Here is a 71,857-nt window from a genome sequence, read left to right as displayed (position 1 = left end):
GGGGGGGGGGGGGGGGAAGAGAGGTAAGGGGCACCTTACATGATCTGAAGCTGACCGCCCCACAGCTCCATAGGCCTTCGCTCCGCTCCGTTCCACTCCACTCCGCCAGCCACCCCACGAACTGCTGCGCTTCCCACAAGCAGCTCCCGCCGTCCCACAAACTGCTCCACCAGCCGGTCCACGAACTGCTCCGCGTCCCACAAACTGCTCCACCAGCCTGTCCACAAGGCACTCCAGCCATCCCACAAACTGCTCCACAATATATCTTCAGGCTCCCCCACTACTTAACACAATGCTCAGTGATTTCAGCTCTTAGGTGAATTCAGCTTCTAGTAGGGGAGCCTCAGTGCTGGTGCTCCATTAGCCCAAAGTGAGCTCAGCAGCCTGTAACTAGACTCCTAATGGAATCAAAATTAGCTCTGATATTCCACAGTGGAGAGAGGAGGAAGTGCAATTAGCATGTAAGGCCAAGGCCAAGGCCCTGGCCCTGGCCACCAAGTATTAATACTTATCCCCAGCCTCTCTCAATTCACAGAGTTTTGGAACCCATGACCCTTGCCTAGTGAGTGCTGCTTAGTTGATGGTGAGTCCCTCCATCATAACAAAAGGCCAAGTACAGTTCTAAGCACAGTTCCCATAATCAGGGTAATAACAATTTATTCTTCCTGCCCCAATAACAGAGACACTGGGGATCCCACAGCAGCCAAAGTGACCATTTGGGCAGCTATGGCCTCATTCTAGGCAGGGTGGGTGTGCCTATGCAAATGAGATCGGCCCCTAAAGTTCTTTTCCACAACTTGCCACATCTCACCACCAGATGTCAGGGTGGAGCTCGTCCTGATACTGCTTACACCAACATGGTTCAAATTTCCTGAGTAAACTCACATACGCTTTTGTATTAGCTGAAAGGGTTTTTACTTTGCAGCTGTCTTCAAGGGCAGTGGTTATGCGTGACCCATGACAGCAAGGTTTAGCCCAACTCACAACTGTATAAATAAAAACCACACACACACACACACACACAAATCACATATTTACAACTATTTTAATTGGAACGATATTTTTTTTTAAAAGTACAATTCAGCTTATTTCCATCACCAAATGTTGGAGGGCATCTGAAAGTTGCAAGGAAGCACTTTTTCCATCTAGATTTTTAATAATAGGGAGCAACAGCAATTTTAGCATTTGAATCGGTATCAAACATATTCTAGTTCATTAATAGTACGTTTAACGTGATCTTTACAATGCTTTACTCAAGTGATGTTCATTTTCCTTGACGCCCAAGCTGCTGCTACTACAGTGCCAATTTGCATATGTAGGTTGTCTCTGGTGTATTCAGCTTGTTAAGGATCTATCCAAAGCTCACTGAAAGCAATGGGCCTCTTTCCACTGGCTTCAGTGAGCTTTGCATCACTCCCTAAATGGGGCACATGAGCGCTCTTAAGTGCTAGAGAAGCACTAGTAGGAGGATTTAAGAGCCAGCCCTGAGGTATGGGATGGCTAGATTGCTTATAACTGAACTGTTATGTAAAGTGCTACTGTGCAGTATGTATGGGGCGGTTGGTTGCCTCTGTGGCACCACACCCAATCCCCTTCCTCAAACCCTAGGCAGGACTGTTTATTGGGTCAGCTACCTAGAAGGAGGAGAGAGGTAGTAGGAACTGGCAAGTTGGAGAAGAAGTTGAAAGACTGGGCGAAAGGATGCATCACCCAGGGGTGAAAGTAAAATTGAAAACTTACCGGTATAGGGGCCAGCTCTGTCCCACTCCTGAAAGAGGTGGGGCCTTGGGCGGAAGGGACGGGGCTGGGGTCAGCCCTTCCAGGCTGCCTGGCCCATGCCACCCGGGGCTCCAGCAGCGATTTAAAAGGGCCCAGGGCTCCAGGCCCTTTTAAATCGCAGGCCCCAGGGCAGCTGTTCCTTTTGTCCCCTGCCTCTGTTGGCAGCCTGGGGTGGCAAAAGGGGCAGCAACAATAAAGCACTGTCCCCATGGAATTCTGGGAGAGAATTTGTTCATATGTTCTCCTTCCCATAGGTATCTCTGTGGAAGGTGGTGATAGAGGTCAACATTAGCAACTGTTTAACACTTCCAAGTTAGTTTTCAAAATACAAAGTGAACTGAAAGTAGCATGTTAGGCCACAAAGTGCTGCTGAAAAGGCAGCTAAATTAAAGGGGATAGGAGAAGGAAGATGGAGGCTGAAATGTTCCAGGGAACCTGGAATAAAGTAAAAGTAATGCAAAATGAATTTATCAATAAATATATTTAAAACAGTAGAGGAAGTGTTTTCATAGTCTTTCCCCATTGTTTTGTGTTTTCATTCTACTAGTTACTACTTTTCATAGTGGAAGAATATGCTGCATACCATATCCCACCACCTCCACCAACATTGATTTTTAAAAAGAACTTTTTTTAAGAGGAAAGGAGCCATCCTGTAAAGGCAGCAAGGCCTTCCATGCTGTGTATGAGTAGCATACTACTGTACTTCTAACACACTTTAGGTGGGAGCAGCAATGTATGGTAAATGGATTATACATAAATATGATTGACAAAACTGAAAATAATCCATATTTTAAGGTTACAACCATATCAGCTACAATAAGAAATTAAACTGTATTTACATTGTACATAACAGTTAAAACGCTAAGACAGACATGAAGTGATAGAGTGTCATTTTCTCTTTTACCAGTTCTCTTTTGAAAATGAAAAGTGAGTAAATAAAATTAGAAGACAAAATATGGGTAATAAATAATTACAAATAGAAGAACCTTTTCTTTGTCCAGGAATATTTAAAATAAAGGCTACTGAGAAGGGAAGCAGATGGCAAATCTAAAGCAGATTTAGGGCTCAATCCAAATTCCTAAATTAGGAATAACTCTTATAAATTGCAATGGAATTTTTGCCTGTATATGCAGTTTAGAAATGGCTAAGAGCTCTTTATGTGATCTCTTCCTGGACAAGGGTTACTCTCATGAGTAAGGTTTGCAAGATCAGACCTTCAATCCCTGAAAACATGCAAGGAATGGGGGAAAACCAACTGTAGATTAGATTCTCATTTGTTTTTTTCATTGACAGATGACAACAAAACCACCTCTTCTACCCTGAAGAAATTTCCCTAAGAAAATCAATCCAAATTTAGTCGGTCTTGTATGATGTTAAATGTCCAGTTTGGAACACTGAAATGAATAGAATTGTATGGAATAGAGAAACGAATCATGGCTGAGCCCAGTGCTTTATGACATTGGACTGTTGAAAAATGACGAAAGAGCAGACAACTGAGAGAAGCATCTCCCTCAGTCAATTAGATTCACACCCATGTGGTTAGAGTTTTGTGAAAAGATTCTCACACCAGGAATATAGTACAAGTTGGTGCAGTTTCACTAAAACGTGAAACATTTGTAGGTTTTCCTCAAAAACTGTGCTAGTTTTTCCATGAAAACATAAAGCATTATGCCATTACACAACAAAAATGCTACAATAATGAAAAAAATAAGACCTTTCATCTGTGAAAATGGCAAAAATTTGTTTACAAGCAAATATGGGGAAATTATTTAACTCAGAGGGCAATATTCTTATTCCGTTCACAGGAAGAAGTTTGTTTGCTGGCAGAAAAGAAAATGTATGCCGGATTCCCCAGTACAAAAATCTCAATTTGCATATGAAAAGCCTGGTGGAAGGAAAAACAACCATTTCTGTAATCCCTACAGGCACTGTGTGCTATTCACATTGCAATGCATGAGCATTATGGTGTAATCGGTTTGGAGTTTTTAAGATCAGTGATAATCTTGATACTGATTTTTTCTCCTATAGGTAAAATGTTTTATATATTCACAGACATTTTAATCTGTACTTGAAATGAATGTCATTAGTTGGTTGTAAAATACCCAGCCCTGCTCGGGATTGGTCTAAAGAAGGACACGGCACATTGCTGTCAAGAAGCTCGATTTCAAAGTATGAAAGTACCAAAGTCAAAAACTGTTTGATTTCGTGGACAGCAAATAGTCTTCCAGGACATTTTGCTATTCCTGATCCAAATGGCATGTAGTAATATCTTAACTTGTGACCGTTGCGATAGAAGATAGTCTTTTCTTTTCTATTCTCATCGAGATAGCGATCATACTTGAATGTCTGTAACGAAAGTTGAATGTCTATTAGAGCCAGATTATGCAGGGAGGGAAGGATGTTCAACTGCACTGACACAATGCCTCCTGGGAAGAGCAGCCAATGCACAGTATGCTCCTTCTCTGTGGCTGGCCATGCTTCCCGTCCTCCAAACCCTTTTGGGAGAGGTTAGCCTCTGCAAGGCCCCTTACCCTGAGCAGCTCTTCCACTTGGGGTAGCAGAATACCCACCCCTGTGCAGGGGCATCAGTATTGGAAAGCTTTTTGCACATCTCCTTGCCTTTTACTGACCCACACACAGAACAGCTACAATCTAGCTTTTTGTACATATGTCCAAACTGGAAGACTTTGTGCCACTTCCCGCATCGCCACTGTATGTCCTTAAGGACTTCCCCTTCTCTTGTCCTCTCTTGAAACACCACCACTTCCTGGCTGAGGAAGGCTGAAGGGAGCTGCCTTTAAACCTATCAACGCTACTTTTTTGCTCAGCCAAAGAATTCTCTGCAGAGCGATGGAAGAGGCCAGGGCTGATTTTGCTGCCTCCACTGCGCTCCCAACCCCTGCCTGTTCAGGGAATTCCCAGGCATAAATCCAGGACCTGTGTGGCAGAGTGAAGCACCAACCACCGGGGCACTGATGCCAGATGCCTTGTTAACAGGCAGTTAGCATCTCCTGCAACAGGAAGTTTGTATGTCACTGTAATCACTCACCAAGGGATTAGCATAGATGTCTGGATCAAAGTGCAGCAGCTGAGGATAAAGAGCTACAATGTCATCTTTGCGGATGTTGTAGGAGTCATTATCCAAGTGCAAGGTGAAATCCTCCTTAGCCACTCTGACAGTCATGGATGCACTGGACAACCTCATTGCTTCCTTGATTATACTATCTGTAGAGAGAGAAAAAGAAAATTATTAATATAAAAAGAATCTATGTATCCCCTGGGGAAGGCTGCACAGTTTAAATTGCCTGTAATCTTCTATAAACATGCAATATTATGGAGAGAAGGAAACTGCTAAAATGAATAGAGCTAAGATGCGGACTCCAGATAGTTCCTGCAACTTTGTCTTAAAGTAACTCCAAGCCTTCCAAGTTCTTCAGTCCAGTCAACTTGCCTAACTAATTCTCTTAATATTTTAAAGTTTTCCCTTCTGAAATCAAGGACCCTAGTTTGCAGATCTATTTTTGTTTATCATTCCAATTTCAAGTGTTTAAAAGTCAATTTGATATGAAAACAAAAACTGTGACCTGGATCACTCTTCCCAAGGAAACAAGAAAAGGGGCTGGATAGGGAGAAAACAGACAAGATCCCTTTGTGGCCTCCCCCTAAAATTGTTCCTCAGAGGGATTTGCCTCACCATTGTGGAAAAAAAAAAAATCACTTCCACCACCTGAAATTGCAGGTCCCTCAATACACAGCTCCTAGCCCTACCTTCAGCTCTCCCCTACCCAACCACTCTCCAGCTGTGGGCTCCCACTCCCCTGCAGGATTGTGGGGATGGGAGGATGCTGCAGCAGAGGTGGCAGACACCTCTTTGCCCTACTAGGGAGCGGTGAGATCTGTGCAGAGGTAACCCACTGTGCGGATCATCTTGGGAGGACATTCCACTTTCCTCCCAGGGAAACATTAGAAACTGGAGGCACAAAACATTTGAGACTGGGAAATGATCCTGCACTGAGATGTGGAATGGAATAAAGATGCTGGAGAAAGATGTGGAGAAAAAAAAAAAAATCAGAATAGTGTGGCAGTATCTTCCTAAACCTTAGTGCTCAAGGGAGGAGAATGATATTGACAAAAAAAAAAAAAAAAAAAAAAGTACATTGAACCTCCCCCCACCAGTAACTATAGGGCAATAATTTCAAAAGCTGTAAGGCCCAGATCCTCACAGTTACTTAGGGTCCTAACTTCCATTGACATTAACAGGGGCCTGAGGAGCTCACTCCCAAGTCACTTAGTCACTTGGGTGCTTTTGAAAATGTTACCCATATTTTAAAAAAATATGCATCATCATAATAATGCTTTTAGCCGTGTTGTTAGAAATTCATTGTTTAACATTCCTCAAGCATTAATTTCAACTCCAAATATGGTAAGATCCTTCTTTTTGATCTTAGTCCTTTAACAAAAACAAAATACAACCTTACTTTGACTTACCTATAGATCATTGGTGCTGCATGACATAGTACTTAAGCATTACTCATACATGAAATTACATGGGAAAAATGGGATTCCTTTCAAAATTCTGATAATTTCCACACCACAGACATTAGGACTGCTGAGAAGTGTGGCCTTTGCTAACTAAGGATACAGTGTAGCATTATTATCCTGCTGTTGCATAGTCATTTAGCATTTCATAGGAAGTGTTTTTATTGACTATAGATAGAAAAATATCTGAAAGTGGTTGTTCCTGGTACTGTTACATGTGGTGACCATACCTAATACTGGCATATTATCCAGTTGTTTTCGATTCAAGGAGATACATTTGCCATCTAAGTTGATCTTTTCACCAGCATTTTCCAGTGTTTTTTGCACCTCTTCAGTAGCTGCTTTCATTGCTTCTGGGCTCCTAAAATCAATATGCCAGAAACAAAAATATTTCTTACTTGTAACTTAAGGAATGTACAAAAGGTTTGCTGTTAAATATGATATTCATTTTTTCCTGTCTACAGTGTAGTTTGTTAATCCATGGATGTAACCTGGTATAACAAAAAAGCTACGTAAGAACCTAGAAAAAGATAAGTATACTTATTTTATTGGCAAAATCCTGGTTGTTCAAAACACTGAAAAGGTCTTCAAAGATTTTGTTCAGTATCCAATTTTGAGCAAGACCAAATTAATGTGTATTATGCTGTTAAATAATGACATCTCTGTTAAGCAATGCCAAGAATAAGGAATATAGTGATCAATCCTAGATAGCCCCATTGCATCTAAAAATCTAGATCACATTCACATTATCAGCTGTCCTGGCTTATATCCAGTTGGACAATTACATTCTGCCTACCCAAAAAAAAAAAAAAAAAAAGTCTCCCCGTAGTTTAAATTAAATAATGTATCCTTCACTTTCTGGTCTTCCATACAGATATGGCAGATGTTAGTAATGGAGAACATGATTTTAAACAGATCTACAGGTTCTAATCCCAAAGTCCTTGGGGGGCACAGAACTTCCATGGAAATCAATGGGCATGCCCAAGGACTTCAGGATCATGTTTGTAAAGTTAATAGACCACTTATGGATTTTTGAATGAAATGTGCTATCTAAATCTCAATCATCATCATTAATGCAGGTAGGTATGGTGTTTTTTAATGTTATGTCAATTTATCACAGAAATGTAGTCAGGCGATGTAAAGTCTCATCTTGAAAAGTACAGATTTAGAAATTTAGCTTGAGGGTTTTTTTAAGACATGTAGGGGATTTGAATGCAGTGGAGTTACACCAGAGTGAAAAGAGAGTAGCAGAGTGAAGAATCAGGACCTATGGGTCAGATCCTCAGATGGTGCAAATTGGTGTAGCTCCATTAACTTCAACAGTGCTACATCAACATAAGCTCTGCAGAAGCCACATTTTCTTTTCCTGTAAAGCAGCCAATATATATCTGCGAATCCAATAGGTGGGCAGATAAACAAAAGTGTGCAATAAAACCTTGTCGATTCTAGGGCAATGATCTAAAAATGTCCCACTGGACCTAATGTTGGGAGCCCTAGCGTAATCAAGGCTTCCACAGGCACTGGTGTTTTTAATACTGTGTTGTTTAGGATTTGCTTTGAAGGTTTAATTAACATAGCATTAAAAGCATCTGTGGCTGCAGGAGTCTTCCCTATACCAGGGCTCACAGCATTGGACAAGACATTTTTAGTAAAATTTCTCTAATGTAGAAAAACCCTATGTGGGACCATCTCTTTCCCTGGGCAGCATGAGAGGGGTTTCTGTGGAAGTCTTACTCATGCAGGACAAAATCCTGGGCCCGCAGAAGTCTAGAGGAGTTTTGCCATTGACGTCAGTGGGACCTAGATTTGACATTCATCCAAGAGCAGAATTTGGCCCTTAATGCTGAGACAATTTCTGAGTGGCAACAAAGTCAAGAAGTTATTTTCCTTTAGAAACTGCAGACACTGCTACGTACCTAATAAGATAGAACAAGCTCCAGAAAGTAGCGGGTATTGTGTTAGCTTGTGAAGCCCATAGTACAGCCAGGTGGGTTTTTGCTTTTTCCTTATCATCAAAAGTAGACAGAGTGTCATTTAAGAACATACGGAGAGTGATGAGCTCAGAGATGTTGCTCCTTTTTCTGAGGTTCTCATGGAGCAGAGCCTCTGCCAGCTTCTCCCGTGCATTGTGGGCGCTCTTGAACACATGGATAGGCATGCCTGCGACAAGGACTGGGAAGATTTTATCAAATTCCTTGAAGTTTTCAAGAGCATTTAGAATAAGTGCTCTCTGAGTTTCCTGCTGAGATAGATTCTGGTCTTGGGTTGAATTAAACTCTGTACCAAAAAGCGTTAAAAAGCCAGATTCAAACATCACCCGGCAACAGAATGCATACAGCCCATCTGTTACCCAGTTGTTGGAATGCAGTTTAGATGTACTTGATTGCAGCATGACATATTGTAGGTTTTTCATCATAGCTTCAATGAGGGAATTCAGGGCATTACCTTGCAGGGTTCTAATGAAAGTCTGATGCATATTTTCAGTGGTGTTTCCATCACGTGGGTCAATACTGCCATGTCCAAAAGCCTGCCACCAAATAAATTGTATGAAAGATAAATGAGGATCACCACAACCTTAGTAAATAATAATTTACAAGGGAAATCATAGCCAAGATGTCATCTTCAAAATTTAACACCGGGACATATAGTAAGAACTGTCAAATCTGTAAAGTGATAATTGGCCAAAAGTGGGGCCTTAGGCACCCACTGGGAAAATTTGGTGGGTGCAGAGCCCCCACCAGCAGCTCCCCGCCCTGCGCCCAGCCCCAGCTCACCTCCGCTCTGCCTCCTCCCCTGAACGCGCCGCTCTGCTCTGTTTCTCCGCCCCCGCAGTTTCCCGTGAATCAGCTGTTCACGCGGGAAGCCTGCGAGGGCTGAGAAGCAAGCGGCTCTGCACCCACCAAATTTTCCCCTGTGGGTGCTTCAGCCCCGGAGCAAAAGGCGCCACTTTTGGACGGTTGTTAAATTTAGAAGCGGGACAACTGGTTCTAAAAGCGCTTCTAAATTTAACAACTGGTTCCAGCGAACCACTGCGAACCGGCTCCAGCTCACAACTGGGCGGGGGCACCGGTGCCTGAACTGTGGCCTGAGGCTCTGCCCCTGCTCAGCCTCCTCCCCCCAAGGCTAGCGTGACCAGATGTCCCGATTTTATAGGGACACTCCCAATATTTGGGGTGTTGTCTTATATATGCACCTATTACCCCCACCCTCTGATCTGATTTTTCACACTTGCTATCTGGTCACCCTACCCAAGATTCTGCCTCTTCGCATCTTCACTCTGTCTCTTCCCCCAAGGGCCCTGCACCTGCCACTCCTCCTCTCCGCTCCCTCTCCCAAAGCCCCCCTGCTCACTCTTCTCTGCCCCCCTCCCCAAAGGACCCGTCTCCCGAGGCCCCCTGCCTGCCGCTTGCTTCTCTCTGCCCCCACTCTCAAGGCCCCCCCCGCCTACTCACTGATTGCTCCTCTCTGTCCCCTCTTCCGAGGCCCCTTCCCCCAAGACCCCCCCCCCGCCCGCTGCTTGTCCCTCTCCACAGGACCCCCCTGCCCACCTCTTGCTCTTCTCCACTTCCTCCCCTGAGGACCCCCTGCCTGACACTTGCTCCTCTCCACTCCCTCTCCCGAGGACCCCCGCCTACTCACTGCTTGCTCCTCTCTGCCCCCTCTCCCAAGGCCCTTCCCCTGAAGCCCCCGCTGCTTGTCCCTCTCCACCCCTTCTCCCAAGGTCACCCCGTCCACCACTCACTCTTCTCCACCTACTCCTTTCTGCCCCCCCCCCGCCTTAGGGGCAAGCAACAGGGGCAGAGAGAAGCAAGTGGCAGGCAGGGGCTTTGGGAGAAGAGACTGAGTGGGGGCAGGAAGAGGCGGAGCGAGGGGGGGGCCTCGGGGGAAAGGCCAAGTAGGAACGGGGTCTTGGGGCAGAGCACGGGAAGGGCCACAGTCCAGGCACCAGTGGCCCCCCCCTACTTTTCGGGAGCTCCCAGCAGGGGTGCTCCAAAGGCGGCTGGCCAGCCTGACTCCAAAGGGAGGTGTGCCGCATCCATCATTTCTTGCCCCATTTGGGGAGGCTTAGTCTCCCCAAGCCTCTTATACCTGCCACCCATGCATTTAGCCCAAGCCCCGTGAGCCCAAGTCAGCTGGCATGGGCCAGCCATTGGATGTCCAACTGCAGTGTAGATGTAGCCTGAGTTATGATTAAGGCATTTTAGTGTTTGTGGTCTGAGGTAAGATTAAACTGATTTGTAAAGACACATTCTATTTTACAGATGTATATTTGCTTCTATTTTACAGATGTATATTTGCTCTTGTCACTGCAGGGCAAATAAAGGGATAAATCAGTAGTGACCATTACTATCTAAGTGTTGTTTGAGGTCCTCAGTGAAATGTGTGTGTGGATTAATCTAGAATTTAGATTCTAGGACACAGGCTTCTACATTACACAGCCAACACCATAACTGTTATTCTGTTGGCAGAAAGGCCAAGGTTTGAATGGCCTGAATGAGACTTCTAGAGGTGACCCTGCCAACTACTGACTGAAGAACAACGCTAGGCTAATGGGAAGAAACTTGTACTGATGGGAGTCTATGCCAGACCTGCTCTGTGGATATATAGAGGATTTCAGTTTCCAGGGCCGCTAATCTGGCATCTTTCACGAGTAGTAATTTGGTTTTAAAATTAGTCAATTCAATATAAATTCACAATAGTGCAAACCATCTTGTGCTGTACTTTTGCTCTAGTATTACACATTGTTGGTAGATTTGAGCCAGGAGACAAACTATCTTTCAGACAGGCAGACATACTGAAAAGTCACATATAGATTAACTAGGTACACTCTGACTTGACCATGTTGATATTTTTCATATTAAATATTAAAATATGTTAAAATACTACTGTCATTTTAAAGCGGTACCTTTGCAGAAGCAGCAAAGTGGAACTTTTTCCAGTCCAAATGCCTTCCTTGGAGTATCACTGAATGGTATGAAAAAGGGTCAGTGAGAAAATGAACATATTTTCCAGCCACTTTGCAAGTGAAAATGTGCCCATATTTCTTTTGTCTTGCTTTGAGAAATTCAAGAGGGTTGGCACCAAATTGCAAAGCGCAGCCCAGATATGGAAGTAGCCCATTTTCCACTGGCGGCTCACCTGGACGCCTACAAGTTACAAACAAATGTTACAAATTAGGGTTATAAATTAAGACCTGTCCTTCAGCTCAGCCAGCTAAATAAGATTGTGATACCGGTCTATTTAGAACATTCAGTTTCTATCAGTGTTGATAGGAAATTGCCCTCCGTTTCATAACAAATCCATGATGAGGTCTATAGTATCTTAGAAAGAATGACCTTAACAGCCTATAGAAGCCTTATTAGAATCCAAGAACAACAAAAAATGTACTTTGAACTGAAGCTATATCACTCTAGCTTTTATTTTTTACATTTGGGTAGGTTCTTTTTCACCATTTAAAATGAAATGTTCTATTCATTGCAAGCCCATCCCAGTACTTTTCAGGACCTGTGGAAAGCTTGCTCAGTGCAGGAGCTCTGCTACCTGAGCTGATTACTCAGGACAGTCCGCCAGAGCCCTAGTTTGGCAGTTTTCATGGCATGATGAAAAGGACATTTATTTGGTTTATCTTTTGGTTACTAGGTTTTTGTTTGTTTCCTGTCACTTTATTTGCTTTTTCCTGACAACCTGTCTGCTGATATTTCTGACTTGTAGGTAACCTTCTATAGGGCCCAATCTTACCAACCCATCCTGAGCTGAGTATAGAGAGCTGGCCTCCCAAAAAATGGTTTTTGAAACAAATGAAAATATTCAGGAAACGTTTCACTTTTGGTAGAAACTCCCCTGTTTTTCAACAAGAAATTGAAACCTGAAAAATTTGTGTAAAAAAAAAAAAAAAAGAAAATAAAAATAAAAAAAATCTGTGTTAAAAAACAAACAAATTGAGATTCACTTTTGGGACACTAAAAGTTTATACTGAAAACCAAAATGGTTGCTGTACGTGGGTTTTGAATATGAAAAGTGTTTGGTTTTCAACTCTTCAGTGGAAACTATACAAAATTTTCATGGGAAAGTTTAAAGACAACCACTTTTTTGAAAATGTGTTGTGAAAAATTGCCATTCTCTTCCTTATAACATGCAAATAGTCCTATTGACTTCAATGGGATTATTCAAATAAATAAGCGATCCTCACGTAAGTAATGCTGTGCAGAATGAGGTCCAGAATTTCTGGTTTGTAGTTTCTGTTAGTAATAATCCACACTTGCTCTCATTAAAGTCATTGGCCCAGCTCTTATTGACTTTATCGGGAACAGGATAGAGCCCTAAGCACCTAGGGCCTGACCCTGTTCCAGCTGAAGTCAATGGCAAAGCTCCTTCAGTAGTGCAGGTTCAGCCCCTCTAGAGCAGGGGTGGGCAAACTTTTTGGCCCGAGGGCCACACTGGGGTTGCAAAACTATATGGAGGGCTGGGTAGAGAAGGCTGTGCCTCCCCAAACAACCTGGCCCTGCCCCCTAACTGCCCCCCTCAGAACCCCTGACCCATCCAACCCCCCTCCTCTTTGTCCCCTGACCGCCCCTACCCGCCCCCTGGGACCCCACCCCCTATCCAACCGCCCCTGCTCCCTGTCCCCTGACTGCCCCCCAGGACCCCCGCCCCCTTACCATGCCAGAGCCAGCCATGCTGCCATGCTGCCCAGCAGGACCGGCAGGCCAGAGTGCTGGCGGCGTGGTGCGCTGAAGCTGCAGGGGAGGGAGGACAGCAGGGGAGCGGCTGGGGGCTAGTCTCCTTGGCTGGGAGCTCAGGGGCCAGGCAGGACGGTCCCACGGGCCAGATGTGGCCCGCGGGCTGTAGTTTGCCCACCTCTGCTCTAGAGCCTGATGCTGGGAGTTGCTGACTACCTCAATGCCCCTTGGGAGTTGAGGATGCATGGCACTTTGCAAGAATCAGCCCCTTAGTTGCTCAGGATTGGGCCCTTAATTGCTCTGCAAATTCTTAAAAAAAAAAAAAAAAAAAAACACCCGATAACATTACTTCAAATACACACTCAATTAAGACTGTATAAAAAACAAACTTATTATTAACAGTTCTAATGGACAGAAAGAAAGGAGGAATAGAAGATGGAGGGACAATCATCATTTGGACTTCCAGAGACATGAAGATGGGATTACTTTATTTATTTGGTCGGTCTTTGGCTTGCACAATTCTCTAGCACACTGAATGCTGAGGCCTTTGAACCCACCAAAGAAAGAGTATTACAGTATTGTTGTTTGCATGTCCCACTTGGGTCTGATTCTGCACCATTGAAATCAATGGGAGTTTTGCCCACAGGCCCCATTTCAACAAAGCACTTAAGCACATGCTTAAAATTAAGCATGTGTTCAGGTGCTTTGTTGAACTGGGATCCAAATAACTATATTCCTGGATATGGACACCCACAGTAAGTCACTAAGAACTTTTAAATAATACATGTCAAAGAGATTAAAGTCAGAAGGGACCTCCAGACTGTTGTAGTAGGGCGGTCTGCGCCTTTAAGCACCTGCAGAGCTAGGGAGCAGCAGGCTGTAGCTTAAGGAGAAGCCCAGCAAGCCTGTGTTGGGAACTAGCTGATCTAGCTAAGCAGCAGCTAATGACTGGATCTGATTCCGAGCTGGATCAGCTGGTTCCCAAAAGCTGCCTGCTGGGCTTCTCTTTAAGCCACAGCCTGCTGCTCCCTAACTCTGCAGGCCCTTAAAGGCTACAGATCATCCTGCTACAATCACCTCCTAATCTAACCTGTATAGCATAGGTCACAACACTGCCCAGCGCCTGTACACTAAACCCAACAACCAAGATGAAGCCAAAGTATTACAACTTACAGAAGATCACTGTTCCCCAGATCAAAGATGCTGCTAACATTTCAGGCAATCTGAGTGAAATTTCAGCAGTTTCAAGTGGAAAGGAGTAGCTAACAGTATGGTACACTTTAAAACCAGAGAGTGATGCAAAAGACAAGTCAAAGACAAGTCACTTTTTATAGTAAATATATTCATGAATTTCTTTATTTCTGTACAGAACACATGCCAATAGGATAAAGACTTGAGAGTATTTACTCAATACAGTAAACAAGACAAACGATAACTAGCATTAAAAGTCATTCAATATGGCTGCAGTCCAGAGTAAACTACATTGATACAGAAAAGAAAATGAAAAAGGTATGAGGGATAAACCAGTCATCTGTACATCAGAAGCACAAACATGTAGGATCTGATTTCACAAAAATACTGAGCACCTGCAAATCCTGTTGATTTCAACAGAAGCTGCACATACTAAGCACTTCTGAAAAATCAGATCCTTAATGTTCCAAATGATGATAACCTCATTTACAAATGGATTCCTCCTTTCTTTGTATCTCTATCTTCTGTTAGTCATGACTATAGATCTGCATAGCCTGCTTGGTGGTTTTTTTTTTGTTTTTTTTAAATTTACGTGCACAAAAAATGCCATTAGAATATAAAGATTTCAAAGAACAAACACCAACATCACCGTTGTTATTCTTTACGTATCCATCTGCCAATGTTCAGACTAGTTTTGTCTCAGCTATATACATACTATCTTTTTACAGAAATTAGAGTTGGGATATGTTTAAAAAGAAACCTTACCTCCTTCTTAGTCCCAGAATAAACCAAAAACAACAGCATAGTATCATCACTATTCCCCAGATCAAAGATGCTGCTAACATTTCAGGAAGTTACAGTGAACTTTTCAAATTACAGTGGAAAAAGAGTAGCTTGGTACACTTTAAAGGCTGAGAGTGATGCAAATGACAAATCAAACAGCCACTTTTTATATAGATCAGGGGCACCAATTTACTTAATTGAACTTAAATAACCTAGGCAAGCTATTAATTAACCATTTCTGGATAGAAACTATTATGTCTTCATTCTGACTGATATCTCTGTAAAAAAAACTTGAGAGACTTAATCTGGACAGTTGCAGAGATGGCCTTGAGCTGGTATCAGCAGATTCCAAAGTAATCAAAGAGCTGTAATAGTTGATAATTTGAAGGTCTCTCAGGTGTGTTTTGATCTGTCATGTAGATTTATCAACTGCAGTTTATAGTTCAAGTTTAGCAATATATGAGATGACTAGCCAACATACAGACGGTGGTAGCTGGTGACCCAAGTACTTACCATAGTTCCCTGACTTTTCTGCCACAGCACCCTACCACACTTTATGCTCTCCCTGCAGATTGACTAAATTTTCAAGGGAGTCAGGGGAAGATTTGGGCTGGGAATGAGAGATTAATAGGAAAATGGGAAGAAAAAGATTGTTTTCCCTCTCCAATCACCTGTCACTGTCAAAATGAAAAGCATGGACACAGTTACAGCAGAGGGCAGGAGTAGGAGAAAACAGCATTAGCTCATTTTGCTGTTTTTGACTAGTCCCAGCCTCCCTCTCCCTCCTCCAGTCTAGCTCTTACCTCCTGATCTATCTTCCTCCTGTCTGCACACCACCAATTTATTCAGGCTCCTGGCTGGATCTGGACACTCTAGTCCTGATCCAGCAAAGCTCCAAAGAATATACTGAACTTTCAGCACCTTACAGGATCAAAACCCTCTTTCATCAATTAACCCCTTTCTCATGCACATCCTTATAATCCTTTCTCCCCACTCACCTACACTCAATTCTGCCATTTCCCTCCCCTTTCAGAAACTTTGACCCCATCAGATTCTCCATCTAACCTAACCCATTCCTGCTCAGAAATCTCCTTCAGCCTGACCCCACCATATTCCAGATCTTCTTTCCCTTTAGCTCAAAACCTAGAACTCATCCTTTCCTATTCATCTCACATATACCTCTGAAGCCCCGCCCCCTTTGACCTCACTCTTCCCTCTGGCTCAAAATTCAAGGTCCTGCTCACCTAAACTTCCAGGCTCAGAACCTTTTCCTGTGCTACCTACTTCACTATAGGCTCAGAACTTGTGGAGCTCAGAAACATCCTTCCATCCCACCTGACTCAGAAACTGTTCCTCTTGCGTCCTTACCACTCTGTACCCACCTACCCCTCACACACACACTGTTAGAACCCTGCCTGGGGCTGCTGACTGATTCTTGCTGGCTCACTAGCACCATCTTGGATAAAAATAGGTGGGAGTGGCTTTCTGGGCAGAGGTGACTAGGGTCTGGGAGAGACAGGTTCTGGAGGGAATTCCTAAGAGCAGCCTAGCTTATTGTGTTATCATTATTTTGACTTCCAATAAAAGAAGAACACAGGGAGAAGGGTCAGTTTGAGCACTAATCCATTGTGTGTGTGTGTGTTCTGATATCAGGGTACTCCCTCTGCTTAGAGAGGGATAAGGATTCACAGTAGTCACCTTCTCTATGCATTCTTTAGTGACTCAGTGGTAGGTTTTAGGGGTCTAGTCTCAAGAATTGGAAATTCAATCTAGTCTTAAAGGGAATTCCACTGAAAAAGGGCTGCTTGATTATATGACAGTGTCATTACACATCTGCTTTTTCTTGTCAATAGTCTGATTTCTGAGTGACTACATTACAAGACCAAAGTTAGACTAGTTTATCACAATGAGGACACTGGATCTCCAATGAGGAAAAAGGAGTGGCTGTAATATTGCTGTTATAATACAAATGTAATCAAGACAAATTAAGCTTTGATTGGTTTCAGAGTAGCAGCTGTGTTAGTCTGTATTCGCAAAAAGAAAAGGAGGACTTGTGGCACCTTAGAGACTAACCAATTTATTTGAGCATAAGCTTTTGTGAGCTACAGCTCACTTCATGGAATGCATCCGATGAAGTGAGCTGTAGCTCACGAAAGCTTATGCTCAAATAAATTGGTTAGTCTCTAAGGTGCCACAAGTACTCCTGTTCTTTAAGCTTTGATTGTAGTTCAGACTCTTGCCACTAGGACCTCAAATCTTGGCATCCCACCAATATCAGCAATGGCATTTGGACAAGTTAGAAGATTCAGATAGTAAGTGATGTCTCACCAGTCATTTGGGACCTCACTTACTTTTTTGAAAAAGAAGCTGAAGCTCTACAGTCATTTTGTAGGCACACCTCTGTGCTTATTTTTGCACATGCCCTCACAGTAAATGAACATGAAATTGGGTACATGTGAGCACTTTATCCCAGCTCACTATACAGTGATTGTCATTAAAATGCCAACATTTTCCAATAGTTCTCAAGCTTTACTGTCTAAGACACAACAGCATTTCCCTCTACTTAGAACATGTGTTGAGAAATAGCCCTTGTACTAAAATGTTTTATAGCAATTATCTGGCTTTTGTCTTCTAAACTATGTAAATGGAAATTCCTGATATGCAGTTGCAAGATATAGTTAGAAGATATGTGCTTCTAATGATTTTGCGAATTTATGCAAATGTGTACACATTTACAATCTACTACCATTTTGTTAGAGGGTATCACAGGTGTGGCAGCTGTTTACAGTATAATTATTGGATGTAGCAGAGGACCTAGCCCACCAGCTTCATATCGTTCCATAAAGTCCTAATTGACTCAGAAACCCTGCTAACTCTTCTCCACCACATGAAAAGCATCCCAACCTTCACATTCCCACCACTCCACACAAAAGTGATGAGTTGGTTAGAACTGTGTAAAACCAGTGTGGATTTTAGGAATTTTTGGGGCGATTCATTGTGTGGTTTTTATATTCATCTAATTTTGTGAACCATGTCATTTTGAGGACACAGAGACTTTTTTTCCTTTTTAAATATCACGTTGTGCAATTCACTTCTATGTGAAATTTCCCACTCAGGAGATTTGCTCCAGAAGCATGGTGGAAATGTAAAGTCAGTGGGAGTTTTCCTTTTGCAAGGACTGCAGAATTTGGCCCTTGGGCAAAACTCCTAGAGCAAAGCCAAAGTCAGCAGACTGAAAATCTGATGGCTAGAAATCTTCTTATCCCATGTCCCCTTGCTCCACATTCCAGGCAGGCTGTGGGACTGCAAATAGCCCTTAACTATGCTAATGTAATTGAGACAATTTTAAATTTTCTTGAACAAAGAAAAAAATCCTTTAAAAAAAAAAAGAGCTCCCTCTCTCTGTCTGAAGGCTGTCTGTCTCCTTCTGCATGTCAGCTGAAAGTTCGATCTCACATCCTCCTTCCTTTTTTGACTTCCCAAAAAGACCGTCCCTTTGTAACTGAGCTTACAGGCTGCTCCTTATATCCTCTTCTGGTGGTCACTTTGTATGACTCATGTTCCTTACTCCCAGTCTACCAAGCTGGTAATTTCCATTATGGGAAATTTGCACATTGAGCAATAAGCTAAAACCCTTTCAATTCTGGATGTCACTTTATGCAAAACAATGTCTCTTCTCTTCCCATGTGCAAGTCTTAGTCTTTTGTTTAGCAAATTTTTTTTCAATAAATAGGGGGTGTGTCTGCAAAAATTTCTGCCTCCTATGAGCTAGAAATTCATATAGCAGTAATAGGATTTATTCAGATAACAGATATTGACTTATTTTATTTTAAGATCATTGGCTCACGACAGCATAACACATGCATCTAGATAGTTCTGTCACACCTGCTCCTTATTTCCTTACTTGACTTGTGTAGGTACAATACAATGTGATAATGTCATTATGCCTTTCACAGACTGGATTCAGCTACTCCAGAAGAAGGAGCAGCAAGTCTAAAAATAGCAGCCTTTTGATTTCTTCGTGTACTATAGAAATCAAATTGTGCAAGGCTGGAAATTATGGAGAAACTTGATGCCACCATGTCAGGAATCAGAGCCTGCAGCAGAGCCAGACAGGAAGAAGAGCTGGCAGCTGAGCCAGTCTCCAGGCAACCTAATAAGTGCAGCTGGCCTATAACAGGATGCCTGATTGGCTACACCACCTGATTGGTTGGAAAGAGTCAGAAGACCAACCCTTAAGCCCAGCAGCAGCAGTTCAGTGGCTGCTCAAAGCATTTGCCCATAGCAGCTCCTACTCCTGTCTAGCGTCACTCCAAGTAAATGGGCACAACCACCCATATCCTGGTCACTGACACCCTGAGGAGTTACCTTGATCTGGTAGCTAGGGATTCTTCAAAGGACAATATTTCTCTGACAGAGACAGTGGAAGCCCTACAGACCTCACAGGCCCAGTTTGCCACCCTGCAGGTGCAGAATGGGGTCATGCAAGTTCAAGCCAAACCTCCTTCAGCTCCAAACCCCACTGCCTGAGAGCCCAAGTGCCCCATAACTGACAAGTTCAAAGGCGATTGCCACAGTGGGTTTTCTGGGTTCCTAAATTGGTATCTGCTCCTATTTCTACTATGACCACAGTTGTACGCCACTGACCAAGCCTGAGTGGAATTGATTATCAGCCTGCTTACTGGGGAGGCCCTGGCTTGGGTGTCCCCATTCCTGGAAAACTCAAGCCCCCTTCTGGGAAAATTTGAGGACATTCTTTTGAGTTTTGGCAGTGATCTTTGATGATCCGAGACATGAGTATATGGCCAAAGCCACACATCAGGTGCTGCTGCAGAGATGCCGGCCAGTTGCTAAATATGCAGCAGAGTTCCATACTTGGTAGTAGATACCAAGTGAAATGAGGCTGCCTGGCATTATCATTTCCCGCTTGGCCTAAATGATAATATTCAAGATGAACTGGCACTGGTGGAATTCCATCCAGCCTGGATCCCTTAGTTCAGTGGTTCTCAAAGCTGGTCTGCCGCTTGTTCAGGGAAAGTCCCTGGCGGGCCGGACCGGTTTGTTTACCTGCTGCGTCCGCAGGTTTGGCCGAGCGTGGCTCCCACTGGCCGCGGTTCGCCGCTCCAGGCCAACGTGGGCTGTGGGAAGCGGCGCCCTTCCCGCAGCCCCCTTGGCCTGGAGTGGTGAACCATGGCCAGTGGGAGCTGTGATCGGCCGAACCTGTGGATGCAGCAGGTAAACAAACCAGTCTGGCCCGCCAGGGGCTTTCCGTGAACAAGCAGCGGACCGGCTTTGAGAACCACTGCCTTAGCTGACCTATGCATCAAGATCGACAACTACCTGACCGACTGCAACTAAGAAAAAAGATGGTCCTCCTTGCTCCCACCAGCCCTCTGGCTCTGCACTGCCATCACTCGTCCCCTCTCTGTCATCTGAACCCATGAAAGTCGATCCTCAATTCTGGCAAATTAGAGGAAGGCTCCAGTATGTGGTGGACTGGGAAGGTTATGGTCTGGACAAGCAGTTTTCAAGTATGTAAAAGGTTGTTACAAGGAGGAAGAAGAAAAATTGTTTTTCTTAACCTCTGAGGATAGGACAAGAAGCAATGGACTTAAATTGCAGCTTAGAAGGTTTAGGTTGGACATTAGGAAAAACTACCTAACTGTCAGGGTGGTTAAGCACTGGAATAACTTGCCTAGGGAGGTTGTGGAATCTTCATCACTGGAGATTTTTAAGAGCAGGGTAGACAAACACCTGTCAGGAATGGTCTAGATAATACCTAGTCCTTCCAAGAGTGCAGGGGACTGGACTAGATGACCTCTCGAGGTCCCTTCTAGTTCTATGATTCTTGGGAACTGGTAGAGAACATCCATGCCCTGGACCTTTTGCAAGAGTTCCATTGGAAGTATCCCAAGAAACCAAGCCTATAGGCACCCTGCAGCTGACAGGGGAGTACAGTCTTTTGAAGCAGGGCCTGCAGCAGAATCAGTCTCTAGGCAACCTAATGAGTGCAGCAGGCCTGCAATAGGCTGCCTGATTGGCTACACCACCCGATTGATTGGAAGAGTCAGCAGACTGGCTCTGAAGCCCAGTAACAGTTCAGTGGCTCTCAAAGCATTCAGCTGTGTCTGCAATAGCTCCTGTGCCTGCTTATTCCCAGCACTGCCCCTGCCTTGCCTCACTCCAGGTGACACAGCCCTGATCCTTGGCTCCAGTTCTTGACTTCGACTCTGACTTGGCTCTGGCATCTGGCCTCTGACTCTGGGCTCTGATTCCTGACTACTGACTCCTTCTCTGGCCAGTAAACCTGACTCCTGCTCTAGCCACTGGCATGACCATCCATATCTCGGTCATTGACAAAGCCTACCTCGATTGCTGTTACAGGCAGGGGAGTCAAATCCATCCCCACTTTTTCTTAAAGAAAATATTTTGTAATACCATAGATAAAATACCACTATGGCTGCTCTCACTGATGTGCCTAGCACAGTTATTGGGTACTCAGTAATACTAGAGGGCTGCACATGTTGTTGATTATGTGGTCCACACTGTATGCCAGGGGTTCATCAAACTGGGGGGGTTGTGACTCCTCAGGGGGGTCCCAAGGTGTTTACATGGGGGTTCTGAGCTGTCAGCAACGTGGGGCTGACAGCCCTAAGCCCCCATTAAATTAAATTACCCCCCTTTTTTAATGTATAAGGGGGGATCACACTCAGAGGCTTGCTGTGTGAAAGGGGTCATCAGTACAAAAACTTTTGAAAGGGAAAGAGATTAATTTATGAAGCTTCTCCCTGTGATATGCGTAGGCAGTAGTAGAAGGCACCAGAGAGCTTCCTCTGCCAGCAACACCCAACAGGCCACACAGGTGTCTGATTTTTTTCCTCTGATTTATACCAGTGGAAAACCAGGTGTGACATTAAGCCAGAAAGGGTTAAATGACTAGCAGGCTAAATGACCCAACTTCAATCTGTAGAGATGTGTTAGAAAAGTATGTAAATGGTAATTAGGGCAATTTCATGTTAAATAGACTAAAGCTTTGAAATGCAAACCTGTATTGTAAGAGAATTAGAGGTAATACTAATTGTATGTATTTACTTATATCTTGTTAGATGTTAACCATGTAAACAGATGGTTCCTGTCTGTTACTGTGTCTATTGATTCAGAGATCAAAAGGGAATATTAAAATGTAAATGAAACCTGAATGTAATAATTTCATTGTCTATATTTTTCTTTGAAGTTTGTAGTAAATTGTCTATGAACTGCTTAATGCATAATTACCTTATGCTAATGAATGCAACTAGTTACCTGTGTATACATAGGAAATAGGTGATTCTACTTAAAAGTCACAATGCTTCATCCAAGGAACACCTGTTGTCAAGAGGCTGTCAATGGCCTGCCAGAGTTCTATAAAAAGAACTCTTAGGCCCTGATCCTTTTATCTCAGATGTGCTTAAGCTTCATCAGAGGAAGTTTGAGTCGCAAGACTGAGATCTTCAGTCTCATCTGGATCACCTTGATATTGGACATTGGATTGTAACCTATGGACTAATTCTAAAAGAACTCTTTGCAGCTCTAAAGCTCACCATCTCTACTATAAAGCTGACCTAAGAACTCTATTCATGTCTGTGTGTATAATGATCTTTTAACCAATACTCTCTCTTTTTTCCTTTTTAATACATTTTAGCTTGTTAATAAGAATTAGCTGTAAGCGTGTATTTGGGTAAGATCTAAGATATTCATTAACCTGGTGGGTAATGTGTCTGATCCTTTGGGATTGGTAGAACTTTTTATATGATGACCAAGGTTTTCAATAATCCTCATCATATTTGACTTGGCTGTCTGGGTGGGAGCTCAAGGCTGGGTTGCTTTAAGGGAGTTGTGGGTTTTGGCTTCTGGGTAACCAATAAGATATTATAGAAGCTGGCTTGTTGCTAGCTTGGTGAATCTAAGTAGTAGAATAACCACCAGTTCGGGGGATTGTCTGCCCTATTATTTGCAGTTTGCTCTAACTGAGACATCTCAGCGTAGCCCCCCAGGACTCTAGTCACACCAGGCATTTCTAGCTTTTCCATTTTCACCAAAATCAATGGGGTTCTGCCCTTTGATGCCTAGAACATTCCTTGGAGTTTTGGAATTGATTGGATGCAGTGTTCAGAAGATATTGCCTTACAGGCAGACAGAGAAATGCCATCATACTGAGTGCAGGGCCTCGTTTTATTTGGCCAATAACTTTCTACTTTAAAAAAAGTAGTCATGGTATACCTTTAGCATGACTTGGGCCCTATTATTTTTAATAGGGTTTGTCAGTTTAACTGCTCGTGCCTTAGAAATATCGGTTAGAAAGAGTGGTGCAGATCTGCAATACATTGATTTATTGTTTGGTGAGAATTAGTATGGACTAAACTGTACTAGAGAACAGGGTTTCTGTTTTTTAAGCAATTAGATTTCATTCAACCTTTTCTTGAAAAAACAAATATTTTTAACAGCCTCTCCTGCCGTAGGGTCCCAGTCCTGATCTGCCTTGTGCTATCCAATGAATACCTGCCCAGCCCTAAAGACAACATGGAGAGGGATTCCTGGTTCTAAAATGCACCCCAGACCCAACAGGAAAGCCCACAAGAGGATATAGATAGCGTCAGTGCACACACTGTGATTGATAGCATGCACTAGCGAGAGGCAGATATTAGCAGTAATAAGATACACCTAGCAGCACTTCCTGCTTGGCCATGAGTCAGAGCCAATGCTGGCAGAATTGCCACAGAGTATATGGGTTAGACTGTGCCTTTAATGTCACAGTCTTGAGGAGGAAGGGATGTGGCACTATTCTGCCCATAAAAAGAGCACCAGAGAGATTATGCCAATTTATCCTTGAGCCACTCCTACACATGGGGGTTCATGCATACCTTGCAGCAGACATTGGTCTGCTGAGAATGCTCCGGCTCTACTCTGAGCCAAAGCGGAGGAGCAAGCAAGGCCATGAATTTCTTATGGCAGCCTGAGCAAGTAGTCCCTGCTCTCTCCACAGTGCAGGCAAAGGAACTGCTATTATGTTCCCTCAAAACCTACACCAGGTGTAGGAGAATTTCTTCTTCACCTCTGTGCAGCTGCTCAGGGGCCACTAACGATCCAGCTTTATGTGTAGCTGAGACCACGCTGCTTCCTCTGCCCTCACGGCTCCCACCAGTAATGTCATTATTTGACACTCTAAATATTATGGGTATAAAATAGGCATAATTTGTTCCCACTGTTAGTGATAGCCTCATAATTCAGGTGCAGTGGAGCAAGCAGAGAAATGAGTGAGTTATGAAAGGCAATTGATGATAAGTGGCAATAAGAAATGTACTTAGAGGCTGCTTATTATAATGTCTGTTTGTGCAGTGATGGTTGATAACAAATGTCCCTGGTGAAGAGACACTTTGCCTTTTGCTGCTTTTCCCTATATATTTTGTGAGATCTCTGTTAACATCAGCCATCAAAAGAACCAGAGAAAGCAATACAAAAAGAAAGCTGTAGCTCACAGGTCAGCAATAGATTGTATTGTTATGGCATTGCAATCAGAAGATACAATTACATCAGTGAAATATGTAAAACCTATGTTGGAAACTTGAATAATAAAGAACAAAAACAGGAAACAAAAGTTTAGTACAGTTGCAAGGTATCTGCTTCTAGCTCAGCGTCCTCTAACTTGCCTGTAAAGTGACTGATGATTACATAACATCTCCACCTAGTGGCATTTTATGAACTGGCACTTGAATAATGTATTCTACAGCAATAATAGAATTTCTCTTGATATTTGTGGGGTTTATTTCCATTACTATAAGTGCCTTTTGGAACGATAATTGTATCCTCCTTAAAAGTCGTCTTCTTCTTCTTCTTTGTAAAATAAATATAGGGCTTTTGAGAGTTATTGTACTAATAGCACTTGAGAAGGAAGTCTTTATTTTAGTCAGACTAAAGGTAGTTTAGGCAGAGAGTGGAAAGGTCGCCTTCCCCGCTACTCTGCCAGTTTAACTCACCTCTGTCTTTGAGGGTTCAGATAAAATCCTGGCCTCGTTGGAGTCAATGGGAGAGTTGCTGCTGACTTCCACAGGGCCAGGATTTCCTCCTTCCTCTCTAGTAATGAGCAAAGCAGTTTGGTCTGTACTAATCCTGGGAGGGAATGATCAGCACTACTCTGCTTCTTCCCTGTTGCACTACAACTTCTGCTGATCTCCCCATTTCAAAGAGAAAACTTATTGTTAGGAGATGGGATTGTGACATCAAAGGTAGTTTGTTGCATCCTCCACTTCCCCATTATTTTCTCTGCCTCCGTCTGGCTCTGTAGCTGCTCCACAACAGATTATTGTTTTTGGATTATGTGTTGGGGTTGTGATATCAGAGGTAAATTGACCAAAAAATAGTTCACTGTTCTTTTTCAGTCTTCTCCTTCTTCCTTAGACAGTGGAACTGTCTCAAATGGTGGAGAAGACCCATATTTGAAGCATTTGAAAGGAGACTGAGTAAAGTAGTAGCAAATATGCTGTAGAGAACAATCCTGCATTGCCATGGTAAAGTACTAGATGATCTAATAGGCAGATTTAAAAAATTTATTAAAGCTAATGCTAAATTATCTAATACACAGGTTAAGGAGAGACTAATGCTTAAATTATCCAAAAGTACAAAGTTTGGTTTAAAAGTAATAAAATATAGTACAGAATCTGCACTATCCCAAATTAAGGTTAATAAATTTAACAATACAGTTTAGATATTAGCATCCAAATATTCTGGTACATCACTCATAAAAGGTTATGCTAATAGTAGTTTGTGGAAAACAAATATAGCAATGAGTGTAGATTGTCCCTTAGTAATTGAGAATTTAGGATAGGTAGTCCCTCAGTAAATACAGGTTTCAGAGTGGTAGCCATGTTAGTCTGTATCAGCAAAAACAACAAGGAGTCCTTGTGGCACCTTTGGAGACTAACAAATTTATTTGGGCATAAGCTTTCGTGGGCTGGAACCCACTTCATCGGATGCATGGAGTGAAAATACAGGAGCAGGTATAAATACATGAAAGGATGGGGGGGGGGGGGTTGCTTTACCAAGTTAGTGGACAGTCTAACAAGTTAAATCAATTAACAGCAGGATACCAGGGGAAGAAAAATAACTTCTGAATTTTGGTAAAGCAACCCGCCATCCTTTCATGTATTGATACCTGCTCCTGTATTTTCACTCCATGCATCCGATGTATTGGGTTCTAGCCCATGAAAGCTTATGTCTAAATAAATTTGTTAGTCTCTAAGGTGCCACAAGGACTCCTCATTGTTTCATTAAATACAGTCCATCAGAGAAGTATTTCAGCCACCTACTTACCGGTTTGCTTACAAACGTTTCCATATAAGAAGTAGAACATGTACCATTTTATACAGCAACATTTCAGTTTCACTGATGAAAAATTGTAGTGGATGTGCAGCTGCTATGTAATGATCTAGAAATAATGATGAGTAATAATCTTATGAATACAGTATGTGACTTGGTTAGTCAGGTCAATCATTATATAGCTATACTGAGTTACTGGGCTTTCGTGTATGAATGTGGTGTTTTAGTTTAATAGGGAGCTGTTGGATAGACAAGGAAGAAGACAACACAGTGGTTTTAGATAAACAGCTTCCTAACAAACACTTGGGAGTGATTACAAAACAGATGAACTTTTAGCAGTGAATATGCTACTTCCAGGCTGCCACTCAAAGTTACTGGCATATTGAAAAGTTAAAGAAGACTCTCTGGAGAGAGGACTGGGGGGGAGTTGTTCGTGAGCTGGTCACCCAGGGGACAGACAGTCACAGAGACTGCAAGAATGTCTGAAGCAGTTGGGGGCTTCCCAAACTTCCAAGCAATGGTAATCCTTAGGCAAGATAAGCATGTATATAGACTGTTCTTCATTGTGCAGTCTTTTGCTCTGAAATGCTTTGGTTCTAAATAAACAATCCTTTGCTTTAAGAAGGCTATCTGGTCACTGGATATCAGTGGTCCTAGCTCCAGGAGGGTACAGAACTGCAGGTATTGAACCTAACAAGTCAGGCCTCCTGAGGTAATCACAGTTGGTACAGAGGGGATTGCAGCCCCAAACCTGGTGTGAGAATGAGAGAATCACATGATTCTGCCCCCAGAGAGGTGATGGCTTGAGGCCTGAGAGGTGGAACTCAGAGACCAGGTAGCCTAGTATCTGTGATAAAAGTCACCAGGCCTTATGTTAACAGTTGGTATAAGTCTCTGGCTATGTCTACACTATGCAGCTTTTAGTGACGGGCTGTGTGGCTACAGCCGTGCCGCTAAAAGTCGTGCAGTATAACTACTGTTTGTCGGCTCTCCAGCCGACAAAAACCTTCCACCCACAACGAGTGGCGTTGGCGTTCTTGGCAGAAAGAGCTGTTCACGCCGGTGCTTGTTGGCAAAACTTTTGTCTTTTTTGCGGGGGAGGGGCATTTGTTTTTAACACCTCTGAAAGACACAAGTTTTGTTGATCAGTTGCCAGTGTAGACATAGCCTGACAAAATCAATGTCAATCTTTTCCCTCCAATCTTCTCTTGTCTGAGGTTTCAGGCTTTTTCTGGGCATTGTGTGTCAGCTGTATCCTTTGGTCTGTGTACTTGATTTATAACCCAATTAGACTGGCTCCTCAGAAGTTGTTTACCTTTCCTATGATGGACTGTAGTAAAAAGTGCATTCTAGGATTCAGTTGTCTTTGAAGAAAATAAATAAATAGTAGAAAGAAACAAACCTAGCCCAAGACTCCCTAGTTTTTCATAGGCAAGCCCAAATCCTTAAAGTTACACAAAAGAAATCAGAAAATATGATGCTCTAACTTCTAGATTTCTGTGTTATTTTCAGGCTCTGTGTCAAATCCTGTCTGATTCTTACTGTGGCAAAGGTGCAGCTCTCACATCCTCTGAGACCAGGTGACCTGCTTTATTTTGGCCAGTTATACCTAGGAGAATCTTTGAAGTTAATGTTTTAGTACTCTGCTACAATGAATTATATTTGCACTGGGACAATCAGTGTTTCTGAAGCTGTCCAATCTTGGGAAGTGGTTTTCTTTCTCTCCTGTTCCAAACATAGTAGTCACTGAACATTTCAAATTTAATTTAATATTGTATAGACCAGTGGTTCTCAAACTAGGGCCGCCACCTTTTTTCAGGGAAAGCCCCTGGTGGGCTGGGCCGGTTTGTTTACCTGCCACGTCCTCAGGTTTTGAGAACCACTGGTATAGACCACTGTTTCTTGAGAATGAACAGGTTGATGTCTACTTTCTACCTGGAATTCCCCAGGAATTATAGACCAATCAACCTAAATTCAATACCTGGAAAGGTACTGGAACAGATTATTAAACAATCAGTCTGTAAGCACCTAGAAAATAATAGGCTAAGTAATAGCCAACATATATTTGTCAAGAACAAATCATGCCAAACCAACCTAATGTCCTTCTTTGACTGGGTTACTAGCTTAGTGGACAGGGGAAAGCAATAGATGTGATATGTCTTGATTTTAGTAAGGCTTTAGACACAGTAGTCCCACATGATATTCTCATAAGCGATCTAGGGAAATGCGGTCTAGATGAAATTACTATAAAGTAGGTGCACGACTTGTTGAAAACCCATAGTCAAAGAGCAGTTATCAATGGCTCTCTGTCAAACTGGGAGGACATATCTAGTGGGATCCTGCAAGGGTCACTCCTGGGACTGGTAGTGTTCAATATTTTCATTAATTACTTGGATAATGGAGGGGAGGTTATGCTTATAATATTTATAGCTGACATGTTTTATTCATGCTGGCTATTCCTTATGACCCTATTATCCTCTATATGCTTTCAAATTAATTGTTTAATAATTTGTTCCAATATCTTTCCAGATATTGAAGTTAGGCTGATTGGTCTATAATTTCCCAGGTCCAATTTAGTACCTATCTTTAAAAAGGGGAACATGTTTGCCCTTCTCCAGTCCTCTGGACCTCCCCCATTCTCTGGGAGTTCTCAAAGATAATTGCTAATGGTTTCGAGATTGCTTCAGCTAGTTCCTTAAGTATCCTAGGATGAATTTTATTAGGCCCTGCTGACTTGAATACATCTACCTTATCTAAATATTGTTTACCTGTTCTTTCCCTATTTTGGCTTCTGTTCCTTCCCCCTTGTTAATATTAATTGTGTTGAGTATCTGGTCACCATTAACCTTTTTAGTGAAGATTGAATCAGAATAGACATTGACCCGATCAGTCTTCTTGATGTAATTTATTATTAGCTCTTCTTCCCTACTAAGTAGAGGATCTATACTTTCCTTCATCTTTCTGTTGCTCCTTAGGTATTTAAAGAACCGCTTCTTGTTGGCTTTTATCTCCCTTGCTAGGTGTAAGTCATTCTGTGCACTAGCCTTTCTGATTTTGTCCTTACATGTTTATGCAATTCTTCTATATTCCTCCTTAGAAATTTTTCCATGTTTCCACTTTTGATAGTATTCCTTTGCAAGGACTTGACCTACTAAGGCCCAATAAGACTGATGCATGACTTCTGGTAAGTTTATTAACATGTAGGTTTTTATTTTTGTTAATGGGTTTTTCTGTCATATTTTTACTTTAAGAATAAATGTGCTTGCTTACACAAAGGCTGGGTAGTAATTTATGACTGCTGGCAGTTACAGAAGAGAGAGCCAACACAGACGCTGGCCTGTTTAGACAGCCTGGCTTGCTGAGGATATCACAGTGTAAGCAGGGAACTGTATAGCCTCAAAAACTCGGAGAGGGAGGGAGAGACAGACCCAGGTCTCTACCCAAGAGAGGTATTCGCTGAGGAGCCTGGAGCCTAGACTCGGTATCCTCAAGAGACCATGGATGGGGAATACAGGTGCACTTGCCCTGGACTGGGATCATTGGTTCTCCATAATTCCAAGCAATAAGAAATATGACTTCTGGACAAATAGTTTTCCCCTCTGTCAAATAAGCAGATTTTAATAACATTTAGCATTGCGATTTTACAACTTTTGTTTTTAAATGATTTTATTGTGCTTTATTTTTTTTTTCCATTGGCAGCTGGTAGCAAAGGGAGTCTACTCAATCCCTGATCGTTGATATTGGCAAACAGTGATGCAAAAGATCAGGATTCTAGTAAGTTTCACTTCAGAACAAATTGAAAAGAGGGAGCAGCCGGTGAAGCAGAAGCAAACTACAAGTTGGTGAAAGAGAACACAAATGAGAAGAAGTAGCAAATGACACAGAATTGGAGAAGTGGACACAATGTAGCATGAAGAGAAGGGTTATGGCTAATAGTTATTGCATTAAAAGTGTGCTCTTAAAACTTGTGCAATATCATTTGTTTAAAGATAAGGCCCCCATTAAAACAGCATATTTAAAAAATAACTTTCATTAGTTTCAAGTGAATAACTAAAAGCACTCAGCTGAACAGAGAAAAGTAGTTTTTAAAAAGTCAAAATTAAAAAAACTCACAAAATGGTAGCTATTAGTATAAAAAAATTACTGCACAGTGAAGAAGTTATGTAAATTACCAACAGAAAATTATCCTAATCTGCTCCAAGCATGTGACAAGCCATGTTGTATTACTCCAGCAGATGGAGCAGGAATTCAGAAGCAGCCTTTCTTTCAGTTTCTCCACAAATTTAAAAAGCAACAAAAAACGCACAGCTAAATTGTCCTTTGTCCAAACTAAGTACACTGCATTTTGCTATTGTGCAGTTGTGTGTAAACAAATTATTCTGTCCCTGTAAACATCACTAGAACTTTTTGTATCTTTCTTTTTTAAAGTTGGTAAAGGCTGTAGAACTAGCACTTAGCATGCTTATATCATGCACTGAAGGGAGAGACTTCAACCAAAGGAGGAGAGAGGAAAAAATATACTGAAAGAAGAGGGAAGAGAATAGAGAAATAAAAACTAGATGTTGGAAGAGAGGTATATTTTATTCCTAACCTGTTCCTAAACATAATGAGGAGACATGAAAAGAGGGGTAGAAAACAGAAGAATAGAAACAGATGGAAAGTTTAGATAGGTGAAATTATTTTCTTTACAAATTGGTGTTCACATTGGTGTTCCTGCAGCCATACCATCTAAGGCTTCTGACCTCCTAAACGAAACAGGTTTAGTTTGGTCAGTAATTAGATGGCAGACTTCCAAGAAAAACCCATGAGCTGCAGAAAGTACTGTTAATATAGTGTTCTTCCCTCTGCTCTAAGTCACTATTGAGACAGTGCTTTGGGAAAGTATATAGGGTCATTGTGCTACTGATGTGGGGAGCAGGGGGAGAGCACTGAGTTATAAAATGGAGGTTCTGACCACTTAAAGATCCCATGGCACTTTTCATAAGAGTTGCAAAGTCCCAGTGTCCTGGATGAATTCCAACTCACTTAATAACATTCTAACTAAACCACTACTGCATTTTCAGCTGAATATAGTGTAGCATTTGCTACACTTCTATGACCTGCAGAATACAGAGAAACACTCAATTATTCCATTTTATTTAGAGATTTTTGAGGGCTACATTATAATGATCTAATCTGACTTCCTGCCCAGTATTTCACCATCAAGCCCCTAACTTCTGTTTGATCTTTTAGATAGACATGTAATCTTGATTTAGAGATTTCAAGAGACTGAAAATCTACCACATCCGTTTGTATGTTGATCTAATGGTTAATTACCCTATTACAAATGTGAGCTTTATTTCAGTGCTAATTTGTTCAGTTCAGCTTCCAGCCTTAGCACATTAAAACATTAACTTATACAAGGTAGGAGATGGAAAAGACATATTAGCTCATTCAGTCACTATCCCTTCCAAAGGAACCCCACCTGTGATTTAGTTACAGAAAAGGCACAATAAGCCCCTCTATGTATAAGTGCAGAGCTTCACTCCACCCACTTCCTGACTTCTCTTTCCTGTCTCCTCTCACAGGGAATAAATCAGAGTTGTGTGATGAAAGAGGCTGTTGTCTGTAGGGCCCCTGCCTCATTTGTTGTAGGAGTTGGAAGGCATATTATATTTAAAGTACTGGGGAAAGGCAATTCTGGGCCTGCCCAAAATTAAAGGCCCTCAACTAAGAAGTATGCATCACTAAATCCAGGCTTCAGTTGATTATAGAGGGCCACAGATAAAAGAAAAGGCGCAGGAAGGAGGTCAGCAGTAACAAATCGGGAATCTAGAAGGGAACACCAAGCAAAGAACCCCAGACAGAGTCCACTGCTCTTCAAAGACAGCTAGGGATTCAATGGATGCTACTTGGAGGAACTCTCCTGGAGCATGATCATATGAGGAATCAGAAATAGGCCCCAGGGTTGCAGAGCACCACCCCCATCCAGCTGTCTTGGCCAGTGCCAGGAGGAGTTTGGCAAGGAGGTCCCATGACTTTATGGAACCACGCATGGGATGTGCATTCATCAGGTGGCGTGAGGAAAAGTGTAGCCAGAACTTCAGCAAGAGGTTCTGAAGTTGGAAAGTATGTAGTATTTGAAGCACTGGGGACAGGTGCATCTAGGTCCACCCAAAACTAAAGGCCATCCACCACAACTAAGTGAGAAGAACCACCAACACCAGGCTCCAATTAATTACAGAGGACAACAAACGAGAAAACAGAAATGGGAGTGAGGTCCAAAGTTGAAAAATCAACGAAACAGATAGGGACACTGAGCAGAGAACCCTGAACAGCACCCACTGTCCCTCAAAGGTGTCCAAGGAATCAGTGGACACTGCCCAGAGGAACTCAGCCTAGAGACATGACTGAACACGGGAATGGAAATAGGCCCCAGTTACAGAGAAACCACCCGTCTAGCTTCCTCCACCTGGTGTGATGAATGGCTATGTTGGCCAGTGCTAGGAGGAGGTTGAAAAGGCTGTTCTGCGACTTTGTGGGCCCATGGATGGGATGTGCATAAATCAGGTGGTAGGGATGCAGCCAGAACCTCTGTAAAAATCTGGAGTCAGAAGGTGTGTACTGACCAATAAAGTGCTGCAGAATGCTAATTTCTCAGGGGGAAAAAAAGCAGGCTATAGGCATCTCAAAGTGGGTACCAAAATTCATATACTTTTTTTTACTTTAATCTCTCTGTGTCTCAGTCCCCATTTGTAAAATGGGAATAATAATACTCCCTCATCTCATAGGGTTGCTCTGAAAATAAGTTCATTAATGTTTGTGAAGCACACTGATAAGCATAATAGAAAAGCCCATGAGGAAATTAATAATTCTGCCATTAAAGCCAGGTTGAATAGTGTGCAGTAAATAAGTCATACGGCTTCTTGTTGAACAAGGAGAAAACTGAACAGCTGCTCATTCAGTTAGCACTGTCCCTCCTTGGAATGAGCCAGAAGTGGAAAAAATAGCACATGTTCATGTGATTAAAGAATGTGTCATCACAGATATGCACAAGAGGGCCAAATTAACATTGCACAAGCAGCCTTCAGTCTGGCATTTCCTAATGTTTGAGTGCTTGATTTTGCAACCTTAATAATCTTTTAATGTAGGTTTTTTTAATAATTATATCTGCCACATACATGCTGGATCCCTCTTTGCCATATACAAACAATGTATATGGCAGAGAACAAGTAGAATCCAAGTGACTCTTCACAACTGTTCGCTGCTGGATGGTCAGAGAGCTTTCTCATGTGCAAAGTAGAGTCTATTTCCAGGTTCAGCGGGAAAATGCCCCCATTATCTGCCATAGATTATTTTATTAGGAATTCTTCAGCTGCTGATGACTAGTTATTTCCCCACGGGTAGAGTCTGTTATTCTCCGGATGTTAGCACAATAACAGGGTTTGTTTAAAAAAGTATTTCAACAACAGAAAAATTACCAAGCTATTGGTTGCAATTTAAGTGAACAAAAAACTGATGACTTCACCATGTGTTTGCTCTGCTCTCAAACAATAGATCTAATTCTGTAACCCTTACTCAAGCAAAACTCCCGTGAACTTCAATGACTAAGAAATTAAGGACTCCTCTCCATAAACAGTTAATCTGAAAAGCAACCAGCCCTACTTGATCTTGCTATTCAAAACCAAAGAAAACAATATCATATTAGAGTTTTAAAAATGCTATTTTTACATGCTATTTTTAGTTCTACAACAGCTCAGTTAAATATACCCTTAAAAATACTACATTTATCTGATTTGTGCGCTAGGGTAAAGTATAACTATTCAGGAGTAACGTTTGCAAGTCCTCCCCTTTTGAACTGTTCACATACACTAAAAGCATTTTAACTGCATTTTGTTGCACTTAAAAAAAATAACATTTAGAAGTCTACTTCTAGCTATTTAGATGATGTTCCGGTCCTGTCATACATACAATGAGGATATCTATTATATTAAGCAAGATAAATGGGTTTTTTTATCTCAGGTTGCTAAGGTACTTATCCCTATACAAATATTTTCAAAGTATGTGAGGCTTGTTAAGTTATAGTTGTTAAAGACACTCCCACTTTTTCCTATCTATCTTCTTTTCTTATTCTCCAATTCAGGAAATGTCACTGCTCAAGGCCAATTCAGAACAGCAGAAACTAGCAGAAGCTAAAACAGTAAAGGCATTTTAAAAATGTTCAACTCCTCCCCCAAAAAGAACGGGTCCATTTTGAAAACTTTGAAACAAAACAATTTAAAATTTGTTCACAAATATAGGTTTTCATTCTCCAGCCAGCTCTATGAATTACATTGGTTGTGATGAATTTTGAGTTTCCTGTATGAATTTATAAATATTATGTATGACCTGGTTACTCTGCGGTTTACTGTATACATATATTGAGTTAATTCAATAGCAGGATTGTCAGGAAATGCACCCAGGAAAGGGGGGGTGGATCTCAATATACACCTCTAAGCAAACACTTCAGGAATGACACAAGAGCCATCGGCTTGGATGTGCTACCTCTGAGCCTGCAGAACTCACCAAACTGATGTTGGGCAGCAAGTCCAAGTTCAGGAAACTGTGAACAAAGAACCATAGCAGGAATTAAAGACACCCACACTCCCGTAAGGACTTACCTAGGTTTTTGGAAACTGACACTCAACCCACCCACCCCTCCTCCCCCAACCCATCCCTGAGATTAGAAGCCCGAGGTAAAATAGGCATGCCTAGGACACTAGGTATGATAGATATGTAAGTACCCCTTGTGGTGGTGTAAAATTCTGTCTTTTATGCTGATGCTTTGTTCCTCTGGTTAAATAAACAATACTTTTGTTTAAAAAGGCAGTTCTGGGTCACTGTAACCCACTGGTCACAGATTCCTAAAGGAAAGAACCACAAGAACCCAGACCTGCTGGGAAGGCACAGTTGATCCACAGGGTACTTCAACTCAGGACCTGGTCTAAAGCAATGAGAATTGTGTGATTCTACCCTAAAGACAGGTAAGGAAACAAGGCCTGAGACCACTAAGAGTGCACTTGAACAGACCAGAGGTTCAGCTAGCCCTGTAACCGTGAATATACATACATGCTACCTATGTGGTCCACTGCCTGGAGGGTTTGGCCATTCATTGTGATAGTAGGCTTACATAAGGCTTTCCTGGTGCAGGCTGGTACATCACTTCTGTGTTCTTGATGTTGATTGTAAGACCTAAATTGTCATAAACCAAAGAAAAATAATCCATACTCCGCTACGTCAGACTCAGATTTAGCATTCAGGGAACAGCCATCAGCAAACAGAAGATCATGAACAGCCACTTCCCGTACCTTTTTGTCTTCTCCTATAGTCTCCTCAAATTGAAGAGCTTGCCATCAGTCCGGTATCTGATGCCAGTCCTGGTGTCAGTCACAAAAGGCATCTGGAAGCATGGCAGAGAACATCATACTGGAGAGGGTTCACCTACCTCAGCAATACACTGTCACATGCAGTTCACATTGATGATGAAACCAACACCAGATTTGCCAAAGCAAGCATGGCCTTTGGCAGAATACGTGCAAATGTGTGGGAGCGTAGAGACATCAGTCAAACAAAACTGAAGGTCTACAAAACCATTGTGTTCCCAACTCTGAGGTATGTATGCAAAACCTGGATGGTGTACAGACGCCATGCTATGAAGCTGAATCACTTTCACTTCACATGGGCTGTCTGAGGAAACCAATGATGGCAAGACAAGGTTCCAAATACTGAAGTTCTCATATGAGCAGGCATTCCAAGCATCCCCACACGGTTGATGAAGTCACAGGTGAGATGAGCAGGCCATGTCACCAGAATGTCTGGCAGTTGCTCATCTAAGATCTTTTACGGCAAGCTAAAGGAGGGAAAGCACTCAGGGAAGCCAGAAGACACATTTCAAGGACTCCCTCAAGTTACCCTTGTGGCGCTTCAACATTGACCCAGAGTTTGGGGAAGCTCTCGCTCTTGCTAATGTAGAGTCCTGCTGAAATGAGAGGGGTTGCAGAGAGACCCATCCATTTCAGATCAGATTACAGGATTGGGGCCTTAAAACATAAGGTTTTTGGTTTTTTTTATGGCAGGAATTGTGGACCCAATTCTTGCTTCTGCGAAAGTGGCAAAACTCCCATTGACTAATGGAGCCTAATGGAACTAGGCTCAGAAATGTGTCTTAACTTGGTTTTATGAAGCACATAATTGTATTATTATGTATTGATTATTTTTGAGTACACACATTTCAAACTGCGCTATAATGCCTTTCATTTAAGTTTTGTGGACAATACTAAAGCCCCAATCCTACAATGAACTTGGTGTGGGTGCAAGGGTTTGCCAGCACTGAGCTCATTATAAGGTGGAGGCCTAAATCAGCTGCAGCTTGCTCCCTTGGTATGCTGAACCTGGTTTACTTTAATATTTCTGGATCTTTCAGTCCACGTCTTTTAAACAACTAATTGTGGTCACACTCAAAGCTAGAAAAGCAGTAAAAGAGTCATTATCTGTCTTATTATTATTATTATTTATTTGTATTACTGTCATGGACCAGGACCCCATTGTGTTTAGGGTGACCAGACAGCAAGTGTGAAAAATCGGGACGGGGTTGGGGGGGTAATAGGAGCCTATATAAGAAAAAGACCCAAAAATCGGGACTGTCCCTGTAAAATCGGGACATCTGGTCACCCTAATTGTGTTAGATGGTGTATAAGCACAGAACAAAAAGACGGTCCCTCCCTTAAAGACCTTGCAATCTAAATTAGTCTTCCAAGTGACAATATGAATGTTTCTGAGAATAATAAACAAATTAAATCCACAAATGCTTTCTTTCAATGATGAGGTGAAGCCAAGTGCCATATCTAGCCACAAATGAAACTGTCTACAAGACAGCAACAAAAAGAGCAACTGAAGTCCCTCCTATAAGGAAGTGAAACCACAAACACAACCAAGAACAGTACGTAATCCATTTAACAGATTACAAAAAAAAAAGAGAAAGAAATGGAAACAGAAACACTGAATCATATGGGCACCCAGCTGCTGACTTGAGAAGATAAAAACATGAGTAAAGAAGGCAAATATCTTACGAAAGATTGAAAACCCCCCACCTTTATTCTAGAGAGTGAACACCCATAATATAAATAAATATGGCTATGGTGGGTGCTATGAAGCTTTCATATACTTTGGGAAAAGCTGCAGTTTTCACTTGTGGCTCCTCACTTGAGATTATCCCAGACTTCTGGCTATTTAAAAAAAACAAACAAAAAACTTCACAGTATGCACAACTGTCACATGCTTTAGTTTCTTGTCAGCCCCATGCCAAAATCATACCTCAAGGCTATGAAAGTAGAAGGGCGTAATTCAGGGCCATGACACTATGTAAAATCAAGTTTCAGAGCGGTAGTCGTGTTAGTCTGTATCAGGAACAACAACCAGGAGTCCTTGTGGCACTTTAGAAACTAACACATTTATTTGGGCATAAATGTTTATGTATTTATTTATGTATTTTTCACTCCATGCATCTGATGGGTTTTAGCCCACGAAAGCTTATGCCCAAATAAATCTGTTAGCCTCTAAGATGCCCCAAGGATTCGTTTGTTTGTTTGTAATGTAAAACCAGTTCTCTTGTTCTCAGCATGACACAGGGGCCTTGATGAGGAGTTTCATTTCTTTAATCAGGACTGTGCTGTATAAATGAACTCAGGTTAACTCCATGGTCAACTGAGTCACCTCCAGGGCAGAGGTGCTGGAACAGTTTTTACAGAAGGGGTGCCGAAAGCCAGAGAACAAAACCGTAAACCCTGTAAACGATGGGAACCACTTCAACCCCAGGGGTGCTGCCCAGCTGCCCTAGTGCCAGCACCTATGGGCCAGGGTCTCCGGGCGCCCCGCGGCTCAGCGCCGCTGGGAGGGGAGCGGGGGCAGCCCCCAGCATGTGTGTGAAAAGACGCACTGAGCTTAAGGCCAGCGCCGCGCGGCTTGTCACGCGTCGGGGCTACCGACGGAAGTGGGGAATCATCATGCCGCTGAGCCAGCAGCTCCGGTCACGGGTTGGGGGGAGGGGGTCCGTCTGAGGGACCTGGGGGGCGCTGGGGTGGGGCACGAGGGCTGCGTTGCTGTGCACGGGGCAGGGGGGCTGTAACACCGCGCTAGGCGGGCACCGTCCGGCGGACCAGGCTGCAGACAACGGGGTTCGGGCGTCCCCCGCCGGCTCCGCCACCGCCAGGGCCGCCCCTCCCCCGCAGATCGCCGCCCAGGCCCTTTGCAGATGCTCAAGGAGGGCGGGTGCCGGCCCCGGCACGACGGACGGGGGAGGGAGCAGGCGCTTCCCCCAGCGGGCAAAAGAGTCCCCGCCCCCTCCTTCCGCCGTGTCACGAGGCCCCGAGGGCGGCGCATGTGCACAGCCTCGCACTCAGCCGTTGTTCCGCAGCCTCGGTAGCCGCTTCTTCTGCAGAGACGCGTCGCCAGGAGCCGGAGCCGCCGCCGACAGCGGTCTGGGAATAGCAGCCGCCGCCTCGGCCCGGCCGGTGAGTGTCGGGGTGGGCAGCCCGGCTCTGCCCCTGCGGGAGCGGGGTCCGGGGAGGTATCACCCCCGCCCCCCCGTTCTCCCGGCTCGCTCGCCGCTGCCGCCCCACCCGGGCAGCCGCAGCGGCTGGGGGCCCGGGTACAGAGCGCGCCCCGCCCGGCCCGGCCATTACCTTCGGGCAGGCGCTGAGCCCGGCGTGGGGCTGGGCCCCGCGCTCCCCCACCCCTTCTCCGCGGGCGGGGAGTAAAGCCCTGAGGGCCCCGCCCCATACACACACCCACACCGGGCCGGGGCCGGCGGCGGCGGCTGGGGGGGCGGGAGACGGGGTTTTTTTAGCGGGGGGAGCAGGGCATGTCATTTACTGGAACTCCTGATCCTGCCCCCTGAAGGAGGCAAACAGCAGACCTGGGTACCGTGGAGACCCCGCAATGGGAAATCCTGCAAGTCTCCCACAGCCCCCCCGAAATAAGGCAGTCCTGGCTTGGGGGTGGGGGGTTGGGGTCTGAGCTGAGCTGAGCCGAGCCCCTGCTCCCTTGGGCTCTCTGGTGATTACCCAGCGAGAGTAATCAGTGCTTCGTCTGCTCGGCTCGGTTTACTGGAGGAGGTGGTTTTTCTTTTGTATCTTTGGCAATCTTTTACCTCCCCTTGAAAGCGTCGGTGTTACTGGGATAGATCTGGTGCGCTCACAAGACCGGTAGTGCCGTAGCTGGCGCTGTAGCACTTCACAAACCATTCAGTGGCTAATTCAGGCTTCTGTGCCATAACTTGGTTAATGCTCTTAGTTTTTACGAACTAACTCACTTTGACTTATCCATGTAGGAACAGATTTTATGGCTAGGAAGTCGACAGTGTAGACGGAGTCCTTAACTATCTCCTTGAAAACATGGCTAAAATTGAGATACTACTGTGTATCAGCTTCTTACTTTAGTAGTGGTTGGGTAAAACTATTTGGGATTAGAGTTTTAATTTATAGATAATTTGAACACTATAGAAGATGATGAATAAATACCTGTTTGTAAGTAAGGCTCAACTAACTTCCTTGCAACAATGGTCAGTTAGGATTGCCTATATAAACTAGCTTTTCATTTGTGTACTGGCTGACTGATTTGCTTTTCATTTTCTACTGAGACCACAAGTTTATTTTACCCAGGATCTATAGTAAATATTTATCTATGCCTACATTCTTAAAGGTAGAGATCTTTAGTCTGTGGTTAGTTATCAGCCCTGTTTCCCCCCACATTCCCCTCCCTTTCTTTTATGCCGGTCACTACAGAATCTAAGTTCTTCTCAGGTAACCTACTTGGAGCTTCATGATGAGGATTGCATGACTAGGTTTATTTGAGCATAAAGCTGAAGTGAGCTGTAGCTCACGAAAGCTTATGCTCAAATAAATTCGTTAGTCTCTAAGGTGCCACAAGTACTCCTTTTCTTTTTTGCGGAGACAGACTAACACGGCTGCTACTGTGAAACATGACTAGGTTTGTTAATCTTCTTGTGCCTTGATAGAGGAGGATGGCCTTGGACTATAGTTGGTTGGAAAGTTTGTTTTCTTGAAGGATTGCTTTTGTGCGTAGGTCACCAAATTACTCTGAAGATTGTTTTCCTCTGAAAACTCTGTAACTCCTCTTCTGAGAACGACTTTACTCTGATTCTCACTTTGTCCTGGATTTGTAAACTAAATTTTTGAGAGAAGGACAGCCTACTTAGTGGGTTGTGGATGAAGAGGATTGCTGATATAACTGGGTCCTGACTCGTGAATGTCCTTAATGATGAGAACTAAGGCCTTGCAGTGACACTGGAGAATTGAGTTGCTGCATTCTGCACAAGCTGAAACTTCAGCTTCAAATGCAGATGCTACTAGTTGTAGCAATCCAGAGTGGAGCTGGTGAATACGTGGGTCACTTTTGCAAGATATCTTCCTTGCCTGAGAAAGGAGTCAGTTAACAGTAAATTGGAGGTATAAGAAGACATTTTCATCACTGATGCTGCCTTGGACTCCAGACGAAGTGGCAATTAAAACAAGACCATGAGCCTTCAAACGTTTCAAGTGAATAGGTTAGAGATGTCCTTGATGGAATGGGAGAACAGTTGCTTGGTCGGTTCTTCAAAGTGTTTCTCTCTTCCAGCTAGTATAGCTTTGGTCTTGCTGGGTTGAATTTGAACCAGTTGCTGATCTCTAGGGATAGAGATGACATTGGTGGAGTCTGTGAATGAAGGGATGTACAACTGGTTGTCCTCAGTCTGTTGCTCGCAGTGGAGTCTGGAAGACCGATATTAGAGAATCAACAAGATACATCTGCAGGCCAGGATTTTGGGAAAAGGGGAGCAATCTGTTTTAATGAAAATCTTTTTTAAGTCTGCTAGTTCAGTTCCCTCTCTCCCCAAAGAGTCACTTATCTAATCCCCCTTTTTTAGGTTTTGCAACACATACCAGCATGCAAAATTTTATCAACAAAAATGGACTGAGTCATCTCTGTACAAAAATCAAGCTAAGTGATTGTGTGGGGAGACAGAATCCTTTTCCTGCTCGGTGTTTCTCATAACTTTAAATAGCTATAATAATAGGGTAGTGATTTCTGTCCATACTTTTGTCATAATATGTTAACCAACAAGCTAGCTACTAAGTCTGTGGTAGAAGATGTCTGCTGTTACACAATGTGCTACAATAGCTAATTGCAGTGGGGAGTTTTTTCAAGGTTTTTCATCTTGGTGGCTTTTAATATTTGTATAAATCTGACCATTTAATCATATATTTCAGCTGAATACATGATTTTTTTCTTTAAATAATTGGAATTTTCGGTCCATTAGAATACCCAATATCATTAAAGATGCTATTTCTTAGTAGAATTTTCTTTAGAAGCTGGGGCCGAGACCTTCAGTGATTATTGATCTCTGCTGTTGTGGTTGCAGTTAAGGTTTTTGTTTGACTCATTGCAAATTTACATTATAAATAAGAGATTCTCAAACCCTTCCATAATGTGAACCTCATTGTAGCAACATGCCGCTCCGGCCATTTCCCCATCTCTTTTGTGATTGTAGGGACTACCTCCCCTCCTATTTGTGATCAGGTGACATTGCTAAGAAAAATTATAAGAAAGTGGAGATTCTTTCTCTCTTTATCGGCTTACTTGGTGCAAGCAGAAGTCTGAAGGACTGCTTGCATGAGTAAGGATTTTTCAGGATTTTGTTTGAGCTCATCCACTCTGGCTGTGAGGGGAAAAGAAGACTTAACTGGTTCAGGTTAACGCTGGTTTTAAAGGGAATTCTAAACTGGTTAAATGTACTTTTTTGGCTTAGTGTATTTAAGGCCTTAATGCTGAAGTTGCATCCTCTTCATAGAATCATAGAATATCAGGGTTGGAAGGGACCTCAGGAGGTCATCTAGTCCAACCCCCTGCTCAAAGCAGGACCAATCCCCAATTTTTGACCCATATCCCTAAATGGCCCCCTCAAGGATTGAATTCACAACCCTGGGTTTAGCAGGCCAATGCTCAAACCACTGAGTTATCCCTCCCCCCCTAATTCAATTGGAACAGCTACAGCAGTGGTCCCCAGTCTTTTCAGCGTTGTGCTCCCACCTCCCCCCAGTGGCCGGGACAGGGAATGTGGCTCCCGGGGGGAGGGAAGTGGGGACAAAGTGGGCAGTGTAAGGGGGCTGAGGCTGGGATGGGATTGGGGCTTGTTGAGGACCCATTGCCAGAGGCTGGGGGTGGGGCTGAGTACATCTGGGCCACGGTCAGTGGCCAAAGCTAAGGCAGGGCTGGGAGCTGGGCAGCATCTGGGGGCGGGGCCAGAGCAGGACTGGGTGGTGGTCCCTCCCCACCCCCTATTGACCTGGGCCCTGCTGCGCCACCCCAGATGTTCCTCCATGCCTCTCTGTGGGGGCTTGCCCCACAGTTTGGGGTCCTCTGAGCTAGCGATTTGGGAAATAAAACAACAAGGAATTGGGATTGAGCCTAATTTAAACCATAAACTGTTAGACACAGATGTAGCATTTAGATACACTACTGATGCCTTAGAAATAGGTAGATATACTGTACGTATTGTGCTGTGTAGTGCACAGGGATATTGAATTTTGAGCGGGTTTTTTTCTAAAGCTTGATTATAGTCCAAATTGACATTGTAGGAGCTGTCTGATGGATAGCTAACTGAATCACAAAAATCTGTTAATGTTTGGACTGACGCTGGCATAGGCATGTCTATTGTATTGCTGCAAAATTAAGCTATGCACTTTGGCTAGTGTTAAGATGTATATAAGTAATCTGTTTAAAAGCAGGCAAGGAAGTTAACTTCTTTACATAGCAAAGTGAATCAAAAACAACAAGGAGTCTGGTAGCACCTTAAAGACTAACAGATTTATTTGCGCATAAGCTATCATGGGTAAAAACCTCACTTCTTCAGATGCGATCTGTTAGTCTTTAAGGTGCCACTGGACTCCTTGTTGTTTTTGTGGATACAGATTAGCACGGCTACCCCTAATATTTGACAAAGTGAATCAACAGGTTATGGATTAATGACCTGATGATTTAAATCCTATCTTTTAAGTTTGAAGCTGGCACTTGATACTTGCATAAATGAGAACAGAAAGTTTGAACCATGCGTGCCAGATTACATGGCAAAATCCTCTCTCTTGACAGTTCATATACTTTTTTATTAAGAAAGGAAAGCACAAATAAAAACTTTAGGATCCAGCATTTCCAAACTTTGTATGGAGTTCCTTTTGACTTCAGTGGGAGTTCATGTGCAGAGAATATTCAATAATGTGGCTCCCTGATTCTCAGCCACCTAGTCCTGGCAGATGTTAGAGTAGACCCCCTGCTGCTCTAACTTCCATAAGATCCATTGGAAGATCACATGTGGTGAAATCAGGCTCTGGAAAGTCAGTGACCTGCCTCTTTCTATCCTTAGCCTGTGGGTGAAGGGGGTGTTGTGCAGTGTTTCTCAACCAGGGGTCCAGGGCTCCCTGGGGGGCCGCAAGCAGGTTTTAAGGGATCTGTCAAACAGGGCCAGCATTAGACTCACTGGGGCCCAGGGCAGAAAGGTGAAGCCTGAGTAGCTTAGCTTCATGGGGCTTCCTGTGGCATGGGGCCTCAAGCAGTTGTCATGTTTGCTACCCTCTAATGCCAACCCTGGCTTTTTTATGCAGAAAATCAGTTGTGACATAGGTGGGAGGTTTTATAGCATGCTGGGGGTGGGGGCTTAGAAAGGAAAAAGGTTGAGAACCCCTGGTCTGGCCACTTCCGCCAGCTTTTCACTCATGGTGAAGTTCACTTACATAAGGGGAATTCTCCACTGGCTATTTCTCGTTGTTTTAAGATCACTCACTATTACTAATGTGGCACCAAAGTGGCTTTAATGGACAGTAGAATCCAGTTGTTTGAGTGAGTTGGTCTTATAAACTTCATAGGAGATCAGAAAGTATGCAAATACTTAAGTAAGGCCCTATGAAATCCATTTTATTATTGTGGGTTTTTGGTTTTATTTTCTGATTTGTTTTTTCATTTAAAAAAATTCCATCTTTGATTTTTAATCAAATGTTTGCATTAACAGTTAAGTGGTCCTACTATAAATGCATAAAAATGTTCAGAATTGGATTGCAATAGGAAAAAACAATTTTAGGAAAAAAGCGTACAGTTTAACCATATATTGCATATCTGCAGTATTTGTTAAAAGTAACACATTTTAAATCACTTTTTAAAGTAGCACTTAGTAATATGACCACACTGACATTGGAGAACAGTAACACAAGAAGTCCACAGAAGAGCCTCGTAGTGTCAATTTAACTGAATTAATATTTGAATAATTAAAAAATAAAAAAAGCACCAACATAAAATAATCCGTCCTTGCAGCATTCATTGTTGCCATTTTAAATTAAACTCAGTACTTCCTATATTCTGAAGGAAAGCTTAAATTTCAAACTATCAAATCAACAGTTTATTGCTGAGTAACATACAAATTCATAAACTTAAATGTTTTTGCCATCTCTGACGGACATTTCTGTTGTGATACATTATAGTTAGCCTTTTTAGTGTTTTCCTCAGAAAGTGATTCCCTCTTGTCTATAAGTAGATTTTTATATTTACTAAAGCTTCTCTCTGTCTACAAAGCTGACAAGGAAGAAGATGTAAGGTAGGGCAACCTCTGCTACTTTAGGCACTCGTCCCTTCATAACCTTCAAATAAGCGCAAAGATCCCGTGGATCTGAGGTGGGCTCATGCTGAGTGCTATACAGAAACACCAACCATTGTTCACACAGTTCTGGTGAGAGATGGTTGAGAGGTGGTAGTTTGTTATACTAATCAGTGTTTTTTGCATGGCTGGAGTCTGCCTGGAAGTTGCCTGCCCCGTGCCCACTGGTCTGTTACCTCCAGTGGCTGCACATAGTTCAGCTGTGCAGCCCACCCTGCCTGCCTGTGCTGTGGTCCTAGTGCAGGCATTCTCAAACTGGGGGTTGGGACCCCTAAGATGTCATGAGGTTATTGGGGGGAGGGGGGCGGCGGCATTGCGAGCTGCCAACTTCCACCCCAAATTCCGCTTTGCTCCAGAATTTATAATGGTGTTAAATTAAAAACACTTTTTAATATATTTATAAGGGGAGTTTGCACTCAGAGGCTAGCTATGTGAAAGGGCTCACCAGTAAAAAAGTTTGAGAGCCACTGTCCTAGTGCCAGGGAGAGCCTGGATTTGATTCTGCAATTCTGTGCGTGCTCGTTAACAGATTTCATAGGACGGCACTTCTGGAATTTCATGTTTACCTATGGAACACTTTTGTTCAACTTAATTAGAAGGACATAACTTCTAATTCAGCATTTTTCAAGCTGGTGACAAGATTAGCTAACACACACAAGCTTCTATTAATGAGGGATTTTAACTTCCCTGATAGATGTTGGAAAACTAATTCAGCAAAATACAATGTGTCCTGCAAGTTCTTACCATTTATAGGGAACAACTTTCTGATTCAAAAAGTTGACGAAACAATGAGGGGTCATCCATTTTGGTTCTGGTTTTGATCAACAGGGATAAATTAGTTGCGAATGTGAAGGTTGTCAGGAAATTGGGAGGAAGTGATCATGCTCTGATAGAATTCAAGGTCCTAATGAAACGAGGACATGAACAGTAAAACAAGGACACTGGATTTCAAAAAGGCAGTCTTCAGCCAACTCAGAGAAATAGTAGGCAAGGTTCCAGTTAAGAAGAAAAAGCATCAAAGGGGGCGGGGGCTGGCAGGTCCTAAAAGATGTAATTCTAGAGGCTCAATATCAAGCTGTTGCAATGCAGAGGAAAGATAAGAGCCACAGGACACCAGTGTGGCAGCACAAGGAGCTTTTTAGCTATCTAAAAACCAAAAGGGATACAAACAGGAAATGGACAGAGGAGCATGTAACTATGGAAATATACATGCGAATAGCTTGAATGTATAGGGATAAAATCGGGAACGCCAAGACTAAGAAGGGTTTTGAAAAATGTCAGGCAAAAAAGAAAGATCAGGGATGGTGTGGGTTTGCTACTCAGTGGAGAAGGTGAGCTGACTATAGAAGATAAGAAGGTAGAGCTGCTGAATACCTACTTTGCTTCAGTCTTCACATATAAAATAAAGTGACAGGATTACTGACCAAGTTATCATAGACAATAAAAGGGAAGGAATGCAGATCAGGCTAAGTAAAGAACATGTCAGATCTTCTGACTAATTTGAATGAATTCAATTCAGCAGGGCCTGATACTGTTCACCCCAGAGTGCTGAAGGAATTAGCTGAAGAAATCTTGGAGCCCCTGGAAACTCATGGATGACAGGAGAAAGCCCTTCTCCAGGACAGTGTAGTATTCCTCTTTAAAAAGGGGAAAAAGAAGGAGCCATGGATCTATAGACCAGTCAGCCTGACTTTAATACCTGTGAAGCTATGCAAGGGTAGTAAACATTAAATTTGCAAATACTTGGAGGGTAAAGGGGTGATCACTAGTAGCCAGTATGGATTTACTAAAAGCAAGTCATACCAAATCAGCTTGATTTCCTTCTTTAACAAAGTAATTGGTTTGGTGGATAGAGGGAATGCAGTGGACATAATACACCTGGACTTTAGCAAGGCTTTTGACACAGTCCCATGTGACATTCTCATAAGTAAGCTGGAGAAATGTGGGCTCAGTAGAACTACCATTAAGTGGATACATAATTGGTTAAATAACTGCAAAAAAAGAGTGACTGTTAATAGAATGTCAAATTGGAAGGAGGCCTCAAGTGGGGTTCGCAGGAATCTGTTTTCAGTCCAGTGTTACTTAACATCTTTTTTTAATGACCTGGATGTAGGAATAGAAAGCATACTGGTTAAATTTGCAGATAATACAAAGCTGGGAGGAGGTGGGGGGTTGCGAACACTTTGGAGGATAGAACTAAAATTCAAAGGGGTCTTCAATTGGAGAACTGGGTTATAGACAAAATGAAATTCAATAAAGACACATTTAAGGTGCTACACTTAGGGAAGAAAAACCAAATGCACAAATAGAGAATGAGGAATAACTGGCTTGTCGGCAGCAGCACTGCTGAGAAGGATCTGGGAGTTGTGGTGGATCACAACCTTAACATGAGTAAACAATGTGGTGCTGTTGCAAATAAAAGAAAATGCAATTTTGGGTTGCATTACCAGAGGCATAGCACTCAAGTCACAGGAGGTGATAGTACCACTTTACTTGTTGCTGGTTAGACCTCAGCTGGACTACTGTGTTCAATTTTGGTCATGATATAGAGAAACTGGAAAGATTCCAGAGCTAAGCAACAAAGATGATCAAAGGGATGGAATGCAAGCCATATGAGCAAAGCCTGAAGGAACTGGGTACGTTTAGTTTTGAAAAGAGATTAAGGGGGCACATGATAGCAGTTTTCAAATACTGGAAAGGCTGCCATAAAACAGATGGAGAATGATTGTTCTCTCTTGCAGTAGAGGGCAGGACAAGAGGCAATGGGTTCAAACTACAGCACAGCAGATTTACATTAAATCTCAGGAAAAACTGCCTAACTGGAAGAACAGTAGGACAGTGGAACAAACTGCCTAGGGAAGTCATGGAATCTCCTTTGCTGGAGGTTTTCAGAAAGAGGCTGGATTAGCTGTATGTCTTGGATGATTTAGACCAGGGGTCTCAAACTCAAATGACCACGAGGGCCACATGAGGACTAGTACATTGGCCTGAGGGCTGCATCACTGACACCCTCCCCCCACTGCCCCACCCCAACTCCACCCCTTCCATGAGGCCCTGCCCCACCTCTTCCCACCCAACTCCACCCCCTCCCTGCTCCCAGGAGGGGTGTAGGGTGCAGCAGGGGGCTCAGGGCAGGGGGTTGGGTTGCAGGAGTGGTGCAGCAGGGGGTCCAGGTGCAGGAGGGGCACGGGGTGCGGCAGGGGGCTATGGGCAGAGGGTTGGGGTGCAGCAGGGGGTTGGGGTGCAGGAGGGGTGCGGCAGGGGGTTTGGCTGCAGGAAGGGTTCTGGGGGCGGGCTCCGGCCTGGCATGCACCGGGGGCTGCGCCTCCAGGCACCTCCCCCGAAGCTCCTATTGGCCGGGAACGGGGAACTGCGGCCAGTGGGAGCTTTGAGGGAGGTACCTGAAGGTATGGACAGGGCAACACACAGACCCTTGTGCCCCCCATCCCCCAAGTCCCGGCCGCTTCCCAGAGTGGCGCGGGGACAGGGCAGGCAGGTGAGGATCTTGCCCTTGCCCCCGGTGCGTGCCGGACTGGGCCGGAGCAGCTCTAGGTAAACGCTGGGGGGCTGCGGGGAGCTGGCGGGCCGCAAAAAATAACCCCACGAGCTGCGTGTTTGAGGCCCCTGATTTAGACACACAAAACCCTGCATTTTAGCAGGGGGTTAGACTAGATGACCCTTGTGGCCCCATCTAAACCTGTGATTCTATGAATCTTGGCTTCCTAGAAATCCACCTTTATAGAATAAAATATTTCTTTTGGAACACAGTTATCTCCATTAGAAATTCTGTTTACGTTCCAGATCTATTTTTCAGTAAAATTGAACATTTGGAGGTTCTTTGGTGGGTAGAATAGAAGTCTGATGATGATGATAGTAATGCAGTAATGTCCTGTGCATCAGTCTATCCTGAAGTTTTTTGTTCAACATTAAGCAAGACTTTAGACTACAGATCAAATAAGGGTTTCATCTTTCTTCTATAACATGATTTACTCTTGTTTGCTCATAGAAATTCACTTTTCTGGACAGGAGCTTTTAACATAGCCAACTTCCAAACTTTACTTGGCATTTTATATTGTTTGGGAGTAAAGTTAACTTGATTATTAAAATAATGTTCTTATTTTTCTTTAGTGGAAATTGCACAAAAATGTCTCTCTATCCTTCTCTGGAAGATCTGAAAGTGGACAAGGTAATTCAGGTATGTTGAAATATATAGACTTCTTTTTGAGATGAGTTCTAGTTAAAAATGAACAGTTCAATTAATAATTAGATTTTCATATCTAAAACAAGTTTCTCATGTTAAATGTGTGGGTACTACATTTAATACTTAGTTACTATAAAGTCTTTATTTTTTTGTACTTTGCCACCTATTTGGATGGATTGGATATTAATACTTAAATTAGAGCTTGCTCTTACAAATATTTCAGTGTAAATCTTATGTTATCCATGTGGAACACTTATGCTTTTTTTAACCAAATAGTTGTTTGTTTGCTGGTATTTCAAAGTTGATAGCAACTTCTCTGCGTATATCAAAATGACAATTTAAAGATAACAGAGGTACATTTTATTTTAATGATAAAGGCTGCAGCAAATAAAAGTTAGATCATACAGTAAACCGTTGAGTAACAAAATGCTGATTAAAAGCTGCCTCTCATTCTAGAACAACATTAATCCTTTTATTCAGATGTGCTAGACAGGTCAGAATACACACTTTGTATGTCTCACTTAGAGTGTGCGTAATAAAAAGAAAATAGCCCCTTGAATATAAGTACTGTCAAGTTATTTCCAACCCCACTTCAAATTTTGATCTCAAAGCACAGTCTGCATCCCGGAATACTGTGTTGAACAAATATGTGTGTTTTTGGGGACAGTTAATTGATTTTAATGTTCTAGGTTTGGACCACTCCAGTTTCACTGCTGCTACTCAGTGATAAAGATTAAACTATTTGGTGCTCCAGCATGTGGTCTGATGTAAAGTTTTAAGTTTTTAAATCCTGCTAACCAGCCTTTATAAGGGCCTGTCCATGCTAGAAGTTGAGCTATGCAGTAACCTGGTTGTCTTAGAGGCATCTGTGTTTGAACATGTTTTTTCTTTTGTATTACCAGTGTTAGTGATTTGTGTCACAACCAAGTCAAGTGTGGATACATATTAAAGCTTTTTGTAGTAGTTGAGATTTGAGACCTTCCCTCCCCTTCAATAATTTCATTTGAAGAAAAAAGCACAAATTCTCTAGTCTCAGCCAGTGAGTATAGATTAAAAGGACAGATTTGAACAGGAATAGTTAAACTGGAAACTAACCCCCCAGATGGCTTGTCATATTTAACCATTACAATTGTTTTCATTTATTGTTCAGACTTATTTTCAAGTGCAACTTGCGTTTGACTTCTAATCCACAGCTTTCCAGAGAAGGCATTATTAGTGGTTTTATTTTCTTAAATTGTTGGTTAATTTGACCAATGTGTTGAACTAGGTTGTTAAATCATAAGGCATTACACTGTTGATGCCTGTGTTCTTTTAATTCTATTGTAAAATGTCAGATAACCATGAACTGTGGCAACTATGATTCTATGATTAAAGGTAATTTTTAAATGGTCAGTAGTACCTGGCTGGCATTCAGAGGCGTAGAAAACATGTGTGTTCTCTAAAACTACTAAAAGATGGGGAGACTGAAAAGGAAGGAAATATGTAGCATTACACACAAGCTTATCATTTACTCTCTTCCAGTGACTAGCAAATACTAATTTATAAATAGAGTATTTTGGGGGGGCATTTGCTGTAAGCATTGTGTCCTCTCTTGTAATAACCCACTTCTTTGAGTTCTGTATACAAATCTAATTAGAAGGTTCACTGCTTCTCTGAATAGGAGCTGTTAATCTTAAAGGATTGTTGACATTTTAGCTTTGATTCACAATTAATCCCTGTGGGTCGCACAAGAAGAGGTAGGTGTGATAGGATGAGTTTGACACATCTAGACTCTGAAGGTGCTTATGAATTACTGAACTAAAATAAAATATTTTAGGTATTTGCAATTGCTGAAGTTTTATAAATTTCATATTACATTTAAACAGTGCCATTTCAGAACAACTTAAATTTCTTAGTGTATTAGTGTAGATTTCTCATCATGTATTCTGGATGAGAAGTTTAGTGTAAATATCTTAAATTCTGAGTCTGTTTTAGTAAGTACACTTAGTTAATTTACCAACCTTCTTTCTTTATAAGGTACTACCTCTTTGTGCTGTTGCCCTTGCTTTTTCCCTGTAGAAAGTCACAGCTGTAAGCTCCTTTGACAAGTGATATTTAATTTAATTAAGCAATTTTTAACACCATTGAAAAAGACTCCATTTATATGAATTAGTGTTCAGATCCAAGAATGAGTTCTGAAGTTTTGGCTTTTTAATGTAACGAGCTGTACTTTCTAAAAACCTGAACATTTGACCTTGCAACTACATAATAACTATCTAATAGTCTCTCTTGTACAGAATGATGCATGTGAATTCCTTTTTCCTGTTAGGCCCAGACTGCCTTTTCTTCAAACCCTTCCAATCCAGCAATTTTGTCTGAAGCCTCCACTCCCATCCCTCAAGATGGAAGTAAGTTTATGTACTGTACAAAAAGTTGATGTTTTGAAAAAAAAAATGTAAAATCCTGAAATTTTGTAAACAAACACTCTTTTGGAGGGGAGCTTGAAGTACAGTCAAACTGTACTGTATAGGAGAACAAAATAATTCTTTAAGGGTCAAACTGTCCTCTGGAAATGCAAATATTTTGGTGGTAGGCTGCAGAATTTTTTTAAAAATGAAGTAATTAAAGGGAGTTGTGTGGTTGTGTGGAAAGGAAATTAGAGGGAGTTGTGTGGAAAATACATATATTTTCATCCTTTCCCTTCACTGTGGATACCTCTTTCAAGTGATTACAGTTCTGAAGCTGGGGAGTTAGTGGCTCTTTGTGCCATTATCCCCCTTGAAATCCATGGGAGATTTGCAAGTTTGAGGACTGTCAGCATTATCTTTGCATATTTTTCGTCCCTGCATACACAATCATAAAATGAGGGGGGATTTTTGGGACAGGAATCCTATCTCTAATACTGGGGAGAAGCCAGGACAGTGGAATTGTGTGACAGTGTGAAGTTTCTGCATGAAGTTCCTGCTGATGTTTTAAGATCCATGTGTTTGGAAAGGTGTTAAAGACTGATACAAACTGACTTGCCACTTTTCATGATAAAAACATGTTTCTTCTTAGAGTATGTGACCACATGGATCCCATCTAATTTTGCATGAACCTCATGCTCCTCAGGTCAAAAATCTTTGACTAGCAGTGGCCGTTGAACTGAAGTCACATTTGGTACCCATACCTGAAAATACTGGTAACCAGTAAACATCAGCATGAACATCGGCCTTGTCAATGGAGGCCTTAAATGTACCACCTGATTCAATGTTGAAGGAGATAATTATGTCCCAGCACCACCCTTAGCACCCCTGTTTACATTCAGTACTGCATTATTTCTGATCTCCCAGTACTGAGGTTGTCTTGAAGATTGGTCCTGCCTCTAGAAGATGTATGTTCTTCGTCTCCAGTACGTACTACTTCTCCACTATCCAGCAGGGAACCTTTTTCTGACCGGTCAGGCAAAGGTTTCTCTCTGCAGACCAGGGACTCCATTTTAGAGCCCCAGTGTCTTCCTGTCTGGCAGGGCAATGGCCTGGTCAACCCTATCAGAACAAGCCTTACCAATGTAATGCTCTGCCTTAGCCCTATAGGCATACCAGGGACCTGCATCCAGGGGCTGATCCTTCTTAAATGATATAGAAGGAAGTATAGAGGGTCTTGATCTTTATCTACAGACAGGAAAACAGCAGCAGCTGGCAGAGGAGGAATGGGCATTTGTACCCCCTGAGCAACACACCTCATCTTCAGCTTCTCCGAATGAGGCTTTCCCTTCAAATCATGTATCAGCCTTCGATGACTTTAGAGCACGGCTGGAGCTGCTCTTCCTCATTGCTGAGACTCTCAAGATAGCACATCTGTGATAGAAGAAAAAATCTCACAAGCTCTTTGGTATTCTACATTCTTCTGTTTTTGCTGGGACCGCAATTAATGAGGGCCTATTAGATCCAGCAAAGACTCTGTGACAGGCACCAGCCACGCTGCCTCTTCTGGCTAAGACAGCAGAAAAGAAACATCGGTTACCCCAAAAGGAGTTTGAACAGTTCTGTATCTATCCAACATTGGGTTTGTTGATGATTAATGTGGTTCATGAAAAGACCAAGCAATTTAAGAACATTCTAAAAGACAAAAGAAATGAGATTTATTTTGGAGAAAAGCCTATTTTTCAGGATCACTGGAACTATGAGTTGCTAATCATCAGGGCTTAAATGCAAAATATCTCACGTGGGGTCAGGTATTCTCCATCTAGCTAAACTCCTCTGAGATTTGAGTGGGGAATTGAAAGGCATAGTTGAAGAGGACTTGTGGCTAAAACATGTACAGTCAGCAATAGATAAATAAGACACAGCTTGATCTGTGGCTGCTGTGGCGGCTGCCCATTGCTTCATTGCTGCAAGTCTCTGGCGTTCAGTGAAATGCGATTGAGGATGTGTCATTTGAAAGCACAGATTTATTTAACTTGTACACGGATGAATCACTACACTCCCTATAGGATTCCAGACCCACACAGTTTTTTGGGGGCATCTACACCTCAGCCCCAAATTGTAAGACCTTCAGATACTAGGATGTCAATCGAGGCAGAAGACATCTTGCCTTCTCTCAACAGTGGTCTTCCGAGTACCTAACAAGGGAGAAGCTGAGATTCTCTTGTCCAAGAGAATCTTCCTTGTTTGTTGAGCAGTCTACAGCCGCTTCCAGAAAAGCAGGTTTGATATGAAGGTAGAGAACCACACTAAAGTCACTCAAAAGCCATCTCCAAACTCTGTCTTGTAGATACTGGCTTTCGTTCTCCCATTCGACTTGGGACATCACTTCCAATACCCATCTGTCTGTTACCTCCTGTAGCTGTTCCATCCAGTTTCAGTCGTTAACCCCTACCCATCCCCTTTCTTGTCCTTCGGGGACCTTTAATGAAAATTATCTAAAGGAAGAAATGGTATCTTGCCTCCATCATCCTGTCCCTTCATGCTCAAAACTGGTTGGTTGGCTGTCATCCTCGAAGACACATTCTTCTATATTGCCATCCCCTGGTGCACAGTAGTTCACAGTAGGGCCCATCCAAGGTTTTGCTATTCAGTCTCTCTATAGCACTGAGGCTTTATAAAACGCCTCGCTGTAGTGGTGGCACATCCAAGAAAACAGGGCATTCACATCTACCCATAACCAGATGATTGGCTGATCTGAGGAGACGACATAGCCTTGAACTACGTTGTCTTGTTCAGCTAGCTGGGCCTCGTGATAACTTATGAAAAATTCTCTCTCAATCCATCATAAATGATAGTTTATAAGAGCTGTAGTGGACTCCAAACCAGCAAAAACATATATTGCCAGAGGCAGACTTTTCTCTTCATAAGATGAATGTCAACTACAGTAAGAAAACTGCCTCAAACTTTTAGCCCACATCACCTTGCTTTTATGGGGCCGGACAAGTTACATCCGAGAGTGCTGAAGGAATTGGCGGCTGTGATTGCAGAGCCCTTGGCCATTATCTTTGAAAACTCGTGGCGAACGGGGGAAGTCCCGGATGACTGGAAAAAGGCTAATGTAGTGCCAATCTTTAAAAAAGGGAAGAAGGAGGATCCTGGGAACTACAGGCCAGTCAGCCTCACCTCAGTCCCTGGAAAAATCATGGAGCAGGTCCTCAAAGAGTCAATCCTGAAGCACTTACATGAGAGGAAAGTGATCAGGAACAGTCAGCATGGATTCACCAAGGGAAGGTCATGCCTGACTAATCTAATCGCCTTTTATGATTACTGGTTCTGTGGATGAAGGGAAAGCAGTGGATGTATTGTTTCTTGACTTTAGCAAAGCTTTTGACACGGTCTCCCACAGTATTCTTGTCAGCAAGTTAAAGAAGTATGGGCTAGATGAATGCACTACATCTAAGGTGGGTAGAAAGCTGGCTAGATTGTCGGGCTCAACGGGTAGTGATCAATGGCTCCATGTCTAGTTGGCAGCCGGTGTCAAGTGGAGTGCCCCAGGGGTCGGTCCTGGGGCCGGTTTTGTTCAATATCTTCATAAATGATCTGGAGGATGGTGTGGATTGCACTCTCAGCAAATTTGCAGATGATACTAAACTGGGAGGAGTGGTAGATACGCTGGAGGGGAGGGATAGGATACAGAAGGACCTAGACAAATTGGAGGATTGGGCCAGAAGAAATCTGATGAGGTTCAATAAGGATAAGTGCAGGGTCCTGCACTTAGGATGGAAGAATCCAATGCACCGCTACAGACTAGGGACCGAATGGCTAGGCAGCAGTTCTGCGGAAAAGGACCTAGGGGTGACAGTGGACGAGAAGCTGGATATGAGTCAACAGTGTGCCCTTGTTGCCAAGAAGGCCAATGGCATTTTGGGATGTATAAGTAGGGGCATAGCGAGCAGATCGAGGGACGTGATCGTTCCCCTCTATTCGACACTGGTGAGGCCTCATCTGGAGTACTGTGTCCAGTTTTGGGCCCCACACTACAAGAAGGATGTGGATAAATTGGAGAGAGTCCAGCGAAGGGCAACAAAAATGATTAGGGGTCTAGAGCACATGACTTATGAAGAGAGGCTGAGGGAGCTGGGATTGTTTAGTCTGCAGAAGAGAAGAATGAGGGGGGATTTGATAGCTGCTTTCAACTACCTGAAAGGGGGTTCCAAAGAGGATGGCTTTAGACTGTTCTCAATGGTAGCAGATGACAGAACGAGGAGTAATGGTCTCAAGTTGCAATGGGGGAGGTTTAGATTGGATATTAGGAAAAACTTTTTCACTAAGAGGGTGGTGAAACACTGGAATGCGTTACCTAGGGAGGTGGTAGAATCTCCTTCCTTAGAGGTTTTTAAGGTCAGGCTTGACAAAGCCCTGGCTGGGATGATTTAACTGGGAATTGGTCCTGCTTCGAGCAGGGGGTTGGACTAGATGACCTTCTGAGGTCCCTTCCAACCCTGATATTCTATGATTCTATGACACTATTAGTCAGACTTCACCTGGGTCCATTAAAAGGCTGATTAAAGCTGGGTGTATTACCTTACAGGACATCAAATGAGCATGTGACTGAAGTGTCAGGACACATTTTATTGGCACTGAATGGGTCATTAGACCCCAAAAATATTCAGAGAGTCCCTTCTCTGCTCCTCCTACGAAGACATTGATCACAGATGCATTGTATGTGCACCTGGACCGTCTCCGGACAAAAGGGAAAAATGCCCTAAAAAACAAACCAACAAACAAAACCCTATACTATATTCGTTACGTAAAGCACTGGACTTTTTTGTTCAGTTCTATCAAAAGCCACCTTGCAGTGTTCTCATGTCCGTCCATCCGTCCGTCTCTTCTTCCTCTTCCCCCCACCCCCCACCCCAGTACCATCATGTTCATTTTTCACTAAAGGAGTTACTCCATACTTACCCAGCAGTTAGATAACTGTCTCCAATATTAAGATTCCACACTGTCCTTACAAGCCCCCCTTTAAGCCTCTTGGAGTGCACTTTGCACTACCTTACCCTCAAGATAGCCTTTTTAGTCAGCATTATGTCAGGCGGAAGGATGACCAAACTCCAGTCTCGTAAGGCTGACCCTTCTCACACAATGTTCCACAGAGATAAATTGGTGTAAAGACCTCATCGCAAATTTATTCCCAAACTTGTCACTCTCATTTTGAATTAGTTAATTTACCTGTTTTCTTTCGAAAACCCCATTGTTCTTCAGGAAAGAAGAAATTCTATATCCTGGATGTTTCAAAGATCTTGTATCTTCATCATAAGACACAGCCTTTTATACAGACTTCCCATCTTTTTCTTGCCATCTCTGGTACTCTTAAGGGTCAAACCATTGTCTCCCAGAGAATATAAAAAAGAATTATGCATGTATTTACATCTGTTGTAATGTGACTGATACACCGCTTCCTTCAAATGCCAAAGCTCACTCCACTACTGCACAAGCTGCATTTTGTGCATGCTGTGGACACATCACCATATCTGAAATTTGCAAGGCAGCTAATTGTGGTAGTCCCCTTACTTTTGTTAAACACTGCCCTTCTCCTGGCTATGAGATCAGATGCAAAATTTGATAGGGGACTGTTAGTGGCAGTTAAGATTCTTCAGTCCCATCTTCCATACTGCTTATTAGCACAGTTGTGGTAAATAAGCACCCCGATTTTCACAATAAGCCAAAAATCAAGTTAATCCCATTTCAAAACAATGCTAAAACAAGCTAATCCCTAAGAACCCCAACACTCTATATGACTAGATCGCCCTGGCATGCAACACTCTACAGTTACAGGGCGATCTAGTCATATAATGTGCCCACTGTGTACCCCTGACTTTCTTGCTCCTGCTTCCCCTCCACCCCCGTTTCCCCTGCTTGCTAGGAGCCAATCAAAAAAAAAAAAAAAAGCTACAAGCCAATAATCAACTCACAAGTCAATTAAGCCAAAAACAAGCCAGTTTCTGCATTTCCTCTCCTCCCCCGACCCCCCAACAGGTTTGGCATGTCTGCTTATTAGTCACCTAGACTAGAATGCAATTCACATGTGCACACACACACTTAAAGGAAAAACAGTTTACTTACCTTAAAGTAATTATGCTTCTTTGAGAATGGGTTGTTGTCCACATAGATGCCACAAACCTTTGTCATTCACTTGCCAATTCAAAATCCCAGGTAAAGAGAACTAAGGGAGGGTTGTAGCCACTCTGGCCTTTCAGCCTCTGGTGGGGATGCACAAGGATGCTTCTGAAACTGCTATTCAAAGATTCTGACTTCAAGATGTCTGCATGCATCCCAAGTTTGTGAAGAACTAGTCACTATAAGATTCAATGGCAAAAAATATTCTAATGCAGCATTAAGTTTGCTTGGTGGTATGTTGTTCCCTTGCAGAACATTGAGTTTAGCAAAACTCAAACTGCTGAAAACCAGGAAATGCAGAGTTAAGATTGTCCATTCAACCTTAACTCTGCTCTCTTTCAGCAGTGCCCCAATATGCCCTGTTAACACACACCTTTTCTATGTCCACCCCACTGTTCCTGAAATGCAGATGCACCTTGTCTCCTTTCTACAACCTGTTCACTGTCACCTATAGCATTCCATCCAAATTGGGATGCACTGGCAGTATTGGTAGCACACAGGGCTCAGGATGTACTGGCAGAGCTGCAGGTGCCATCCATCCACATAACCCTCATCTCTTTGCTGCAGCCCCAACCCCTTTTTCCCCGCTCTTCCTCCCCTCCCTGATATGCCTACTCTCCCAGGAAGCATTCAGATGTCTAATTTTTTCCCTCAGTGACTGATTACATTATCCCCAAAATAAAATTGCCATCCATGACTCTTAAGGTATGTCTGCACTACGAAATTAGGTCAAATTTATAGAAGTCGTTTTTTTAGAAATTGTTTTTATATATTCGAGTGTGTGTGTCCCCACAGAAAATGCTCTAAGTGCATTAACTTGGCGGAGTGCTTCCACAGCACCGAGGCAAGTGTCAACTTCCGGAGTGTTGCACAGTGGGTAGCTATCCCACAGTTCCCGCAGTCTCCGGAAATGAGATTCAAAAGTTCGTGGTTCTTTTCCTGTCTACCTGGCCAGTGCATCCGAGTTGAGAGCGCTGTCCAGAGCGGTCACAATGGAGCACTCTGGGATAGCTCCCGGAGGCCAATACCGTCGAATTGTGTCCACAGTACCCCAAATTCGACCCGGCAAGGCCGATTTAAGCGCTAATCCACTCGTCAGGGTGGAGTAAGGAAATCGATTTTAAGAGCCCTTTAAGTCGAAAAAAGGGCTTCATCGTGTGGACGGGTGCAGGTTTACATCGATTTAACGCTGCTAAATTCGACCTAAAGTCCTAGTGTAGACCAGGGCTTAGATTATAGCAGCCTCCACCTATTCAGTCCAAAACTACTTTTGTACTTAGGTGGAGGGTTTATCCTCAGTTTTGTTAACTGAAGGGTGAGAGTTTACAGCCATCCAGAGCTCTGTTGATTAATCCCATCCTTAGCACCTCTCAGTTTAACAGTACAAGGCAGCAAAAGGAAACCTGGGGGGGGGGGGGGTGTATTGCAGGAATCCCTTGGTCATATGACCCCAAATTTGTATCACCTAATGCTATTCTGTGCCCCCATGAAGCACACCGAATTTCAGAGCAATCCGGTTAAATGTTTCAATTTGAGAGTACTTGCAAGAGTGGAGCTTCAAAGATGATAAAATGGCAGTAATGGAAACCTAGCACTTTTTCGGTATCGGTGCATTTTCTTATTACTGTTCTCAGTTTGGGTCCCGTCCTCCTCCTCCCCCCCCCCCCCCCCGAGATTTCATGGGTGCCATGCACTATCTTGGATAAGCTTTGACAGATTGAGGCTATTTTGACCCACCTTCTTTAGCTCTGGGCATAAAAAAATCCCACCTAGAAACTTTTTAAAATATTGCATTTTTTTGTGGGGGGAATTTATATTTCTGGCACCCTGGGCTCAGTGACTCCATTTGGTTCACCAGCCCTGCTCTACACCCTCCCGAGGCATGCTAAATTTCATAGAAATCCTACTAAGCATGTCAGTTTTAGAGGATTTAAGAAAGGTAACCTTTAAACAGATATTGTAGTATGTAGTAGTAGTCAAGTATCTTAAGATGGGTGACAAAATAGCAGTACTGTTCTAATGGACGATATTGCGTGTGCTTTCAGAGGCAAAGTTTGTTGCTATTGATGCAGCTGACCTTGAAGTAAAGTACTGGAACAGACAAGTAACATATAGGAACATAATCTACAGTGTTCTTCTAGTAAATCAGTAAATGTTTATTCACTAAAATACTAAGTATTTTCTATATTATAAATAGTGAATCATTTACTTTGCATTTTTTTCTTTCAATAGGCCTCTATCCCAGGCTATACCCAGAACTTGCTCAGTACATGGGCCTAAGTCTTAATGAAGAAGAGGTACAGAGAAATTTGCCAATGGTTGCAGATACACAATCTCAGGGGGTAGGTACCATTCAAGTAAACCTGATCTTTAGAAAATACTGAGACAGGGTATTTATTAACAAAATACCTTGCTTTTAAAAATAGGACTCCACATACTCTATTTAGTGGATTATACTTCTGGTAATTACCATAGTTAATCAGTGATGGATTAATGATCTTAAGGTGCTAAGTCATTCCATCTCTAGAGCTTACCTTTCAGTAAGAACTTTGTAAAAGAAATTTTTACTGAACCTTAACGATTTTATTGCCCCCAAAATAACTAGAAGTAAGACATCCTAAAATTTCATTTGTGTGAAAATGTGATTTCATTTTGACTGACCTGTCTTGTTCAGATGTCTACACAAGTTGCTGTTCTAAGTAGTTTGATATGATGCAATTTTTAATCGGCAGCAACTGGTAACAAGACCTTCCACTGTGAATTACATGGTGGCTCCAGTAACTGGAAATGATGTTGGAATTCGCAGAGCAGAAATTAAACAAGGCATCCGTGAAGTAATTGTGTGTAAAGATCAGGATGGAAAAATTGGACTTCGTCTTAAATCTATAGACAATGTAAGTATATGGAAACTTAAATCTGTCTTGCTTCTGTAGATCAGTAACTGAATCCTGTCATAATGAAAAGTGAAATTGTATGGGAGTGTGAAGTTTAATACGAAATGGGATAAACTTCTATCTGGTGCATAATGTTTCTTCTGTCTTTTTATCTATAGCTGCTATTTTTGTCTTCTGTTAACACTTTCAAAATATACTAATAGATTAGAGATCTAAACTTAAGTACTACCTAATGATTTACTTTTATATAAATATATAAAAGCAACTAGCATTATGTACTACTCATACATTTAGTACCCAAGTTTACACATCGCACCTTTTTATATAAAAAGTACAGGTTGTGACAGGTTCCCCACCGGGGTACCACCTGGAACTGGGGTACCACTGAGCCCTCTGACCCACCAGCCTGTGCTCCCTCTCACACTATGCTGCTGTGACAAGCTGCAGACATGCTCCCAATCTTACACTTCCACCAGCATTCACACAGGTAGGGACAACTCACAGCTGCAGTTCTCTGACCAGCCACTGCATGTGAACCAACAATAGAGAGGCTACAGCCAAAATAACCACCAGTTACTGTTCTGCCCTGGTCCAAACCCCAACCCCGTATGAATTTATTATCCATTCACCTCCAGTTCAATGTGGAGAGGAAATGCAACAGCCCCTCTGAGCTAAGATTCCCATGCACTTCACTCGAAACTCACTGATTTAGATTAAAATGTTTATTAACTATTAAAAAATAGATTAAGTTACTTTAAGTGATAGCAAACAAAGCAGATTACCTAGTAAATAAACAAAAATGCAAACTAAGCTTAACATACTCAAAAGATAGGATTTGAATTAATATATCATGCGGACAGATGATATAAGTGGGCTACAGAGTCTTAAGGCACAAGTTACACTTGCTTTGCAGCTTGGCATGCCCAGTTGTTTCATATACAGGCTAGAAATCTCTTTAGCCTGGGTCCAGCACTTCCCCCAGTTCGGTCTTTGTTCCTCGGGTGTTTCCAGGACTCGTCTTGTGTGGGGAGGGAAGAAGCATGGATGATGTCACTCCCCTTCCTTATATAGTTTTAGCATATGGCAAGAACCCTTTGTTTCAAAACCTGGTTTCCAAACTGGTTTGTGGAAAAATACTGACATCCAAGATGGAGTCCAGAGACGTGGTCTGGTCACATGCCCTTGCATTGTTATAGCAGCTATTGTTTACAGGCTGGCCAAAATGCCCACAGGAAAGTTAAGCTATTCCACAGTCCATTGCCTTTGATGATGGGCCATCAGCCCCGTCTGGTTTCTTCATTGTTGTACCTGAAAGGCTAGTTGTGGGTGTCACCCAAAGTAAGCACAATTGAAATACAGATACATAGTCAATATTCTTAATTTTAGATACAAAAATGATACATGCATACGAATCATATTCAGCAAATCGTAACTTTTCCAACGACACCTCACATGACTCCTTTTGTACAAAATGCATCGTAATTATGCTATAATATCCTAATATCACTGAAGAATATGGGGTGCAGCATCACAGATATTGGACACCTTTCAGCTATCTGCTATAGTACTTGTTAAATGGCATTTTGGTCACTAGCTCAGTAGCTTTAGTCTTCATCCATAAACTTTAGCTGGGTAACACATTGCAATTTAATTTCTCATTGTGCTATTAACCACTGTAAGAGTGCCTGCATCACCTTTAGATTAAGACAATATACTACTGATTGGGAACGTTAGGGAAAGTGAAGCTCTGATTTGGCCTATACTATCTCTAAAGAACAGGACGTGTGAGGAACAGTACGGGGGGGAAAATAAACATGGGGAAATAGTTCTACTTTGTGTAATGACATATCCACTCCCAGTCTTTATTCAAGCCTAATTTAATGGTGTCCAGTTTGCAAATTAATTCCAATTCAGCAGTCTTTCTCTGAAGTCTGTTTCTGAAGTTTTTTTGTTGTAATATTGCGACTTTTAGGTCTGTAATTGAGTGACCAGGGAGATTGAAGTGTTCTCCGACTGGTTTTTGAATGTTGTAATTCTTGACACCTGATTTGTGTCCATTTATTCTTTTACGTAGAGAGCGTCCGGTTTGGCCAGTGTACATGGCAGAGGGGCATTGCTGGCACATATCACATTGGTAGATGTGCAGGTGAACGAGCCTCTGATAGTGTGGCTGATGTGATTAGGTCCTATGATGGTGTCCCCTGAATAGATATGTGGGTACAGTTGGCAATGGGCTTTGTTGCAAGGATAGGTTCCTGGATTAGTGGTGTGTGGTTGCTGGTGAGTATTTGCTAGACTCCAGCAAGAGACAGCTGAATTGGAATTAATTTGCAAACTGGACACCATTAACTTAGGCTTGAATAAAGACTGGGAGTAGATGTGTCATTACACAAAGTAGAGCTATTTCCCCATGTTTATTTTTCCCCCGTACTGTTCTGCACATGTTCTTGTCATCTGCTGGAAATCGCCCATCTTGATTATCACTACGAAAGGTTTTTTTCTCTCCTGCTGGTAATAGCTCACCTTAACTGATCACTCTCATTATAGTGTGTATGAGAACACCCATTATTTCATATTCTGTGTGTGTATATCTATCTTCCTATCTTTCATATCTATCTATGTATTTTCCACTGCATGCATCCAATGAAGTGGGTTTTAGCCCACGAAAGCTTATGCTCAAATAAATTAGTCTCTAAGGTGCCACAAGTCCTCCTGTTCTTTTTGCGGATACAGAGTAACACAGCTGCTACTCTGAAACCTATCTCTAAAGAGTAACACCAAAGTATGCTTTTCTTGTTCTCCTTTGTGGTGACCAAATGTGCAAAGAAATCATTTTAACTTCTCTGCAGCCAGTCTCTCCTCCATTGTGGTTTCTGACTGTTCCCAGCTGTGAAACTTGTCACATTCTTAAGTGACCTGCAAAATCAGGAGAAACTGGGCTTGTGTCCAAGGTATAACTATCTTACAGCTTTTTTTAAAAAAGAAAATAAAATAGAAATTCTGGTGTGGTCTACCTTGGAAGACCGACCCTAAGGCTTGGTCTGCATTTCGGAAACATCCCACTATTGTCAACACTGGTTAAGCTGAACAGGTGTTGTGTGCCCCAGCACTGGTGGGGTTTAGCTTTCAGCACCCTTTCATGAAAGTGAAGTGGGAGCAAATCTAATCAACATGGTGGTGTTAACCATAATTGCAGACGCAACCCCAACTACATTAGGGCTCCCAGCATTGCTAGTTTAGCTTTTTAACTGTAGACAGGGTCCATGATGACTGAAGCACTACTAAATAACCTCACAGGAATCAAAGCTGAGTAGTTGAGAGAAGAAGGGATTTTCAGTCAACTGTGTTAACACCTGTTTATCTCAGACTAGCATTTGAGATACGTAAAATCCATTGCTAAAGATTCACCATCCTTCACCACTTTAATGTAAGTCTTTAAAGCTCACAATAAACGTGCTTTGAGACGACAAGAGATCCTGCAGTAAAATCAGGGGATGTGAAGACTAGTCTTCCTGATAGTTCTGTGGTGGTAATACTTCATTTTTAAAAATGAAAAGCAAGATTTCAGGCCTTCATTGTATCATAAAAGGATTAATAAGCCTTTTAGCTTTTGTAGGTCACCTTTGTATGTATTAAAAAAAATTGTCTATTCATCTCCTGTAGTATATCTTTATTTTCAAAAGGCGTAGTTGTTCAACTCATCTTCTGCTTGCTGCTTATGTATACTTTGTTATGTATAAAATAGGCACTGGGAACTTTTTCTGACTGTTAATATTCAAGAATAATCAATTTTTATCATTCCATTTAGGGTATATTTGTCCAGTTAGTACAAGCCAACTCTCCAGCATCTTTAGCTGGTCTGAGGTTTGGGGACCAAGTTCTGCAAATTAATGGTGAAAACTGTGCAGGATGGAGCTCTGAGAAATCCCATAAAGTTCTCAAGCAGGCTTCAGGGGAGAGAATTTCGATGATAATTCGTGACAGGTAAAACTATGAAGTGTAAAGGAAAGTGATTGTTCATTATTATTTATTTGTATTGCAGTAGCACCATGAGCTCCTCGTCCAGGCGTGAGATTCTTCTGTGTTTAAGCACCAAACACACAACAAAGACTATCCCTGCCCCAAAGAGCTTACAGTCTAAGTAGTTCAGAAGCTTCCTTTTCTTGTCTAATATTTCATGAGTAAATCTGTTAAATTAAGACTGTTGGCATTAGCAAGGGCTGCTAACTCTGTCTCAGGCAGATATTAGGCAGAGTTTCTCTCAAACTCCGCCAATGCAATTCTGCTTAGGTTTTTGCTACTTCTGTCTAGGCCTCTTTTGAATAGAAAAAAAGTATACATATATCTTAAGGGGCTAGCCCCCAGCCCCTCCCCTGCGGTCCCCCTTCCTTGCAGCCTCAGCGCGCTGTGCCGCCAGCACTCTGGCCCGCTGCTCCTGCTGGGTAGCATGGGGGCATGGCTGGCTCTGGCATGGTAAGGGAGTGGGGGGGTTCCAGGGGGCAGTCGGGTGGGGCAGAGGTTCGGGGGGGTAGTCAGGGAACAGGGGGGTCTGGATAGGTGTGGGAGTCCCAGGGGGCCAGTGGGGGTGGAGGTGTGGATAGGGGTTGGGGCAGTCAGGGGACAGGGAGAAGTGGCTGTTGGATAGGGGGTGGGGTCCCGGGGGGGGGGGGGGGGGCGGTTGGATGGGTGGGGGGTTCTGAGGGGGGCAGTCAGAGTGCAGGAAGTGGGAGGGGGCGGATGGGGAGTGGGGGCCAGACTGTTTGGGGAGACAGCCTTCCCTACCTGGCCCTCCATATAGTTTTGCAACCCCGATGTGGCCCTCGGGCCAAAAAGTTTGCCCACCCCTGCTTTAAACCAAGGTCTTTAGCAATACAGACTTGTGCAAGGTTAATTAGAGGTGTGTTTTTGACATTGTTAGTTAAACTGAAATAAGTGTCTGCATACACATTTGCACTTGTTAACTTAAACTGATTTAAAAACACACCAGTGCAAGTTTGTATGTGGGCAAGTATTAGGCCTTCAAAAAGGAGATCAGTGATCTGACCAATGTTATTACTATGTATGCCAATGCTATTTTAGTTCTCTTGTAACACTTGCTGACCAATCCATTCTACAAGAACGCGTAATTTAAAATGTAAATGTATATATGTTAAAGAGGGTGCGACACTTACTTATTTCCTGTGGCATAGGGGAATATAGATAAAAAGCCAATGAACAATGATTAAAGCCTGAGTGGAAAAATAAGCTTAAAATATTAAGTGAAGTAGCTGGTTATATCAAGCCACTTTCAGCATATAGTTGAAAGTATGGGTGTGTAGAATACATTAGTCACCTAAAATACCATAGTCTCTTTCAACGCTGAAGTGAACTGTGTGTGTGTTAGAATCATAACTTGAAACTGAAATGGCAATTACTCATAAAATTGAATAATCAAAACTGACTTCTGGGAACATACTGTATCTTAATCTGTATAATTTTATAAATATTTTAGCTAGAGAGGTGGATAGTACCAATATTGAGAACAGACATTTCAGACAAAAAGAATACTTGTAGGTCAAAGATATTGTAAATGTTATAATATATTATGGGATAAACTTGCAGAGCTGTTAGTGTTTAGTAGTAACTCTATAATCTCTTGTGGAATTGTTCAGTATATGTTGAATACTTAGTGAATATAGTACAATAATATGTTGTGAACATATTTCTTACAGGCCTTTTGAACGAACTCTTACTATGCATAAGGACAGCACAGGTCATGTTGGCTTCATATTCAAAAATGGAAAAGTAACCTCAATAGTAAAAGACAGTTCTGCTGCTAGAAACGGTCTTCTTACAGATCACAACATGTGTGAAATTAATGGCCAGAATGTAATTGGACTGAAGGTAAAGTAATGTGCTTTACAAAAACAAATTCAGCGTAACAATAGTCTTGTCTTCGCACTCTTCTGAGAGGGGAGTGGGGCTTTTAGAAGATCACAAGTATGGTATGAGAGAGTGTCATTCTGAACACTTATTGATGTGACTTTTTACCAGTCAATGTAATCAAGAATGCTCAACAAAATTTTAACACATCTCAATATCCGAAGGTGGTTTATCTGATTATTCCAGTTTTCTGTGTGTCTTAGCAGATAGAAATGACTATTAAGAGTTAGGCTCTTACCTAGCTTTATCCTTAGGTTTTTGTCATCAACTTTCTTAAACTCTGTTTTAGTATCATTTCTGTAAGAAATGTGTGCGTGGTACTTCTTCTCCTGCTCCATCTGGAGACATGAGGTACAGCTTGCTAGATGTTCCCTTGCCAGTATCAACATTGGCAGTGATTGCCCTGTAAATGTATGGCTTCCTGTCCAGGGTGTCGTCCTTGTGTCTGGGTACATGGTGACCTTTGCATTCCAAGACCAGGGATCTTTTAATGATGCTAACAGCTATTGTTTGGTCCTAGTCTACATTAGATATCTTCCCTTAGTGTTTCCTTGCAGACATTTTGAAAAGGTTCTTTTTGCCCTGTTTATAGTCCGTAGCTATATGCAGAAGGATTTCAGGAATTCAGATCATGAGGTTTTGTTCATTTGTATTTCATTAACAGGACTCCCAAATTGCAGACATATTGGCAACAGCTGGGAATGTTGTGACAATTACTATCATGCCTTCATATATCTTTGAACATATAATTAAGAGGTAAGCAAGAAAACTTTGATTCATTTTTTAAATATAGCTAATTAGTTGCATGAATCTGCTTCTTAAGTGTTGTGGAAACAATATTCCAATGGACGATTACTCCTTTGGTTCTAGGGTAAATTTTAACTCTCAAACACACATGCATTTTGTGTGTTTGAGTCAAGAAAATGCCAAATCTGGCATCAGGCACGCTGTGGAAATGCATTTATGCTAAGGGCGTTGCTGTAATATGTGTTTCAGTTCACTAACGTGATTTAATCTGAATTTGTGGGGGATGACTATGGTATCCTTTTAAGACAAAAGTTTGAAAACTTGTTTTCTGCAAACAAAACAGAGTAAACTGTTACAGAAGTTAGTGGCAAGGAATTAGGGCACTGGAATAGCTTTATGGGGAAGTGTGTAACATACAAAATTCCCACAGTTTAGACTAGATCTCGGATTATTGTAGAACAAGATTTGTATTTCATTTCAGTCCTGTTGTGACTTGGGCAGAGTTCATGTGTAATGTTAGACTAGCTGATTACAGAAATGGAATACCTTTTTACTTCAAACAATTGTAAACCTGAAATGGAGTCTTTTGGGACTGGGAAATCATTGTCTTTAATCCTGTTATTCCAGTCAGATTGAAAGATGTCTCCTACATCTCATATGCAAAAAAAAATCAGTAATATGTAACTTTCTGCTTCATTAACATTTTTCAAAGTAACAGCCCGCTTTGAAATTTAGCCAAATAATATTTCAGAGTTCAAATGGATTTTTGAATATAGCAATGTATTTGAAATCTCAAATACTTCAGTGGTTTGCTGCCCACACCCTGACCCCAATTTTGCGAGCATTCATGGCCCACCATACAATTTTCATACCCAGATATGGCCCTCGGGCCAAAAAGTTTGCACACCCCTGTTAGACCATGGTGATGCACTAAAACTAGTCCAGCTTCTGTTAAAGATGGACTAGGACTCCACTATTCTCTGTGTAAAACTGAGACATTTTTGCCATCTTCATTTGTGCTTTAAGCCTTTGCCACTACCTGAGCACCTCTTCTGGTTGCAGTATGACAAAAACATATTGCTTTCAAAGTTGAGGATGGAACAAAAGTTATCCTTAGCTGCTACACTCAGCAGTTTCTCTGTAGTTGACATCAGGCAGAATACACCTCCCAGTTCTGCACCCATACACTAGGTATATTAGAATATTCTGTTTTCTTTCATAACGTACAAGGTAGAATAAAATGCCAACAGCATGGTTACCTGCTAGTTTTCTATATCACTTGCTGCAATGTTTTGCTGTTAATCTAGTAAGACAAAATGCTTTGATTTAAAACTTAGTGTCAAGTATTCTCTGGTTTCTCTTTCTTTGCAGTATTTTTAATAACAAAGTAAGGGTTTGAAGTTTTTTTTTTTTTAAATTTAGTAAAGGACTTTTTTTTTCCCCTTCCCCCAGGATGGCTTCTGGCATCATGAAAAGTCTGATGGACCATACAATCCCTGAGGTCTAAGTGTAAAGCCATTGTATTGTATATGCATATGTAATGAGAACTCAGCTAATCTTGGGCTATTATACTCAGCAACTTCTGGATTCTGCACATGAGCATTTCTTGAGTCCAAGAGGGGAGATGCTGCATTGAGCATTTACATTATATATCATGGCTGGGAATGTTACCATTCAACATGTTATCTTGTTTATTCATGCAACCGTAAGACTTGTTTGTAGCCTAATGCTGATTTTTACAAATGTGAAATTTTCAACAAAGTTCTGCTGATCTCTTTTGCTGTAGGATCATGCTACTCTAATTTACTACTGTTTCTATGGTTATAAGCCATTGCAACAAAAGGAAACTAATAAGTGTTTCTTCTGCAAGTGATAGTATCAGTTATCCATGATCTAGAACATATTGCTGCTCTTTGTATGTATGGTTTTCGGATGAATAAGTATTTTTATTGCCTTCTCTTTGTAACCATATATTTAGAACAGTATATTTAGAAAATTGACTATTTTAGTGGTGGTGTACTTTTTGTTCAAGTAATCTTGTTGGCAAAAAAAAGCCACTTGAAAACCAAGTTTAGCTAATATTGGCATTAAACCTTAAAGAAGTGCTTTAAAGGGTAAAGTATATAGATAAAAATCGATTGTTAAACTCAACTTTTTACTACTCTTATTATACAAATTGTAACTCTAATATGCTTAAATTCTGTATCCTTAAACATGTTTAAAAATAAAGTTCAGGAATAACCAAATAAGATTGCAAAACTTTGGATATTTTTTTAAGATGTAGGATGAACATTTTAAAACTGCAGAGTAACTTTGTTGATTGATAACTATTCAAGCAAACTGAGTTTAAGGGTAAGTGTTGACCAGGAAGTATATCCAAATAAAATTAAAATTGATACTTCGCAAAATGCTGTTCCTGGTCGGCATCTGAAAAATTGAAGCATTCGTTCAAGGAAGAGTTGGTTCTTTCTATTGGTAGTTCAGTGGGAGTCTAAATCTCCCCTATGTTAAATGTTACAATTCAAATAGCTGTACATTATAAGCAGCTCCAATGGGTTAGTGTAGAAATGGTTTCCTTTTCCTGTAAATGGTTTTGGCTAGCAGCAGTCTTGGTTTGAAACAGTCCCAGAGCTTTTTAGACTTAAAGGGACACTGTTAACTTAAACAGACACATTACCTACTGTTGCAAATAACTAATTGATGTAAGTGGAATATTTACAGAACAAAAGTATTATAAAGAGCATCCTGTATTGGGTGGGTGGGTGGGTGTGGTGTCAATTTCATTCTTTCCCCTTTATGGAGTTAGCTTGTCCTGTTTCTTTGGGGGTCTGACATAGCAATAGGGGAAAAACATTTAGAAATAAGTAAATAAAAGGCATTCAGCAGAAAGTGTAATTAGTGAAATTACTTCTAATTTTAAGTGTTTTTAACAGAAAATCTAGGCACCTACAAACATTACATTCTTCTCACAGTTTGAAATGGAGGTTTAATGCATGCTGAAATGTTTTTCATACTTGCATGAGGGATAGTGCCCCATTTCCCATATTTACTAATGAAATGGAGCCAGATGATGCCATAGGCCAATGATTGGCACAAATTTTGTCCTGCTTTGTGCTCCTACACCAGGACACCAACTATTTGAGCATTGGGTTGACCATTGCTTCCTAAATCTTCTAAGCTAAAGTTTTTAGAGGCTGAGGTGCTCCTAAACCAATTCCAGTACAGAAGTCTTTGCCTATTTTGAGGTTGGGTCATTTATGTGATTGTTCTGGTACATACAGCTAATTGTGCACTCTCCTTGTCAAGAACCTACTGGTCTTTCACACTAAACTTGCTTTCTGAAAAATGGTGGGAAGGAAAGCTTTCAAGCAAGACTCTGGTAAAATCAGATGACAACTCCCTCGTGATCTGTTTGAGAGGAGGGAATGTCTGTGTGGGTGTAATTGACTTCCGTGATGGGTGGTTTAAGTTTCTCAGGCCTCACCAATCATAACTACTCAGTTATTTCAGGTTGTTTGCAAGCTGCAAATCATCACTGTTGCAGTGAACTTATTGATCAATTTTTTTTTTTTTTTTGGGCAAAGGGTTGGTGCTGATTTGGGGGACTGTTGAAGGAGAATGTGCTAAATTCCCACTCTTTAATAAAATGCCATAGCAGTTCAGGCTCAATCAAGTTGTTGCTGCTCATGAAGGGAAAAAAAATACCTCCCTTCCTAAAGAGAAGCAGATGCATGCCATAATTATTCTAGGAGTCAGCCTGACAGGAAAGAGGCAGTGGAAAGGGAGTCAGATTCCCTGCCATGGCATTGATTTCTTGTGGGACTTAGGCACCTAAATGCCTTTGTGGCCAAGTCATTGAGACAAAGAGCCTAACTCCCAGATGCCAGCAAACCAAGCTAGTTAGTAGGAAATGCTGAGGGAAGGAGGGGGACCTAAGCCTTACCCCTCAAAGAGAGTTAGGCACAGCCCTTTATGGTTTCTGCTCAGTAGGTAGGCTAAATCAGAAGGGATTTCAAACCTAGATCTTCCATATCCCAGGTGCTTTTCCTAAGCGCTAGGCTACCTGCTTAGCCCTAGCTGCCACCATGTAGGCATGTTCTCTGAATGCCTCCTGGTGCTCAGATGCCACTGCAGAGATAGGGGCTGAAGAGACTCCCACTTGGGTTGAGATGTGAGTGAGGCCATTAGCTCTGGGGGAGCATCAGGATCTAGGAGGCTTCATCTGTACCCACAGCTGAGTGTGTATGGGTGTGAAAGGAAGTCTAAATGGGGGAGTTAGGTGGCCTAGGCAGTAGTGCTTCATTCAAATTCCCTATGTAGGTTTGCAACAGGGAAGGGATGGCATTTATGCCCCCATTGTTCTTCAAACTGTCTCTGTACATCCTTGTGGGATTGACTCCCCCTGCTGTCAAGCAATAGCACTGCCTTGGGCAAGATTCTGGGAGAGGGGGTACTGTTCAGTTAAATAGTCCATTTTCTTGTCCTGC

General features: G+C 42.3%; 2 protein-coding genes across 2 annotated transcripts; one reads left to right on the top strand and one right to left on the bottom strand.

The window, feature by feature from the left end:
• Positions 1 to 3,825: 3,825 nt before the first annotated feature.
• On the bottom strand, positions 3,826 to 15,034 carry CYP7A1 (cytochrome P450 family 7 subfamily A member 1). Its single transcript, XM_074943080.1, has 6 exons — positions 14,955 to 15,034; positions 11,225 to 11,465; positions 8,235 to 8,845; positions 6,549 to 6,679; positions 4,829 to 5,004; positions 3,826 to 4,125 (listed from the first exon to the last, which is right to left on the bottom strand). The coding sequence occupies exons 1-6, from the start codon at positions 15,032 to 15,034 to the stop codon at positions 3,826 to 3,828; spliced, it is 1,539 nt and encodes a 512-aa protein (XP_074799181.1).
• Positions 15,035 to 38,683: 23,649 nt separating this feature from the next.
• Positions 38,684 to 69,629, top strand: SDCBP (syndecan binding protein). The gene is made up of 9 exons (XM_074943079.1): positions 38,684 to 38,851; positions 49,168 to 49,234; positions 51,549 to 51,627; positions 60,040 to 60,149; positions 60,540 to 60,701; positions 64,510 to 64,685; positions 66,413 to 66,584; positions 67,288 to 67,379; positions 68,823 to 69,629. Exons 2-9 carry the CDS (start codon positions 49,184 to 49,186, stop codon positions 68,875 to 68,877), a joined length of 897 nt encoding a protein of 298 aa, XP_074799180.1. The 5' UTR covers positions 38,684 to 38,851; positions 49,168 to 49,183; the 3' UTR covers positions 68,878 to 69,629.
• The last annotated feature ends 2,228 nt before the right edge of the window (positions 69,630 to 71,857 follow it).

This window comes from Natator depressus, chromosome 2 (genome assembly GCF_965152275.1).
Source record: "Natator depressus isolate rNatDep1 chromosome 2, rNatDep2.hap1, whole genome shotgun sequence".
NCBI classification, from domain to species: Eukaryota; Metazoa; Chordata; order Testudines; family Cheloniidae; genus Natator; species Natator depressus.
The sequence above is the reverse complement of the archived record's forward strand: the minus strand, read 5'-3'. Positions and strand labels throughout refer to the sequence as shown.

Excerpts from the sequence above, each read along its gene's own strand:
- CYP7A1 (XM_074943080.1), bottom strand. The coding sequence starts at position 15,034 with ATGTTAGCAGCATCTTTGATCTGGGGAATAGTGATGATACTATGCTGT. Across the intron at positions 11,466-14,954 it reads ATTCTGGGACTAAGAAGGAG|GCGTCCAGGTGAGCCGCCAG; the intron begins GTAAGGTTTCTT and ends TGTAACTTGTAG. Across the intron at positions 5,005-6,548 it reads GGATAATATGCCAGTATTAG|ATAGTATAATCAAGGAAGCA; the intron begins GTATGGTCACCA and ends CTCTCTCTACAG.
- SDCBP (XM_074943079.1), top strand. The coding sequence starts at position 49,184 with ATGTCTCTCTATCCTTCTCTGGAAGATCTGAAAGTGGACAAGGTAATT. Across the intron at positions 49,235-51,548 it reads AAGTGGACAAGGTAATTCAG|GCCCAGACTGCCTTTTCTTC; the intron begins GTATGTTGAAAT and ends TTTTCCTGTTAG. Across the intron at positions 51,628-60,039 it reads TCCCATCCCTCAAGATGGAA|GCCTCTATCCCAGGCTATAC; the intron begins GTAAGTTTATGT and ends TTCTTTCAATAG.